The following is a 62,657-nucleotide window of genomic DNA, read 5'->3' as shown; positions in this document are numbered from 1 at the left end:
AAAGTCTCTCCTCTGTCACGTTTTGGCCTATGGAGAGCAGATTTTTCCTCATGGTCCCAAATTCTCTATGACTGAGTCCCAGGTCTGGCCAAGTAGGCAAGCCACCTGGGGAGCCAGTGGATACAGCCAGGCCAGGCTCTGAGTGTTGGATTAGGTAGTTCTTGGTGGACCCGGCAAGCGCATTTATTTATAACCCAATTCTAAGCATCCGGAACAAGAATCTGACCGCTTGCTATTAAAACTCTACAGATGAAATATCTCATGAGACTCTGAAAGGCTGGAAGCCTGAGGTGGGGGTAACGGGGTTATTTTGACATCTCCACTCTGTACAGAGAGTGTGGGTGTTTAAATCAGCTTGAGGCCAGAGAGCTGGGTTCTGTTCTTCACTCAGTGACTCCCCACCATGAACCCTGGGCAGTCACACCCTTATCCCCTCTCAGCCTTAACTTTCACATTGTAAAAGGAAAGATTTTAGCTATTAATAGGTAAGTCCTAGGATCCCTGATGCGAAGAACTGACTCATTTGAAAAGACCCTGATGCTGCGAAAGATTGAAGGCAGGAGGAGAAGGGGACGACAGAGGATGAGATGGCTGGATGGCATCACTGACTCGGTGGACATGAGTTTGAGTAAACTCTGGGAGTTGGTGATGGACAGGGAGGCCTGATGTGCTGCAGTCCATGGGGTCACAAAGAGTCAGAGGCGACTGAGCGGCTGAACTGAACTGGACTGAACTCAAGGATCCCTTAGAACGTCTGCATAGTTCATGTATGTTAAGTTCATGCACCACCACCAGGGGGAGCTAAATCCACGATCAGCTACGTTTTGGATCCAAGTGGCTAGAATCAGTCAAGATGGGTATTTTGTGTTTTGCACCCTGAGATGTATCAAGCAAAAGAGCCCTAGGGTTTGTGAGTCCTGGCTGGGGGTATTTTGTGGACCAACTTATAATGCAAAATAAAACTAAATATTTTCCTTATGAAATATAATGATCCATAAATGAAGTTACACTGGTGGAAATTTCATCTCTAAGAATTCCTTCCTTTCCCCTGAAAACCTCGTCATTTTCTCCCATAATTTCTGTTATATAAGATACACTGACACCCTGAAATGTATTGTGCTGGGAAAGAAATAATCATCTAGAGTTCATATTTTTAAAAAGAGGTTCAGATATGTTTTTTTTTAATACTAAGAAATCTTTTTAAGAGTTTTCCTTTATTGTTTATATTTAGAATATGTTGTAACCTGAGTAGAGAAACTGGACCTTGAAGGGCTGTTGAAGGTGGGATTAAAACAATGAATGACCTGCCTAACATCAAAATGTCTGGAGGGTTGTCAGTATCATAAGATTCAGTATTGCTGTTTAATAGTAACGTTCATGATGTGAATATAATAGTTTTTGCCTTTAATATTTATGCAGAAAGGGTCTTAAATGATGATGCCCTATAATTCTATTCATTTCTGTTTGTAATTCACTCTTTTCCTTTATTGAAATATGTTGAGACCAGCATGAAGTATGAAAGTAAAGACTATAGCCTGCTTTCTGCTCCAAAGTGGGTATAACAGTATCATGAACAGAGATAATGCTTACATGCTTTTCCCCTTCTCCAGAAAGAAAGCAGAATGCGTGGGAGCAAAGCAGGACCCCACCAAGGCCAGGCCAAGGGTGGTGAGAGTGGACTGCTTGGCCTCCTGAAGCTATGGATGGGGTGGGTAGTGGCAGCTGGTATGACCAGTTGGGTCCACACACCAGGTGGGTCCGACATCAGTCAGGCGCATGGTCAGTTCACCTTCAGACAGCTGTCACATGGTGGGGCGAGCTCTCAATCCTGGTGCTGGACCTCCCCAGACTCCCAACCCTGGTGACTGAATTGGCCCCCCAGTAGCTAGGTGCCGTGGGAACTTTCTTCCCGGTGTCTTATCAGAAATGGATGAGGTAGCATCTGTTCCGTCTCCCTTTCCTCCCCATCAATTACATCTTTCCATGTACTTTACCTGTGTCACCCCTGGTAACTTTCACAGCACTAAAAGTTTAACATCATTTCCATGTAGTCACAATAAGTACCACTTATTGAATACCTACTATGTGCTAAGCATTGGATGTACATAATCCAGTGCAGTCCTCAAACAGAGCTGTGGGATGGTTGGGTAGAGACCACCCAGTCTTGACTATCAAGGCAGAAATAGAGACTCAGATAAAGCGCACAAGTAATGAGCAGTGGAGTCTGGTGCTGCGCCCAGGCAGCCTTACTCAGTGGCCAGTGTGCTTAAATCACTTTATTCTGCTCCTTGGATGAGCAAATGCAAGATCAGATGTGGAGACAGGCTTAGAGCAATAAGTAGAATGCCCAGGAGGACTTAATCATTAAGTGTCAGGGCCAGTGCTCAAATCAACTGTGTTTGCTGGTGACCTTGTCTACCTTGGTACCTGAAGAACACAGGAAAACATTCTCTCTTATAAGATGGAGTTAAGTATGCGAATGTGTTTTTTCACTCAGTGAAACAAGAGCTGCAGCAGGTAGGTCCCACAATGACAGGCCATGGCCTTGAAAGAATTCTCCTCAGGTCACATGGGAGCACCCGTGAGCAGTAAGGCAGGAAAGGTCCTCGCGCCTCAGAGCGTGCCACTGTCCTTCTGTGTGTGTTGTGCTTAGCTGCTTGCTCAGTTGTGTCCGACCCTTTGAGACTCAATGGACTGTAGCCCACCAGGCTCCTCTGTCCCTGGGGTTTCCCAGACAAGAATACTGGAGTGGGCTGCCATTTCCTTCTCCAAAGGATCTTCCCAACCCAGGGATCAAACCTGGGTCTCCTGCGTTGCAGGCGGATTCTTTACTATCTGAGCTACCAGGGAAGCCCCATCCTTCCTGCTATGTTACTATATACTTGTGATAGCTCAGATTCCTTTTTAATACATCTTTAGAATATTCACCTCTGAGTCATTTCTAATGACAGGGCTTCTCCAGTGGCTCAGTGGTAAAGAATCCACCAGCAATGCAGGAGCCTCAGGAGGTCCCTGGGTTCATTCCCTGCATGGGGAGTACCCTCTGGAGAAGGAAATGGTAACCCACTCTAGTATTCTTGCCGGGAAAATCCGCTGGTCGGAAGAGCCTGGTGGGCTACAGTCCATAGCGTCGCAAAGAGTTGAGCATGACTGAGTGACTAAGCAACAGCAACAGCATTTCTGCTGAACCAACTTTGCAACCTTGGAATTTGTGCTGGTTGGTGGTTTAGTAGCTAAGTTGTGTCCAACTCTTGTGACCCCATGAACTGTAGCCTGCCAGGCTCCTCTGTCCTTGGGATTTTCCAGGCATTTGTACCAACAGAATGGATAAAATCAGAGGATGGCTTGAGTCTATACCAGTTTCTCATTTCATTGATGGGATTGCCCAAAGGTGATCCATCCTGAATGAGTTTCACTACAAGAAGGACCCCGTCATATCTTGTGAAGGAGTCAAAGCTTGTAGTCATCCTTAAATAGCAGTTACATATCAAACACTAGAAAAGTTTTCACTACTCATCATATTAGGATAGACCAGGTGAGAGATTGTGGTTTGGGGTCACAAACCACCCTAAAACTCCAGGGGCTTGAGACAATAATAGATGTTCATTTCTCTCATGATTCATACCCACTGACAGGAGGCCCTGCTCCACAAAGTCCCTCAGGGATTCAGGTTATTAAAGGCATCACTGTCCTGTAACTGAACATGATTTACATAGCTGTTCAAGTCAAAGAGCTCATCTTTAATTCTTCCTTTTCCTCTTGCTTTTCATTTAATTCATTAGCAAGTCACATGAACCCCGCCTTCAAAATATATCTACAGTCTGATCATTTCTCACCTCCTACCTTGCCACTACCTGTTACGCACCCTCCTTATATCTTCCTGAATTTTCCAGAAGGAATGCCACAGGAGATTTGCCTTCACCTGGTGAGGATAGCAGCACACCTTCATCATTTTGCCTGAGTACTATGTCGGCTCTGCAGCTGTAAGTCATACTTACATCGTAGAAATATTGACCCCTTTACCTTCTCACATGCTATTCCACACTGATGACATCATGCTGCTGAGCAAGGGAAGCAGATACCTTAGGTGGCTTGGTGTAAGATATGTATACCTGAAAGAGTTGGAGATGAACTCAAAAACTGAGAGGCCTGCCATCTCCGTGTGTTATCCAGAATCCATTGCCTTATTGTAACTTGCTACTCAAAAAGGCCTTCCCTGTGGCTCAGATGGTAAAGAATCTGCCTGCAGTGAAGGAGACCTGGGTTCTATCCCTGCGTTGGGAAGATCCCCTGGAGAAGGGAATGGCAACCCATTCCAGTTGATTCTTGCCTGGAGAATTCCATGGGCAGAGGAGCCTGGTGGGCTACAGTCCATAGGGTCACAAAGAATCGGAAATGACTGAATTGACGCGTGCTAAGAAAGCAGCACAGCTCTTTGTGGATCTTTTTAGTTTTCAAGGTAACATATAACACATTTGAGTTTGCTTCTCTGATTCATTTACCAAGTAGCCCATAAAGCTGCCACATTTAAGTTTACCCAGCAGCTGGTCCAGAATGCAGGGTAAACGGATGAATCACTTGCTCCTTACAATCCAGCAGATTGGTATTTAGAGTGTCTGTGGCCTGTATGGCTATGGTCTATCTTGATCGTTGCATCATCAGGAAAATTACAGCTCATATCTCTGAGGTTTTTAGAGTAAAGGCATGGATGCTTTTGCAGATAACTGTTCTGCTACTGAGAAACAGCTCTTGAATTCCTGTGGGGTAAATGCTGATGTTTTGCATAGATGGTCTTGAACAAGATTTGGAGATTAATGTGGAATTTGGGGAAAGAGGTATTTGGATTGACTTTTCAGAATAATCCAAAGACTCAGGATATTTGTGTCCCATGTGACTATTCACCAAAGAGCACGCAGTGCCGAGGACGTCTTCAGTAATGAGATGGATGAGGGGGTCTGTTCTATGGACATTAGTTATCTCCTATCCCCGGCTGGGTTCATAAACCAAGTGCCCAGGTGGCAAGGATGGAAATTGTACATGGACTCAACCACATGAGTCTCCTTTTTTCAAGATTAATCTGGCCACTGTCACAGGAGGGGCAATGCTGAGCCCTCGGGAAGGTACTCAAAGGGCGGGGTCCAGTCATTGACAAAGTGCTCGGTGGGTTACACAGGTTTCTAGGTGGCGCCAGTGGTAAAGAATCTGCCTGCCAATGCAAGAGAAGCAAGGAATGCAGGTTCAATCCCTGGATTGGGAAGATCCCCTGGAGAAGGTAATGACAACCCACTCCAGTATTCTTGCCTGGGAAATCCCATGGACAGAGGAGGCTGGTGGGCTATAATCCACAGGGTCGCATAAGAGTCGGACATGACTTGACGACTGAACACCACCGCCAGGTCAGTTACTCTGGACCCTCTCCACCGTGGAGGAAGCAGCGCCATGTTTTCCCTGGGTGAGGTTCCTACTCTGGGTCTGGTTCTGCTTTCCTGGCACACCATGCTCCTTCGGCGACATTGTGTATAAATTGACCGAATGTCTTATTTTTCCATCATGGTAGCCCACACAAGATTGCTTCAGATGATTTTTTTTTTCTGAAATAAATAAATTCACTTATTAAATAAACAGATATAAATACATAAGATAATGAGTACAAAATTTCCCACTGTTAGCATACCCTCCACTATCTAGAAATAGTTGTTTTCAGGGAATGAGGGCATGGCTTTTTGGAGGCACTTACTCCCTTATCTCATCAGCTAACAGACGACACTTTGGAAGGTTGGTGTGCAGTCTGACAGGATGTAATACATGCTCCCAGTCACTGAGTGGAGTGTGGTCCTCTTTCTTCTGTAGCTACAACCGAAGGATGGACGTGGGAGAACGCTCTCTCGGAGTCAAACCTAATCACCAATGTGAAAAAAAATGTTGCTTTCTTCTTCACAGCTTTGGCTGCTACTAGGCTAGAAATGTTGATGGTCAAAGAAGCAATACATTCACGTAAAGAACAAGAATGATTCCACCAAACTAGAAATTAAAAGTGTTCCCAGTCTATCTGGGGCTCCTAATGCCACTGGACAAACAGGCAAAAAAAAAAAAACAAAACTACCCAAATGAGCATTACTATATTGACTCAGGTGATTAATCCTATTTACCAGAGAAAAATAGACTTGCTGGTTCACAAGAGAATTACAGAGAAGTGTTTCTAGGACTCAGACCATCCATGCACATGAGCTGAGTTTTTTGTTTCTATATATATATATTTTTTTTTTTTTTTAATTGGGCTGCACCACATGGTTTTCAAGGATCTTATTTCCTCCACCAGGGATCAAACCCATGGCCCCTGCAGTGAAAATACAGAGTCCTAACCACTGGACCACCAGAGATTTCCTCTGGCAAATGCCTTCTAATACTGGCACATTCAATGGCAAAACCTAATAAAACTAAAATATCGTCTACCTATAAGATCAAGAAGTGTTCACACCTGGCAGGAATTGGAGAAGGTTTGGATCACATCAGTAGGTATAGAATCTTGACCAGTTCAGGTACTCAGTTCAGTTCAGTTCAGTTGCTCAGTTGTGTCTGACTTTTTGTGACCCCATGAATCGCAGCACGCCAGGCCTCCCTGTCCATCACCAACTCCCGGAGTTCACTCAAACTCATGTCCATCAAGTCAGTGATGCCATCCAGCCATCTCATCCTCTGTCGTCCCCTTCTCCTCCTGCCCCCAATCCCTCCCAGCATCAGAGTATTTTCCAATGAGTCAACTCTTTGCACGACTTGGCCAAAGTATTGGAGTTTCAGCTTTAGCATCAGTCCTTCCAAAGAACACCCAGGGCTGATCTCCTTCAAAATGGACTGGTTGGATCTCCTTGAAGTTCAAGGGACTCTCAAGAGTCTTTTCCAACACCACAGTTCAAAAGCATCAATTCTTTGGTGCTCAGCTTTCTTTATAGTCCAACTCTCACATCCATACATGACCACTGGAAAAACCATAGCCTTGACTAGACAGACCTTTGTTGCCAAAGCAATGTCTCTGCTTTTGGATATGCTATCTAGGTTGGTCGTAACTTTTCTTCCAAGGAGTAAGCATCTTTTAATTTCATGGCTGCAGTCACCATCTGCAGTGATTTTGGAGCCCCCAAGAATGAAGTCTGACACTGTTTCCACTGTTTCCCTATTTCCCCGGAAGTGATGGGACCAACTTAGTTTTCCGAATGTTGAGCTTTAAGCCAACTTTTTCACTCTCCTCTTTTACTTTCATCAAGAGGCTTTTTAGTTCCTCTCCACTTTCTGCCATAAGGGTGATATCATCTGCATATCTGAGGTTATTAATATTTCTCCTGGCAATCTTGATTCCAGCTTGTGCTTCCTCCAGTCCAGCGTTTCTCATGATATACTCTGCATAGAAGTTAAATAAGCTGAGGACAAAAGGAAGATGGAACAGGTAGTAGAATGAGAAAATCACAAACACAGCTCCTGCTGGTGACCAGTTTCAGAATCCAGGACTGCAGTAGCTCCCTGTATTTTCTTCCTCACCCAGTGATATATGCATTTGCATGTAAACCAGTATTTCCTCTTTCCCTTTCGCCTAGTATTTTAAGTAGGCAAGTCGGTACCCATTGAGTTTATAATTCTAGGATACAAAGATGAACTGGGATTAACTGGAAGGAACAGGCCTCATCCAGAGGTCTGCAGTGACTGTTGGGATTTGGCAGGAATGGGGTGGCAAGAGTGGAAGGCAAAGAACAGACACATTTTCCCCCGTGGGAGGACTAGGTGGAGTATGTTGCGCTGCCACTCTTGTTTGGATGTTTAAATGGGAGAAGAAGGGTATGTGTGGAGAAGAGCCTAGAAGTCAGACTGAGGAGCACGTACGGGGTCGGTAGTCATGGTGCACGGGCTCAGTTGCCCCTCGGCATGTGGGATCTTAGGTCCCCAACCAGGTATCAAACCCAAGTCCCTGGCATTGGAAAACACATTCTTAAGTACTGGGTGACTAGGGAACTCCTGCTATTCTTTCCACTGCTGGATTGTCACATGGGATGACCACTAGATGGAACCCAAGAAAGGGGAAATCAGGTTGGCGACGAACTCCCCTGAGTGTCCAGTTGGCGCAGGAAGAGTGGAGCCAGGAAGTGTCCTGGGGCCCACATGGGACCCTTCTTCAAGCACATTTTGAGTTGATGGAGTTATCACTGTGCAACGTCAAAAATCCGAGCATCTTTCAATGCTCCTGGTCTTGCATACACGCACCAAAAAACAAACCATGGCCATTGCTAAGGTCAGAGATAATAAATGTAATGGAAGCTTTAAGAAGGATTTGGGGGCATGGCAGCAAGGGGTCAGAAAATCTCCATGGTAAGAATGCTTAGTAGCAGGAGGCCGATGAACAGCGTTGTCATAAATGATGGTAGCAATTGGAAAAGTCCTGGTGGGAAATCTTTGGTTAATGGAAGCTGAACTGTAGCAGCTTTGAGCTTGAGGGAGGGCAAAATGGTCTTGTGAAGATACTAGGCTGGAGGGGTCTTGTCTGTCCTTAACCTCCTGGCCTCAGGTAAAGAGCCAGACAGCAGAAGGACATCCTGGGGACGGTATTCCAGAGAACAGCTCTCTTTGCCCTGTGCCTACAGGCTCAGGGAGCAGACTGAATCTTTCAGGCCACTCTGCTGCATGGTGTGATGTCAAGCATGCAAAGGACTTGGAGAGAAACTTGTGGATAGGACCCTGGGCCCAGGAGTGTGTAAATTTTAGGTGTGCTGGTTGGCAGTCTCCAAGGGCTGCTTGTCGGTTTCGATGTGGTTCACTACTGAGCAGCCCGCAGTGAGCTAAGCTGTCCGCTGAACAACCCCGCAGGAGAGGTGACTTATCTGTTGTTGTTCAGTCATTAAGTCCTGTGCGCCTCTTTTGTGACCCTATGGACTGTAACCCTCCAGGCTTTTCCATCCATGGGATTTCCCAGGCAAGAATACTGGAGCGGGTTGCCATTTCCTACTCCAGGGGACCTTCCCGACCTAGGGATTGAACCCATGGCTCTCCTGTGTGGCAGGCAGATTCTTGATCACTGAGCCACCTGGGAAGCCAGAGGTGACTTAAGCCAGGGTTTAACATGAGGGCGCCTGAGCAGAAGTTAGCAATGCTCCTGCAGCCCTAGGTGAAGAGGGGTCAACCACACATTGTCAGCCTCTGCTATGTGGCTAATCGGAAATTCACCCTACCAGGCTATCTACATAAACTATGTTATGTTGTATGGGCACTATTTATAACTAGCTGGCATTTTGCATCTCAAATGAGATCAGGACTCAGTTTACTCCCTTAATTGAGTATTGCTCAGTCCTTTAGATACTTGGGTGCTTGCCTCTCTCCCCACAGAGGAAATTTCAGGAACTGGAACTGTGGCTTGCACCTCTCCGTGCATCCGCGGTGTTTCCTCCCAGGTCTCACGGGCAGCAGGAGTTGGACAGCGATTTTGAGTGAGTGAGTGAATGACTTTCCCTTAACCCGCGTGTGATGTCACCGCCCTCTGACTTCTGCCCACAGTTGTGCATGTCGGAGGAACTGTGGGAGCAGATCGTCCGGAGCTCCTGTGACCACATCACTCCCGACATGCGAGCCTTGGCCCAGGACATGGGCTGGAGACGGATGTACTTCACCAACAAGCTGCAGCTCCAGCGGCACCTCCGCAAGAGGAAGCAGCGGCAGGGAAGCCAGCGAAAGCAGTCAGCTCTAGATGCACACGTTCCCGCCCCTGGGAAGTAAGAGGCACGGTGCGTTTTCCTTCTGTGTCAGACCTCTTCTGCTGCCGTCCCTTAAGCGCTAAGGCCTTGCTGATTCAAGGAGTCATAGAATATTTGCACACACACGCAGCACCACGCCTGCCTCTGCCAGGCCTTTTGCCTGAACCACAGTCTCGGCTACAGGTCAGGGAGGGTCAGGTCATGACCCTGGCACCACTCGGGGGTTGGGGGCTGCAGGACAGGAGGCCCGCATGTCCTGCCACCACATTAGAAAAGAGACTTCTGCTGTATGGAAACAATAAATGATTATTGGCAGGTTTTTATTTCAGATGTATTTTATCTAGGCGTTGGAAAGGGGGAAGTGGGCTTTTGGAGTTTTTCCTGGTGTTGTGTCATCTGAGTTCACCCATGAGTAGAGTAGGTGGCTGAGTGTGCCCACAGGGAGCCGTGAGGGGACAGGGGCCACAGAGTGGGGGGGGAGTGCTCCCATGAGGGCAGCTGCCTCCCCGACTCTGCTCCTTGAAGTTGGTATTCAGGGCCCCCACTCTGTGGACCAGGGATGCCAGGCGTGTGTCCCCCACGTGGACAGCCTCTGACCTGGCCCCCTGGGACGTGGCTGGAGAGAAGCCTAGACATTCTGCTCGTAGACTGGGTGCAGAATTTAACTTCCCAGGACTTGATGTTGTCAAATAAACCTGTAGATATTTCTTAGAGAGATGCTGCTCCCCACAAGGAATCTGGAGTATCATCACTTTCATAACAGGGATTTTTTTTTTTTTTTTTTTGCGGGGAGGGTATTTGATCTTTATTTTTATTAAAATATTTTATACAGATTTTTAAAGGTTACTTTCCACTTATAGTTATTGCCAAATATTGGCTGTATTCCCCATGTTGTACAATACATCCTTGAGCTTATCTTTTCCCAGCAGTTAGTACTGTCCACTCTCCCACAGCTATGTTGCCCCTCCCCTTCCTGCCTCCCACTGGTGACCACTAGTTTCTTCTCTAGACCTGTGAGTCTGCTTCTTCTTTTGGTAATATTCACCAGTTTGTTGTGTTTTTTAGATACCATGTGTGAGTATAACAGGGAGTTTTAGGAACACAGGCTGGGACTTCCCTGGCGGTCCAGTGGTTAAGAATCCATCCCGCAGTGCAGGGGACATGAGTTTGATTCCTGGTCGGGGAACTAAGATCCCACATACCAGGGAGCTAGCCACAAAGAAAGATCCCTTAGGACACAACAGAGACCTGAAGAAATAAGTATTTAAAGAACACACACACACACACACACACACACACACACACACACACAAACACAGGCTGTGGTAATGCAGGTTGAAAACCCAAGCACAGTTTGTATTCTGTTAAGTTGGCAGAGGAGCAAAAGCAGTACAGTTTGCAGGGAGGAAAATTCTACCTCCCTGAGATGGGTTATTTTAACAATTGTTTTCTTCCCGAGAGCTCATACCAAGTAAGTACCCATACAGCAAATAGTCTCATGACTCCTTTCAGGGTACAGAACAAAGTAGCTCTCAGCCTCCCGTCACCTTATCAACCTTATCAGTGCTTCTTGCCCGCAATCTCCACTTTGCTACCTAGAAAAAATACAGCCCCCTCCCCAGGCCAGAGGACCTTCCTGTGATGCCCGGGGACATCCTAAATGGGAGCCAGAGGTGGGCTCTGGCTTTTCTCGACACCTCACTCCTCGGGAACAGCTCCATAGCCATGGCTTGGCGACAGATTCTTGTTTCCTGTTTTACTAAACCTGGATTCCTACCAGATCAAATTTTAACCCTCATCCACGCGCCCTTAACACTCAGTCTTGGGTTTCCAGGGATGTCTGTGAAATCAAACGCAGTCTGCTTCCTGGCAGATGAAGCGTCTGTCAAAGTGGCGTCTGGATTTAGTCCAAGCACAGAGCAAAGATTTCATTGGCGAGAGACCCAGGCCTCCGGTCCTGCCCAGGAACGAGGCAGGGTGGCTGGCAGGCAGGCAGAGGGCTCGTGCCTCTGTGTGGCTCCTGCTGCTTTGCTTCACTTGGAAGTTCCAGACTTCATTCCCAGCCAGGTTTTCAGTGACAGGTTAATACCACGTGTGTACAGCAACTGTGTGCATGTACCCTGTGGCAAGTCAACAGAACTGTGTAAATATCAAATTACAGCCCATTTGTGACCTTGATGCAAAGTGTCAACAGTTTAAAAATTTCATGTGTAATGTTTTATCAACTGAGTTCTGAAAGCTTATGGGCATGCATAATAAGCTAGATTCAACCTGCATTAATAAGAACATAAATATGGCTGTTTAAAAACTTGCTATCTATATCAAAGGTTATAAGATAAAAATAGATGCTAAAGATGAAATAATTAAAAATGAATTATTGTATGTTGGCTATTATTAATAGTTAAACAACATAGGTTATTAGCTGTTTTTAATAATTATTCACCCTCATAATTCACTGCCTTATTACCTAATTGAAATTATTTTTACCAAATAGGGACCGTATCATCAACCTAAAATCCTGTAAGACACCAGCAACCTCAGTGGTCGATCATTCTGCCCCTCTCTCCCGCCTCCATGGGGAGGCAATGGTGATTTTGCCTCTCCGCCTCTGCTGACAGTTTTTTTGTGGACGGATAAATCTGCTTCATTCATGACACATCGTTTCAGAGTGAAATGTCACAGCAGTTTATACTTTTGTCTTTTTTCGTCTTTTCGCTCAAAAGTGCTTCTGCCTGGCTATCACTCACCATTGTAACTGTAAAAGTAAAATGCTGATATTCTCCAGTGACTCATATGTTTAGTGTTATAAAAATAATTTATTAACAGTTGCATATGTGAATATTTAATCTATAGACTAAAGAAATATGTATATTTTACTCCATGTCAACTTCTAGTACTGCTTTTTATTCTTGAAGAGGTTCGTATATTACATGCATTAAACTTTGCTTATATGGAATCTGAAATTAAAAAAATAATAATTGCATTTCTTTTTGGCTTTGCGGGATCTTTGCGCGGGCTTTTCTCCGGGTGAGCGAGTGCTACTGCCTAGCTGCAGTGCACAGGCTTCTCATTGTGGAGCTTCTGTTCAGGGGCTTCTGCTGTTGGGGGCACAGGCTCTAGGCGCACAGGCTCAGAAGTCTGGTTCGCGGGCCCTAGAGTGAGCAGGCTCAGGCAGTTGGGGCAGACGGGCTTAGCTGCTCCGTAGCATGTGGAGCCTTCCTGGACCAGGGGTGGAACCCGTGTCCCCTGCACTGGCAGATGCGTTCTTATCCACTGTGGCGCCAGGGACGTCCCTGTTCCAAGCCTTTGATGAACTAGATCTTTGCCCACCTTCCCACAAGCATACTATTATACGTGCACGTGTGCGTGCTCAGTCGCTCAGTCATGTCTGACTCAGTGCGACCCCATGGACTGTAGCCCGCCAGGCTCCTCTGTCCCTGGGATTTCCCAGGCAAGAATACTGGAGTGGCTTGCCATTTTCCCCTCCTCCAGGGGATCTTTCCAACCCAGGGATTAAACCCATGTCTCCTGTGTCTCTTGCATTGGCAGGTAGATTCTTTACCACTGCACCACCTGGGAAGCAAGCATACTACTATACATTTATTTAAATAATAATAAGCATATTCTTCTTCAAGGCCCTCGCATGCTCTGAGAGCAAACCAGGTAAAGGACTGAGTTACAGAGTGGAACATGTCTCACTGGTACCTTCCCAAATTCAGTCCTGTCTTCTTCCTGCTACTTTCCTCCAGCAAAGACCAGGCCTTCCCAAGAACTCGCAGCTCTTCCCACTTTACCTGACATTGGAAGAGGCGCCCCAGTGCCAGTTTGAGACCCTCAGGCCAATCCTGCTTTGACTGCTGGAGGTCCACACAGTTCCGTTACGGCATCTTTAATGCATTGCCAGTGATCTGTGCTCTGCCCTGACTCAGTTTCCCTTTCCTGATGCCAAATGCTGCTGCTTCCATCTTTGCAGTTCAACATCAGCCTTTTCTCCCCTACCACTGTTCCCCCAACATTTTGGCTTTATAACCCTCCATTCAGTGTTACGTTTAAGTCACACTCCATTTACTGTTATATTTAAGCATGGATCATTAACTTTAAGGGAGATTAGAAATCTTGTTTCCTTGGTTCACAGCTGTACCATCTAATTGCAAAGATGCTGGAAAAGATGAATCTAAAATCTACTGAAAAAGTATAGATTTGAAACAAAATATGACTTAAAAGCTACCTATTCCTTGGCTTTACAATGTTAAAATTTTACCTTTGTGTTACCTCATAAGTTGTGGCATCATGTTAAGAGAAATCATTCAGAGTCTAAAGAAAAAGGAATTGAATATTTTAAATGCAGATATGATGAGTTCATTAAATGCCAAAAATTGTTCATTATAGCTTTTCAACCCAGGAAGGCAAAGCCACTGGAGTGCCCTGCAGGCAGGCAACTTGCGCGGTGTGTGCCATCACAGAAAGTTCCTCTGGCAGAAAGGCAGGTGAGCCTGCGAGCTGCCACTGCTGACTGCTGGCTGGCCAGAGAGTCAGTAGAAGACATCACAGCGGCGCCACTTTATATCATACAGGAGCCTGTGAACTCAAAGATGAAGCTGCAAACAAGAAGGCTGAGTTAATGCCTTCTCTGCAAGAACGGTACTTTTGTCTCACAAACGGGCAAATCAACGGATGTGTCCAGACTCGCCATTTTGCTTGTGTTCATCCAGTGTTACACCAACTAGACAAAGATCTTTTATGTGAATGCTTAGAAGCAAACACAAGGGGTGCTGAGACGTTCCAAATACTGAATAACTTCATTCAGTCTCATGGTTGGTCCTGGAGTCACTGTGTTGAGGTTTGCACTGATGATGCAGGGCAATGGTGGCTGCTGTTAGGGCCTTGGCACAAGTCGGAGCAGGGCCACTCCAGTGTACCAGAGTCACTGTATTTCTCATTGGCATGCCTGTAGTCAAATAAGGTTCACTTAAGGACATCCTTGATGAAACAGTAAAAATGATCACTTTTATGAAATCTTTACTCTGATTTCACATCTTTTTGAATATCCTGTGTGACAAAATTGTTACTGAATCAAACTTGAGTCTGATAGAGCAGCAAAGCCAATCTACTGACACCTGGTTGTGGTGAAGGAAAATACAGTATTTATTTGCAAGGTGCAAGAAAGGAATACAGGCAGCTCATGCTTAAAGACCCAAATTCTTCTAGCTTTCTGGGGAGGTTTTTAAAAAAAGTGTGAGGTAACAGATTGAATGCAGAAACAAACATGAGAACCCTATCTGTTCTCAAACATGAGAACCCCCAACTGTCTTTTATTAATGCAAATATTAAAGAAATTTGCAAAAATGTAAAATAATGTCACTACTCTTACTAAAATTTTTTTTGGGGAAATATGGTTACTTTTCAAAAAATGTTTTATATGAATGTGAGTTCACTGTTATTTTAGAATGAAGTAATAACAAATATTTTTTAATTTTCTTAGTTCTTTTTCCTAATATGATAAATATCAACAAGATATAGCCTATGAAAACAGAAGATCTTTGGGGCTTCATTGGGGACCTGAGACCCAAGAGTTTGAGAACTCTAAGTCTAGGATTTGTAGTCTGTGTCTTTCATTTGACAAATAGACATACCTAGGGATGGTTCTTCAGTTGTTTTCTTGAGCCTCTATGTATTTTACACTATTAATTACAATTTCATTTAAGCAGGTCACAAGTCTAATTTCCCCTAGCTTCCTTATCAAATTGTCACTTTTAGCAACAGTAGCTTCCTTTGCATGCAGGCAAGCACTTTGCATGAACTGGCCTTGTTCTATTAGGAGCCCAGTTTACATCTGTTGAGTGGAAAAGAACTATGGAGGCACACAGTGGAATAAAAATACTATGTACTAGGAATGCTCCGTAGATAGTAATTGACCAGAATTTCATCCTGAAAGAAGGAAATAATCAAAGCAAGGGAGTTAGGATGAGCACTTGAAATCGATTGAAGGTTGACAGAAGTATTTATCACCACATTACACATTATGGTTAAAAATCAGAAACAACCTAAGCGGCCAACAATCAGGAATTTGAGTTTTTGTTTTTTTTAAGATTTATTTATTTTTGGTTATTCTTCATTGTCTGGACTTCATTGCTTTGCTTGGATCTTCCCTAGTTGTGTTGAGCAGGGGCTTACTCCCTAGCTACAGCACACAGGCCTCTCACTGTAGTGGCTTCTCACTGTAGTGGCCTCTCACTGTAGTGGCCTCTCTCGTGCAGAGTGTAGCCTCTAGCATGGGCTTCAGCAGCTGTGGCTCGTGGGCTCCACAGTGCAAGCTCAGTAGTTGTGGCACACGGGTTTACCTGCTCCATGGCATGGGGGATCCTCCTGGATCAGGGATCGAATCTGTGTCTCCTGCATTGACAGGTGGATTCTTTACCACTGAGCTGCCAAGGAAGTTTGTTTTTAAAACATTATAATTTATACAATCATTAAAAGTGATATTGAAGATAGGTATTTGTCACATGGAATTTATTTGGACATAAATTGACCATTTTTTCTCCCTCCTTGCTGCCCCATCTCCTTGCCCTTTAAAAAAGAGTTGACAGAACACCATTATCAAAACTATGTTTAATCCCTCAGTTGTGCTGGAGTGAAAAAGCTGGTTGAGACCACTGGACTGAGGATGCATATCAACTGATACAGAGAGATGTCACTGACACAGTGTTCATGCCAAGAACATATTATAATTTGCTTTATAATAACATTTAATTATAAATTATAAAGTATAAAAGTGATTTTTGTGAAACAGCCAAAGAGTAAGAAGATATAAAAGATATTGCAATGTCTATATCAGAGTATTGGAATTACATTAAAATTTTTTTCTTCTTGTTGCTTATTTTTATTCTATTTTCAGTATGCTAATACATACTTATGTGCTTATCAAATTCAGTATATCAATGAACATGTAACATAATATTTTTGTAACAGGAAAACAAAATTATTTTTAATTTGTTAAAATACAATAACTCACAAGTTTCTCTTTATCAAAGTGTTACACTGGTAGTGACTTAACAAAAGGAAAAAAACCATGCTAATAAACTCACTGTTGCTTTTTCAAATTGGCTGGAATGCTTTATATTTTGATTGTGCCGAAGGGCATGCAGGATCTTAGTTTCCTGACCAGGGATCAAACTCACAGCCCCTGAAGTGGAAGCATGGGGTCTTAACCACTGGACCAGCAGGGAAGTCCCTGGAATGTGTTACTCTTATATATACCGAAAGCTGGTTTCCAATTTTAGTGACCATAAAGGAGCTGGAATGCAAAGGTAGGAAGTCAAGAGATACCTGGAGTAACAGGGAAGTTTGGTCTTCCCTGGTGGCTCAACTGCTAAAGAATCCACTTGTAATGTGGGAGACCTGAGTTTGATCCCTGGGTTGGGAAGATCCCCTGGAGAAGGGAATGGTTACCCACTCCAGTATTCTGGCCTGGAGAATTCCATGGACACTATAGTCCATGGGTTCCCAAAGAATCAGACACGACTGAGCAACTTTCACTTTTTTCACTTGGCCTTTTAGTACAAAATGAAGCAGGACAAAGGCTAACAGAATTCTGCCAAGAGAACGCACTGGTCATAGCAAACGCCCTCTTCCAACAAAACAAGAGATGACTCTACATATGGATATTACCAGATGGCCAATACCATAATCAAATTGGTTATATTCTTTGCAGCTGAAGATGGAGAAGCTCTATACAGTCAGCAAAAATAAGACTGGGAGCTGACTGGCTCCGATCATGAACTCCTTATTGCAAAATTCAGACTTAAATTGGAGAAAGTAGGGAAAACCACTAGACCATTCAAGTATGACCAAAATCAAATCCCTTACAATTATACAGTGGAAGTGACAGATTCAAGGGATTAGATCTGATAGAGTGCCTGAAGAACAGAGGACAGAGGTTTGTAACACTGTACAGGAAGCAGTGATCAAGACCATCATCAAGAAAAAGAAATGCAAAAAGGCAAAATAGCTGTCTGAAGGGACCTTAAAAACAGCTGAGAAAAGAAGAGAAAGAAAGAAAGTGAAGTCGCTCAGTCGTGTCCGACTCTTTGCGACCCTGTGGACTGTAGCCTACCAGGCTCCTCAGTCCATGAAATTTTCCAGGTGAGAGTACTGGAGTGGGTTGCCATTTCCTTCTCCAGGGGATCTTCCTGATCCAGGGATTGAACCCAATTCTCCCGCATTGCAGGCAGACACTTTACCGTCTGAGCCACCAGGGAAGCCCAGAGAAGCTACAGGCAAAGGAAAAAATGAAAGATATACTCACCTGAATGCAGAATTCCAAAAAATAGCAAGGAGAGATAAGAAAGCCTTCCTCAGTGATCAATGCAAAGAAATAGAGGAAAACAATAGAATGGGAAAGACTAGAGAGCTCTTCAAGAAAATTAGAGATACCGAGGAAACATTTCATGCAAAGATGGCACAATAAAGGACAGAAATGGCATGGACCTAACAGAAGCAGAAGATATTAAGAAGAGGTGGCAAGATTACACAGAAGAACTATACAAAAAGGATTTGAATGACCCAGATAACCACAATGGTGTGATCTCTCACCTAGAGCCAGACACCCTAGAGTGCAAAGTCAAGTAGGCCTTAGGAAGCATCACTACAAACAAAGCTAGTGGAGCTGATGGAATTCCAACTGAGCTATAAATCCTAAAAGATGATGCTGTGAAAGTGCTGCACTCAATATGCCAGAAAATCTGGAAAATTCAGCAGTGTATACAGCACTGGAAAAGGTCAGTTTTCATTCCCATCCCAAAGAAAGGCCATGCCAAAGAATGTTCAAATGATTGCACAATCACATTCATTTCACATGTTAACAAAGTAATGCTCAAAATTCTCCAGCTAGGCTTCAATAGTATGTGAACCAAGAACTTCCAAATGTTCAAGCTGGATTTAGAAACAGCAAAGGAACCAGAGATCAAATTGTCGATATTCGTTGGATCACAGAAGAAAAACAAGAGAATTCCAGAAAAACATCAATTTATTCTTCATTGACTAGGCTAAAGCCTTTGACTGCGTGGGTCACAACACACTGTGGAAGATTCTTAAAGAGATGGAAACACTTTACCTGCCTCCTGAGAAACCTGTATGCAGGTCAAGAGGCAACAGTTAGAACCAGACATGAAACAACGGACTGGTTCCAAATTGGAAAGGAGTACATCAAGGCTGTATATTGTCACCCTGCTTATTTAACTTATGTGCATCATGAGAAACGCTGGGCTGGATGAAGCAGAAGCTGGAATCAAGATTGCCAGGAGAAATATCAATAACCTCAGAAATGCAGATGATACCACCCTAATGGCAGAAAGTGAAGAGGAACTAAAGAGCCTCTTGATGAAAGTGAAAAAGCATGAAAAAGCTGGCTTAAAATTCAACATTCAGAAAACTAAGACCATGGCATCTGGTCCCATCACTACATGGCAAATAGATGGAGAAACAATGGAAACAGAGTCAGACTTTATTTTCTTGGGCTCCATAATCAGTGTAGATGGTGATTACAGCCATGAAATTAAAAGATTCTTGATTCTTGGAAGAAAAGCTATGACAAACCTAGGCAACATATTAAAAAGAAGAGACATTACATTGCTCACAAAGGTCTGTGTAGTCAAAGCTATGGTTTTTCCAGTAGTCATGTATGGGTGTGAGAGCTGGACCATAAAGAAGGCTGAGCACTGAAAAAAATTGATGCTTTTGAATTGTGGTGTTGGAGAAAACTCTTTTGAGAGTCCCTTGGACTGCAAGGAGATCCAACAAGTCAATCCTAAAGGAAATCAATCCTGAATATTCATTGGAAGGACTGATACTGAAGCTGAAGCTCCAGTACTTTGACCACCTGATGCAAAGAGCTGACTCATTTGAAAAGACCCTGATGCTGGGAAAGATTGAAGGTAGGAGGAGAAGGTGATGACAGAGGACGAGATGGTTGGATGATATCACCAACTCAATGGACATGAATTTGAGCAAGCTCTGGGAGATGGTGAAGGACAGGAAGGCGTGGAGTGCTGCAGTCCATGGGGTCACAACGAGTCAGACACAACTAAGCGACTGTCAACAACAAGAATCAACTGATAAGCTTATCTACAAGGAAGATTTATTGCCCAATCCCCCAAGATTCCAATCCACTAGGTTTTTATGTAGCTCCAGGAACCTGCATTTAAAACAATTTTGGGGACTTCCCTGGCAGTTCAGTTGTTAAGACTCCATGCTTCCAGTGCAGGGAGTGTGGGCTTGACCCCTGGTTGGAAAACTAAAGATCCTACATGCCTTGTGGCCTAAAAATAAATAAATAGATGAAACACACAAAAAAAGTCTGGACACAAGTTTTAAATTGGAAAAACATCCTGTGTATAAGGGAAAATGTCAGTCCCACCCCAGAACCCAAACTTATTCCTCCCTAGAGCTGAACACTGTTAATGTTTTTTTTTGTGTTTCCTTCCAGAAATGTTCTCTCTCTATATATATGTATATATGTGTATATATATATGCACACACACAAGACATGAATCACCTTTTTTGTAGTTAGTAAAAATGTAATTGGGAGTACATTAGACATCTTGATTTTTTCCTCTTAGCAATATATCTTGAATACTGTTTTCTAATTTTATAATGGATCTCTTTTTTTGTAATATTTGCATAAATACCATACTTTATTAAGCACTTCCCACTGATGGACATTTAAATTATATCCAGTCTTTTATATAGCAAACAATAAATCAAACAACCCTTATTCATCTGTCTTTGTTCATGTACAACAAATTTTAGAAATGTAGTTGCTCAGTTAAAAAGTTTTTAACCTTTTAAATTTTGTAGCTAAAGCTAGCCCTTCTAACAATTAATGTTAGGTAATTTTCTCCAGGTGGTTTGGTAACCATAAATGCATGCATGCTCAGTCACTCAGTCATGTCTGACTCTGCAACTCCATGTAGCCCCCTAGGCTTCTCTGTCCATGGGATTTTTCAGGTAAGAATACTGAAATGAGTCGCCATTTCCTACCCCAGGGGATTTTCCCCACCCAGAGATCAAAGCCACATCTCCTGTGTCTCCTGCATTGGCATGTGGATTCTTTACCACTGTGCCACTTGGGAAGCAGGTTTGGTAACCACACCTAGAGAAAAACTCTTTTCCAGGGAAAGAACCGAACTGATAATCATCACTTAGGAATTTTCCTCTTAAAACCCAGAAAATAAAGATTTTGTACAGAAACTCACTGACCAACTTTAAAGTGGACAAAATTTATTTAGTTATATGTAAATAAAATTATTTGGATACATGAGGGAAAACCTATAAAGCATATAACATTACAATCAACTATAATATCTTCAAAGAACTGCAAATAATATTTTAAACAGGATATATTAATGTACTTGCTGTAATTCTTTACAAGCATTCTCTTTTTTTCTGTTGGCAACATGAATATTGCAAGTAAGACTTACTTTGTTTTTGTAAAATAAGGACTTGATTTGGAAGAAATCATCACTTCCATAAATACAGTAAATCAACAAACAGCTGGATGGACTGACCATGAGAAGGTCTAACTTGGATATTTAACCAAAGCTGGACCATCGGATAAAAAGTTTGTATTTTGTGATGCACAACTAACAGTGCAAACATTGACACTGGCTATTTAGCACCATTCCAAATATGTAACTCTGCCTGGAGAAGACTCTTGAGAGTCCCCTGGACTGCAAGGAGATCAATCAGTCAATCCTAAAGGAAATCAATCCTGAACATTTATTGGAAGGGCTGATGCTGAAGCTGAAGCTCCAATACTTTGGCCACCTGATGTGAAGAGCCAATTCATTGGAAAATATCCTGATGCTGGGAAAGATTGAGGGCAAGAGGAGAAGGGATGACAGAGGATGAGATGGTTGGATGGCATCATCGACACAATGGACGTGAATTTGAGCAAACTCAGGGAGATCGTGAAGGACAGGGAAACCTGGTGTGCTGCAGTCCATGGGGTCACAAGGAGTCAGACACGACTGAGCGACTAAACAACAACTTGTTAATTTGATCGTGTCAGTAAATGAAAGTAAGGAAGCAATGTCATCAGTTTTAAAACCCACAACATGATTTTCAATTGAATCATCCTAAATTAATGGTAAATATATATTGAGAGAGAAAAAACACTGGGTCAGCATTGAAGATTACCTTTATCAAAAACAGAGAGCAGGATCCTTCCACAGCAACCAAAGCTGTCACGATAACAAACAGGTCGTGTTGGACCAAATGGAGTATGACATGCAATTTATTATCTATCATAATTTACAGGCAATTCTTGAATCAGTGGCGGTAATATTGTGAGTATATTAGCCATGCTTTTGTTCCTCCTTTCCACTAGCTGCCTTTTATTATTATTGTTATTTTGGTGGTCCCTTTCATTACACAACCCCTCCCACTAGACATTAGAGCAGGAAATAATGGAGATGAAACAAAAAGGAAATGTGTGCATGTAATCACTTGTTAACAGCTCTGAAGGGTTTGGTGGAGTAAAAGACTGAAACAGCTGGCTAAAATTAGGCTGGGGTAACATTCGGTGACTCCAGTTACTAGTACCACTCCTGTCTAATCATCAAGGATAATTGAGAATGGTCTGTACTCACTTTAGATAAATTTGACCCGAGACGCTGGCAATGATATTAAAATATTTGTGTGTGTGTGATAAGCAAATCGTGAGTGAAAATTTAAATAGTTCTAAAATATGTGTAAACAAGTAAGGCAGCCAGAAATTTCAAAATGATTCTCGGAAGAACATTTTGTAGTCTGAAAAATGTTTGGCTTAGAAAAATAGAGATCTCCGATAAAGGAAGAGCATTATTCAATGTCATGAATCATAGTTATCTTCTGTATGAAATCAATCAAGAGAACTATTTTAAAAACTGTGCTGAGCTCAGGCAAATGAATTGTCCAGAGCACACCAAGAGGCACTGAAGAAGGGCTATTTGTTACCACTACTCCAATGTCAAGTGCACAGACGTTTGGACCAAGGGCCTTTTGTTTATTATCCTCACAACATGATAGTCTTATATTTAGGATTAGTAACATGCTTTACAAATGGTTTAAACAACCAGCTTTACATGTCAATCAGCAATTAGTTTTCTACTTTATTTACTGGGTAAGAGAAACCCAGAAAAAAATTTCTATAGGCCCCAGAGCATGCTGATAAACTAAGAGGCCAATAAAACGAATAAAAGTGCTTGAATTTTAGCCCTTGACTCAATGGTTATATGCACAAATATGACTTTCACTAAGGAGATTATTTATATTATTTATTTATTAAGATTTGTCTCAGATTCAGCTTAACTATATAATACTGCATTAGGAGTAACGGCAAGTGCTATTTTTAGAGTAAGATTTAGAAACTGTATGCCTTAGCTGCAGAATTCTTTAATAAAAATATAAACTGTGTTTCTTTAATTGTACTAAATGCACTGCCTTTGAAATTAGGGTCTGCCTTTGTTTTACACTGGTAGCGCGATTGCTCCCTGTAATACTTTTTGAAGTCTAGCATTTTCTTGTGCTTAAAATTCATTTACAGGTTTCCTCCACCATCTGAAAGCAGAGAGCATTCTATGAAACCTTAATTGAAATGGCATAAAGCAAAGAAGCCATGACCTCCGGACACATCTTGCTAATGGATGCGCAAATAAACTGAGATCAAGCACAGATGCTCATAGACACCATCCAAAGTCCTGGCGACTTGATGCTGAGATGCCTGCGTGGTTCCTGGGAGGGAGCTTGGCGCTGCCTCTGCAAACGTTCGAAGCAAAACAAACGCTGAACAAGGTTCCCCTTTTTTTGTAAAAGCAAAAATCCTCCTCTAGTTTTTTCCTGTGAGCAAAAACTAATGCAGGTCTTTCGTAAAAGCAAAGTAGTGAAAAACGCTTTCAAAAAACAGGGGAAACCTTTAACTGTTAAGTTTTTCAGAAGCACTTAGACACCTTATTTTCACCTTACAAAGAAGTAACTAGGTTGAGAAGCTTTCATTCTCTGTTTTAAAAGCTATATCTAAAACCCTAGTCCGAGTATGGATGATGAGATAGTTTTTAGAAGGGAATTTCTACCAGTGATTCAATAGGCTGTCTTTGCAGGACACTGGCATCTCTAAGGTGTGCGTGGTCCACAGCGTCTCTCCCCACACGGACAGGCAGCGCTGCTTTCACATGAAGCCATGGCAACGGCATTTAAAACAACAGTGCCAGTTAGGGACAACACGCTTTCCCACGACATGTCACAGGCTCTTCACAGTAGCCAAGTGAGGTGTGCATGAGGATGACAAGGGAACCTTACACGGAACATCACAGGACACTACACATTTGCGCCATCCATGTATTTTTTTCTGGATTGTTCTACAATTTGAATACACGGTTGAATGAGTAGAAAGAGGATTCCTACCATGTAGAGTAAACCGCTTATATAGAAGGAAAAGTCATATTTTTGGGTGATGTCGTAGATCCACCCTACAAAACAGAAAAGAATATATTCAGCATAATGAAGTTGAGATAAACAAAGTCAAGAACACAAAGCAAACATTTATTGCTACTATAAGTAATTTTCTAAGAATGTATTATATGTCATTTAATGCCCCAGACATTTCATGTAGCCATTTTTTAAGTCTGGGCGCTGTTGGAACCTGAGTTCTCAGTGCCTGGGAATGACTACATTTACCTTTAAAGCCACTGGGTGCTTTTAAAGGCACTGAAACAGTAGCTGGCAGACCTATGGGAAAAATGTGGCTCATAGCCCTTGGGGCTAACTTTTAAGCTGGCAAAAAGCCAACAGTGAAAAGTGACTCTAACGATTTTCTTTTTTACACAAATCTTATCTAAAACCTCAAAACATTTCTGAAGAAGTTTCTAGTGTGTATCCAAAGAGGCTGAGCAGAAGATACTTGAACTTTGATTCATTCTGAAGTATATGAGGGTAAACATCTGTTCGAGAAGGAATCAAAATTTCTAGGTTTTCTGAAATTCACATTTACAGCTATAAACCTTAATATATATTTAAACTTATGAAAGTTTAAATTGCCAAGACATAGCCTTAAATGGTAAGTTATCAGTTCTTTTATTTTATTTATTTTTTAAAATTATTATTATTATTATTTACTTTACTGCATTGGTTTTGCCACAAGTTAAGTTAAGTCGCTCAGTCGTGTCCGACTCTTTGCGACCCCATGGACTGCAGCCCACCAGGCTCCTCCGTCCATGGGATTCTCCAGGCAAGAGTACTGGAGTGGGTTGCCATTTCCTTCTCCAGGGGATCTTCCAGGGGATCTTCCCAACCCAGGAACTTAGGTCTCCTGTATTAGAGGCAGACGCTTTAACCTCTGAGCCACCAGGGAAGCCCACACATTGACATGAAAATACTTTACTCTTAATGCTATAGTCTGATGGGTTTCCCTAGTGGCAGGGGTAAAGAATACACCTGCCAATGCAGGAGACACGGGTTTGATCCCTGGGTTGGGAAGACTCACTGGAGAAGGAAATGGCAACCCACTCTAGTATTCTTGCCATGGCTTCACAGAGGAGCCTGGTGGGCTATAGTACTTAGGGTCACAAAAAGAGTTGGATAAGACTTAGCAACTAAACAACAACATTAGTCTGATACTTTCATATAATGATCTTACTAAGGACTTCGTAAAATTCTACCATATTTCATGAATTCTAAGATACCGTGAATTACATGATGCATCATTATCTTACGTATCAATAAAAAAGGAATACTTGTCAATTAAAATATGACGATGTTTTCTTAGAACTATGTAAAAGGCATTCTGACTTCAGAGATGTTAAAATGTGAAAAAGAAAAGTTTCAGAAACTATGAAACATGATGTTTCATTCACTTCAGTGATTAAGGATCAGTCATGGTCCCCACATTGCCAGTTATGCAAACTGAGAGGATCAAGCTAGACGCAGAATTTTATTTATGATAAAAATGCAAACATTCACTTTTTCCATTTCAGCAAGTGCATTAATTAGCAGAGGCATAAGAAAAATATAAATTATTTAATGACCAAACAGTATTCCACGGCCACTTTAAGAAAGCATCTAATGATACTGCAAATGAATGGATAAATGTAACTTAAACCCTCTCCCACCAACAAACAGCTACACAAAAGCAGCTGCTGAGTGTGTAAACTAGTTCCTCTGACTTCCTGTGTGTTATCTGTATCTCTTGCTTATTGTAGCCAATGCTTAATGTTCCTGAATGAGTCAAGGCCATTATAAAGGAAAACAAACAACACTTAATAGCATCAAAATTGTATACTTTTCAAAAATCCCCTCAAAAGCTATGAATTCTGGTTTACTTTAGTAAACCAAGCTTTTGAGTCTGTCATTTGATACATAACAGAAGAGAATATCAGAATCTTTAAATGTGGCTTAGTAAATGTTCTATCATCTTTTTTTTACTCTCCAATTTGAGACAAGAGAGGCAGATAAGATTATGCATATAATCCAGAAACAGTGATTCAGCTTCAGCACTGAATCAGAAAGTTCACTGACATATGAACTAAAATACATCCAGCTTTGCTTGTGCCTCCATCCGTTAGCTGTGGACTACTATGAATTATGATGAAGTGAAGAATTCACTGGCAGATAACGCTGAGTGGTATGTCTTCACAAGCAGAGTACAAGACAGCACTATCTTAAGTTATAATTTGTAAAAAATCAATACCTATAAACGAGGCTCTCATAACAGTCCACTCATTCCAGATGAATGCTGATCTTGTCGGTTTAACAGTTCATTCCTCACTTTTCTATGATCAAGTCATTGGGAGTTAGAAAGTGATGCTTCTAAGCAACCAACAGCTCAAACAGGTTGATTTCCCACCACCGCTTATCATGAACTCGGAGACAGGATAAAATCCTCATTACAAAATTAATATGTACTTAGTTCAGACTATTTACTTACTTGCTTTTTTGTTAGAAGTGGTTGAGTACAAGCTCCAGGGCTCTGTGATATGGCCCCTATCCACCTCTCTTGCTGCCCCGAACTCAAACACAGGCACAAGCCATTCTGAATTTTTTGGAGTTTCAAGCACATTTGTCTTGGCACCCTGACTGTACATGTACTATTACTCCTTCTGGGGGGACAGCAATAAACCCATCTCCCTTAGAGAACACCCTACCGTCTCCTTCCACCGCTCCATCCTCCCTGATGCCTGCAGACTATAGGAAACAGGACTAAGTATTGTTATAGCCTTACACTGAATTAGATTTTAAAGTCTTTCACCTTTCCTCTAAAAGTATAAACTTCTGTAAAAACACCTTCACACGTCCCAATCTTTAAAATTAACTCAATTTTTCAAAAAGTGCAGCCAACTTTACCAAACAATTTGACAGTGCAAATTGGTAGGAGCGGCCCTAATTTTTACATTAAATTAATTCCATGGTTTTCTCCAATCTACCTTTAGGATTTATTCTGAAATGATTCCAGATCTTGCCATCTCTGCTAGTTTGAACTCAACTTAGTCCTGAGTCTGGTGCAAAGCAGGTCGGGAGACAGCTATCACGTGCTTCAGCCCAGCACATGGGGACAAAACTCTTTAGAAACGACACGTTTCAGAGGAGACACCCACCTCATTCATCCATCACCCATCTCTCCCATCCATCACCCATCTCTCCCTATAGGTCTGATCTCAGTCCCTTGGTTTGGAGCTCGGAATTCTTGGCAGTCCTGATCTGACCATCAGCTGAAATCAACAGCTTCAAAGTAAAAACCTGGTTCCTTATTAATTTGCATTCCTTTTTCATTTGAGTCTATCAAATGAGGAGTGATGGCTGTTTTTCTTACTTAATAAATAAGTGTTCTCAGCTCTTGGTGAAAAAAATTACAAATTATTGTTAGCCTGTTACATTTTGTGTGAATACTGGAGATAATTGTGGATGCTTGGTCAGTCAAATCTGGTGGCTGAGTTTCAGTATACTTTACCCTGGAAACATCTAAAAAAGGGTCTACTATTACTACGTCTTTTAAAAGAGACAAACTGAATGCCCAGAACATTATACAATGAATTACATCAAGAAGTTCGTGTTGCTAAATGACACGGTTGAAGTGACTGTTCAATATCTTTGATTGCATATTCTTCTGCTAAATGGATATGTGTGATTATCTAACATGCTACTAAATTGTACCAGATTTTTTTTAATGCCAGTAGAAATCGCTTTGAAAAAATGGAAAACACATTCATTTTTAAACCCATTAAAAAAGAAAAAGCTAATGTGAACAGTAATTTTCCTTATAGCACTTCAAGCTAAGTAATAATTTCTAGCCCACCTGGAATTTCTAGCAAGAATTTAATGTGGTTATTTAGTTACTCGTATTGCCAGCCACTGCTATAATGCATAAAGGCTGGTCTTGTGTCTCATTGCAATAGTGGCTCCTTGGCCTGGAAAATAAATGAATTAAACACAATGCAGTTAGCCAATCATGCTGCTCAGCATTTCTCAGCGCATAGGTTCAGTGGAGGAAAAAATAAACAAAAAGAAGGAAAGGCCCCTTTAGGTTGCTGGCCTGGAGATGTACATCAGAACACTGATTTCAGCATTTCCATGGCAGCATTTTGAGGATTCCCTGGTGGCTCGGATGGTAAAGAATCTGCCTGCAATGTGGGAGACCCAGGTTTGAGCCCTAGGTTGGGAAGATCCACTAGAGAAGGGAATGGCTACCCACTCCAGCACTCTTGCCTGGAGAATCCCATGGACAGAGGAGACTGGGGAGCTACACTGTGGCAGCATTTCACACACATCCACCATTAACACAGTGCTTTCTACCATCCATCATGGATCAAATTCAGCTACAGACTCCACTTCTAGGGAGGAACCTTGAAGCAGAGATCAGACCTGAGGACTGACAGGTGGGTATGACTCCCTATCTTCTAGTTGTAATTCCTTTCCCTTCCACTCAAGAAAGTGCACTAGAATTCAAATGTGTGAAAAGGAAATGACCATAAGGATGGGATAAGAAAACCATGCTGTCAAACCTTGGTGCTTTAATTAACACTGATCATGAATCAGCTGCTTTGTGATAGTGCTATTCAATCTAATGAAAAAGTAAAAGTGAAAGTCGCTCACTTTCTTTTCACTACTCTTTGCCACCCCATGGACTATAGAGTCCATGGAATTCTTCAGGCCAGAATACTAGAGTGGGAAGCCTTTCCCTTCTCCAGGGGATCTTTCCAACCCAGGGATCAAACCCACATCTCCCACATTGCAGGCGGATTCTTTACCAGCTGAGCCACAAAGGAAGTCCAAGAATACTGAAGTGGGTAGCCTAGCCCTTCAAGGGATCTTTGCAACCCAGGAATCAAACTGGGGTCTCCTGCATTGCAGGTGGATTCTTTACCAACTGAGCTATCAGGGAAGCCCATTGCAATCAACAGATCAGTATAAAATAATTCCAGACTGACCATTAGAAGCAGAAAGTACCCCCTGATCATGCACAGAAACAATGGCAGATTCTAGTTCCACATACAGTATACCTGAAGGACTTCCAACAAGAGGTGGATGAGCCACTGATTAAGTCCCCATCCCCTTAATGGATATTTAACTTCTTTGGAAGTTACCACTGGTTGATTAATCTAATTCCCATTCCAAATCTTTTCTCCTTTCCTTCCTCTGGTCCCGAGGCTAGAATGGAAAGTTCTCCAATTTTCAGTTTTCCTTGAAGCTCAGACTCACTGTGAGACATAGTTCTGGCCAATTAGATATAAGTGGAAGACTGCTGGGACTCTTTCATCCCTTCCTCTTTCTTGTTATAAATAAGTTTGTAGTGACTGGAGCCACTGGAGCCATTATGTGACTGTGAGCAATCAGCATGAGTAAAAGGCCAAGAGGATCTTGAGACATTGTCTCAGTATCATCTAGTTTCTGAACTCTATTTCTGGTCATGTGATGCAATTAAATCTCTATTTAAGCTACTATTGTTGGGGTGTGATTTTACAACCAAATGCATCCCTAACTGATAGAAAATTCTATACAATGAGATCACTGAACAGTTCTGACTTTTCAGCTGCCAACAGTCTACTGCATTGCTATAGGTATTCACTGTCACCTAAAAATGCTGGCTTGCACTTCTATGTATGAGCAGAAAATAGGAGCAGCCTGACTCAGAAGGGGCCCCATATGTAGCCTCTGGGTTTCCTAAAGCAATTCTTGCATTTTAAACCTTTAGTCAGCCAGCTGCCAGCGTTGTTAGCTGAACCGTTATTGCTCAGTCGCTAAGTTGTGCCCAACTCTTTTACGACCCCATGGACTGTAGCCTGCCAGGTCCCTCTGTCCTTCAGTATCTCCTGGAGTTTGCTCAAACACTTGTCCACTGATTCGGTGATGCCACCCAACCACCTCATTCTGTTGCCCCCTTCTCCTCCTGCCCTCAATCTTTCCGAGCATCAGTTGAATAAAAAAATATACATATATATATATAATTTCTGGAGCTTCAAATCTTGTTGGGTGGGACATAAAGATGGGCGTGTTAGTTAGCACAAGCCCTCTGCCAGTGAAGCCCTAGGATAGGAGATGACTGTGGGTCTGCAGGGAGACTGGGAAGAAAGAGGTGGGAGGGTTTTGGCCTGAATCTACAAGTTTCCCCAGCTACTGGGAACAAGTATTTCTGCATAGGATATGAGAATAAAGGGCCAGGAGCAGCCAGAAAGGAGAGGGTGGGACATGTGAATAGGTGAGGCTCCTCTGCTGAAAACCCTGCCCAGAACTTCTGGTAGCTCTGACAACTGCTGCCAACCCTGGGCTGGATGCCCCAACAGCCACCTCCTGAGACCACCTTGGTGTTAACATTTGACCCCATCCTCTGTCATGCTTTGCAGGCTCCTGCCTTCAATCTCAGGACTGTGGGGAGACTCTGTGACTTTGCCCAGCACCTGGCTTCCTGGGGACTGGGTCAACCTGCCACAAAGCTTAAAACCTGCCCAGAATGACAGCTTCAGAGGTACCTGCCCAGGCACGGGACTCTTTCTGGGTGCCTATGGCTTCTGGGATGCCCTATGCAAGTAGCAAATTCTCCACTGAACTGAGGTGAACGTATGTGAGAGATCTTACCCTAGATGTTGGCAACTGGAGGCCTCTGGGCCTTGGGTAAGCATAATGTCCCAACTCTGCCCAAATGCCCACACGCTAATCTCTGGAACCTGTGAAGTTACCTTAGGTGGCAAAAGGGTCTCTGCAGATGGAATTAAGTTTAGGATCTTGAGATGGGTTTTTTTTTTTTTTTCTGGATTATCCAGTGGACCCAATGTCACAGGCATCTTTAAAAGTGAGAGGAGGCAGCAGAGTCAGAACCACAGAGAAATACTCCATTGTGTATATGTACCACAGCTTTCTTATCCATTCATCTGCTGATGGACATCTAGGTTGTTTCCATGTCCTGGCTATTATAAACAGTGCTGCGATGAACATTGGGGTACACGTGTCTCTTTCTATTCTGGTTTCCTCGGTGTGTATGCCCAGCAATGGGATTGCTGGGTCATAAGGCAGTTCTATTTGCAATTTTTTAAGGAATCTCCACACTTTTCTCCATAGTGGCTGTACTAGTTTGCATTCCCACCAACAGTGTAGGAGGGTTCCCTTTTCTCCACACCCTCTCCAGCATTTATTGCTTGCAGATTTTAAAGCTGTGGTACATATACACAATGGAGTATTACTCAGCCGTTATAAAGAATACATTTGAATCAGTTCTGATCTGATGGATGAAACTGGAGCTGATTATACAGAGTGAAGTAAGCCAGAAAGAAAAACACCAATACAGTATACTAACACATATATATATGGAATTTAGAAAGATGGCAATGATGACCCTGTATGCAAGACAGCTAAAAAGACACAGATGTGTATAGCGGACTTTTGGACTCAGAGGGAGAGGGAGAGGGTGGGATGATTTGGGAGAATGGCATTGAAACATGTATACTATCATGTAAGAATCAAATCGCCAGTCCATGTCCGATGCAGGATACAGCATGCTTGGGGCTGGTGCACGGGGATGACCCAGAGAGATGTTATGGGGAGGGAGGTGGGAGGGGGGTTCATGTTTGGGAATGCATGTACACCCGTGGTGGATTCATGTCAATGTATGGCAAAACCAATACAGTATTGTAAAGCAAAATAAAGTAAAAATAAAAATTAAAAAAAAAAGAGCCACAGAGAAATGAGAAGATGCTCTGCTGTTGGCTTAGATGATGGAGGAAGGGGTCAGGGGACAAAAAAGCAGGTGGTCCCCAGAAGCTGCAAAAGGTAAGCAAACAGATTGCCCCAGAGAGCTTCCAGAAATAATGAGGTTCCACCAACACCTTGGTTTTGGCCCACTGTGATCCAGTCCTTGGAAGGAAAGTTGTGACCAACCTAGACAGCATATTAAAAAGCAGAGACATTACTTTGCCAACAAAGGTCCATCTAGTCAAGGGTATGGTTTTTCCGGTGGTCATGTATGGATGTAGAGTTGGACTATAAAGAAAGCTGAGTGCCAAAGAATTGATGCTTTTGAACTGTGGTGTTGGAGAAGACTCTTGAGAGTCCCTTGGACTGCAAGGAGATCCAACCAGTCCATCCTAAAGGAGATCAGTCTTAGGTGTTCATTGGAAGGACTGATGCTGAAGCTCAAACTTCAATACTTTGGCCACTTGATGTGAAGAGCTGACTCATTTGAAAAGACCTTGATGCTGGGAAAGATTGAAGGCAGGAGGAGAAGGGGATGACAGAGGATGAGATGGTTGGATGGCATCACCAACTCAATGGACATGGGTTTGGGTGGACTCCAGGAGTTGGTGATGGACAGGGAGGACTGGAGTGCTGCAGTTCACGGGGCTGCAAAGAGTCGAATATGACTGAGCGACTGAACTGAACTGAACTGATCCAGTTTAGCCTTCTGACCTCCAGAACTGTAAGATTATACATTTGTACTGTTTTAAGCCACTAAGTTTGTGGCGATTTATTACAGCACCGGTAGAAAACTCCTGGGCTTCTCAGGTGGCGCTGGTGGTAAAGAACCTGCCTGCCAATATGGGAGATGTAAAAGAAGCGGGTTCGATCCCTCGGTCAGGAAGATCCCCTGGAGGAGGGCATGGCAACCCGCTCCAATGTTCTTGCCTGGAGAATCCCATCCCATGGACGGGAGCCTAGTGAGCTACAGTCCATGGGATCGCAAAGAGTCGGACATGACCGAAGCGACTTAGCACACACACAGAAACTTCCACAGGGCTAGCTCCAGCCCACGGATCTGTTGAATCTACAGATGTGTTTGAAAATCTGGAAAAGTCACCTGAGAGTGCAGAGTCCTAGCTTCTCGTGGGTTGTTGGGGTGGGGAGGGGGCTAACAACAGAAGGGCTAGTCATGATTTTCTGTTATTTCTTGGTGAAATCAGCTTAAATTGGCAGAGACTTCCTCCTTCTAATGGGGCACAGGCTCTGCACTATGGCACTGTCTGTTTTACCAGCCTGGTTGTTTATCTCACAGGTTAAGGACCAAAAGTTCATCCACATTCTATGTGCAAGACTGACCTTTAACTTGCTAAAATTTATACACAAGAAACTGGGGGCAGGAATGGGGGCAGGGAGAAAGGAGTGTGTGCACACATGGAAACTTACTTCATATTCATCCTGGACTTTTAATATAAATGAAAACACGACCTTTCTGCATGCACTCTGAGCTCTTAATGCCTTGAAGCGTTTACCTGCAAAAGGCGGTCCCAGCAACGCGGAGATGCCGTTAGCACAGATGATGATACCGTAGGCATTGGCCAGGTGCTCAATCCCCACCAAGTCTTCCGTCACCACGGGCATCAGGGAGAAATAACCGCTGGAAAAGCCTATCAGGGCGCAGATGACTGCCAGGCCGGCGTAGGTGTGCATCAAGGGCAGAATAAAAATACTGAGGACCAGGGTGAAGTTGGCCATCAGGAAGACATTCCACACACTGATGCAGGGTAGGTCGGCCACAACGCCCAGGACCACTTTCCCGAAGATGTGAACTATGGCTATGATTGAAGTCAGGGGGAACACATCGTTTTGCTCTGATAAATTGTACAAGTTGACTATTTCTGGGAGGTGAATGAAAGGGATGACGAAGCTGCTGTAGGCAAACAGAGCCCAGAAAATAAAGGCGACAAACATCCGATTAGTAAAGAGCGAGGCTGTCCCAAAATAGCCCGAGTACCAGTCCCGGAAGCCCCTCCTGACCCTCATGGTCAGCTGGCTCACCGTCTTCAGAAGCCGGAAGGCGCACATGTCCTTTCTGTGCGCGGCTTTCTCCTGGCACGCCTGGGCGGGCGCGTCCCCGAGGGAGCTGTCCTCGGTGCCAGGGCCTCCCCGCTTCTCCTCGGCGTCCCCCAGTTGTCCACTGGACCTGACCGATTCGGTGGAGTGAGCCGGCAGGACGTGGTGCGGCGCCTTCCCTTCCGGATCATCGCCGTCCATCCCAGGCGAGAGGGGCCTCATGAGCGCCCCGCACACACACAGGTTCAGGGACACGGCGCCCTGGATGAACATGGCGTTCCGCCAGCCGTACTCCGCGCACAGGTACTTGAGCAGCACCGTCATGAGGAACGTGCCGAACCCGGTCCCGGTGGTGCTGAGACCCTGGGCGAGCGCGCGCCTCTTCTGAAAGTACCTGCCCACCATGACCACGGCCGGCAGGTAGGCCATCCCGCTGCCGAAGCCTGCGGCCCCGAGAGGGGAGAAAAGGCAGACAGCACAACGTAAACGGCCACAGCCCCACCTGGCAGCCTTCAAGATCATCTGTATCTCATTACCTTCATCTCTGTAACTGTTTTTGAATAACAACAATGGTTTAGTTGCTAAGTTGCGTCCCACTCTTGCAACCCCATGGACTAGATATAGCCTGCCAGGCTCCTCTGTCCATGGGATGTTCTGGGCCAAATACTGGAGTGGGTTGCCATTTCCTTCTCCAAATAACAACGATGCTGCTGCTGCTGCTAAGTCCCTTCAGTCGTGTCCGACTCTGTGCGACCCCATAGATGGCAGCCCATCAGGCTCCCCCGTCCCTGGGATTCTCCAGGCAAGAACACTGGAGTGGGTTGCCATTTCCTTCTCCAATAATAACAACAATAGCCAGTACTTATTGACCACTCACCGGGATCCATGTGCTTTACAAACATTACCACAGGTAATCCAAAATTTGGGCTTTTCCTGCTGTGGCCTACACCCACCCCGAGTTTTCTCTTCTTTTGTATAGCTTTTAAACAAAGATATAATCATCATTGTTTTTTAAAGAAAGGAGCTTGGGAGGTAAGTACCAAGACCATCACCCACAGAAGTCTGTTTCTAGTCCATCATTTCTCCCAACAGGCTTTTCAGCATAGGTTACCCCAATAATAATAATAAATTATATTAGATAAATTATATATACTAAATAAACAACTAAAGTAAGTCTGCATTCTCACATGAGAATATAAGCTCCACCAGGGCAGGACTGTGTGTATTTGAGCCCCTGGTATGCTGAGCATTGCCCAGAATATATAGCGCCTGCTTAATGATTTGTTGAAAGATAGCATGCATTCTGAGCGCTCTGCTGTCAGTGCTAATTGCACTTAATACACAGGAAGTACTCATGGACAAGAGGAGGAAGTGATTCCAGGCAATTTGCAGGAGCCTTAGGAATGGGCCAATGTGTTCCCAAATTCATCAGAAGAATAAAAGGATTAAAATGTACCCATGAGTATACATAGCTACTAGACATCAAAACCACCGAATACTCATTTGTAGCTCTGATTTTTTAAATTGTATTTTTCTTAGAAAACAGGAACAGCTGGTTGTTTGCATGGACAAAATTAAAATGCTGCTGGGGAAGGTGGTGTGTGTTGGGGCAGCGGGTCTTGGGAACACTTTGTGCTTTCACACAATTTTGCTGAACCTAACAGTTGTGGTGCTGTGCTCAGTTGTGTCCGACTCTTTGTGACCCCATGGACTGAAGTCCACCAGGCTCCTTTGTCCATGGAATTTTCTAGGCAAGAATACTGGAGTAGATTGCCATTTCCTTCTCCAGGAGATCTTTCTGACCCAGGGATTGAATCCACACCTCTTACGTCTCCTGTAGGGGCAGGTGGGTTCTTTACCACCGCAGCGTACCTCAGAAGCCCTAAAATGGCTCTAAAAATGAAGTTTATTTAAAAATAAAATAAATATGAAATCAAATAAAACACTGGCCAAGAGGTTGAGGGTTGTGTTCTCAACTTCTGGGTACAGATGGAGGGAAACCATAAAACCCCCTTAGGTTGTTCAAGGGGTTCCCATTCCGTTTCTAGTGCTTACAACCTCCTGACATTAGGATAACAGCTTAATAGCAGAGAAGAGACTGTGACCAACAGCATGCCCCAAAGCTGAGAAGCTTCCCTAGTTCAGCATCACTTAACAGTTTCAGAATTACTTGAATTTGGAAGGAGACCAGAGCAGTCATACACACAAATATAATAATTACAGTTACCGCTGATTGAGTAGCGATGATGTGCCAGCTGCCTTTCAGGTTTTATCTGGTTTAATTTTCACAATAACCTGAAAGCTACCTGTGGTTATACCCAAATTATTAAAAGGAGCATTGAACCTCATGGAGATTAAGAAACTTTCCCTGACCTTGCAGCAGGTAGCCGGAGAATCTGGATTGGAATGCAGACCCAACTGCAAGGTCTGGTCCCTTTCCATCGTCCGTGCTGTCTCACCCTTAACTGCTCATCCCTCGGCTGCCAAGATGGAGCTGCAGAAGCTTTTTGCTCCAGCTTTAAAAATAGATGAACTCTTTAAACTGGATAATCTCATCATTATCTTATCTGAAAAATGAATTATTCCTTGATATCATAAAATATCCAGAATATATTTAAATTTCTAATTGTCTTATGCTGCTGTTCAGTTGCTTCAGTCATTTCCTACTCTTTGCAACCCTATGGACTGTAGCCTGCCAGACTCCTCTGTCCATGGGATTCTCCAGGCAAGAATACTGGAGTGGGTTGCTATTTCTTTCTGCAGGAGATCTTCCCAACCCAGGGATCAAACCCATGTCCCCTGCATTTGCAGGTGGATTTTTTTTTTTTTTTTTTACTGCTGCACCACTGGGGAAGACCCTGTCTCAAAAATGACCATATTTTTTAAAAATTTGTTTAAATCAAGTAAGGCCCACACATTGCTATTTGTTGATCTATATCTATATATATATATACTTTAAGTCTCTTAAGTTCTCTATTTTCCTCACAATTTACTTGTTGAGGAAACTGGATCATTTGTCCTTTGAAATTTGCCATTCTGCATTTTGCTGGAGGCACAGAAGTTTACTTTTCAAAATCTGATATGTCACTGACAATAACCAACATCCTAAATTAAATGTGGTTACAGATCGCTAAACAGCAGCAGAATGAAATGACTAATAAGGAACGGAATCGAGAGACCAAAGCATAAGAGTAGCACCAATTATAACATCATTTAAATAATAAATACTCCCATGACGTGTGAGAAAAAAAAATCCGTGCCTGATGCTATAAACATCTATTACTTCTCCTTGTCCTGAACAGCATCCCCCTTCCTTATGTGACTTTGTGATTCGTAATCGGCACAATTATTCTATGAGTGTGTAGGACAGGCCTTGGAGATACTGAGGCCCAAGCCCTGTGGTCAAGCAGGACCCTGGAAGAATTCTTCACCACATCAGGTCGATTCCCTGGTAGCTCAGCCAGAAAAGAATCCGCCTGCAATTCAGGAGACCAACGTTCAGTCCCTGGGTGGGGAAGCTCTCCTGGAGAAGGAAATGGTAACCCAATCCAGTATTCTTGCCTGGAGAATTCATGGACAGAGGAGCCTGGAGGGCTACAGTCCATGGGGTTGCAAAGAGTCAGACTGAGTGACTAACACTTTCACTTTGTACCCAGATAAGCCAGGAAGAAGAGCAGGGGAGAATCAATCCCGTGGTTTTGAGTAAAAAGCTCGGATTGGAGGGAAAGGTTCTTCCAGGAGCCGAGTAAGAAAATGGAGCCCTTAAATGGCAGAGCTGAAGAAGTTTGTCCAGACTCTCCTGGTAAGTAAGATCACTCAAACAGATGTTAATTTTCTGCTCATTAGGAGGATATCCATGCAATTTTAATTGCCTAGATGTTAAAAAAACAAATACAAATAAATCTACCTCAAATGCTTCTTGTAATGAAGGATGTCACCAAAGTCTCTTTCAAACATAAAGAGATATGTACATACAGATATATAAATATGTTTATCACAGTACAGTGATAAACATGCATACACACATATATATCTCAATAACTTGCCTTTAAAAATTTTTTAATTAATTTAGTTTTGTTTTTATTGTTTCAGTCACTCACTTTTTGCAGATCTTTGCATCTAACTTTTTTCTTTTCTATAAAATAGGGTCAATCAGTTTCAAAATGTCTCACTAATGACAGCCCAACAGTATACAAGCTAGCTGATTTAGCTGGATTTTCCACTTAAATATAATTATATTTGGGGAGAAAGTGGATACATTTATTTTCAGAGACTTTCTTCAAGTGTTTCCTGTATAAAAAGTGGGTGCAATAAAGTGTTTCAAGAAACACTTTCCTTTCACTGGTCTCCTGATCTTTCTCCTACCTCCTTGGATCCATAAATACTTGTTGAATAAATAAGTAAATGAATGAATATGGAGATTATTATTTGAGGATCAAAGGCAACTAATTGCAAGACATAAAATTCCATTTAAACGAAGAGTCTGAAACAAAGAGTCTGACCATAGGCATGTCTAAATGATGGGAATAAATTTCAAGTCCTAGTTTTTTCTTTTGGCCATGCTTGTGTGATCTTAGCTCTCTGACCAGGGATTGAACCTGAGCCATGGCAGTGGAGGGCAAAGTTCTAACACTGGTAAACCCACTGGACCACCAGGTAACTCCCTCAAGTACCAGTTTTGGGGATCGATTCATAGTACATATGTCCAGACAACATGGATCAAGTTCCTAGGGGCTCCCATGTGTCTGCCCAGAGACCCCGGTGTGACTCCCTCAGTTTTAGCAGAAGTAAAATCCCTGTGCCAGCTCTATTCATTGGACTGTTATGGGGAAGTTTCTAAATCGCCTCAGGAAAAATATTTTGAATTGTTCTTTAAGAACTGTTGTCAAGTCCTTCACTTCAGATCAATGATTTCCAAACTAGGCTTCACAGCATACAGAAGTGCTTTTTACACTTAAAGATGTATATGTGGACACGTCACAGAGAACCAAGTTGTCAGCTTATGTGGACAATTGGTTTTTATGTTCACCTTCTCCTGCTACCTTAAAGCATAAACTTAAGCTTATAACAAAAACATTGTATTATATATAATAGCAATTATATATTAGCTAACATTTGCTTAAGACTTTATTATGTGCCAAGCATTGTGCTAAGTGCTTCATACAGATCATTTCATATAACCTGTTCAACAATCCTGTAAGCCAAGCAGTCAATTATTCCATTTGCAGATAAAGAGACTGAGGCATAAACAAGTTAAGTAATTTTCCCAAAGTCACACATATAAGTGGGGGGAAAAAAAGCAAGGGTTCCAATTCTAACTTTGAACTCTTATGAAAACACCACCATCAAGGTGCCATTTATGACGATTATAGCTCTGTATTCAAAAAGGTCAGGCTGGATCCAGTTCACTGAAATACAATTGTATGAGTAAGAAACTACTTATTCATGTGCATTCTGCTATCTGTTGATAGAAGAAATTATGGCTGGGAATACATTTTGCAAAATGGATATGCAAACTGTGCTGCCTGAGCTAATTTTTATATATCTCCTGGGGACTGCCACTCTGCTCTGGATTTGATTCTTATAGTCTCTAAAGCTGTGTGGGTTTGGCTGCTATTTCATTATTTTGAACAGAGCCAAAGGAGAATGTGATTTTTCTCTGATTCACACTGGATTCTGCAGTTCTCAAATGAGACAATGTTGTTAGTACGTGGGTTTTGTTACAAGAGAAGGACTAGCACTTAGAACCAGATATAGAAAATTTAATTAAATTCTATTAGGGAGACCAAGTACAGCTGTTCGGCTGTTTCCTCAAGCTTCAGGCATATTTAATATCTTATATTAAAAGTATTACCTGGAGGATAGGATATGGGTAGGGTGGGATGCAGACAAAGGGACTAAATATTTAATGGGTCTCTTTTCTCCACGATGAAATTCATTGCCCAAATGCTCAGCAGAAACACATAAAGTCAAGTTTAGGAAAACCACTTATGGGGACTTTCCTGGAGGCCCAGTGGTCAAGACTCTGTGCATCCAAAACAAGGAGTCTGGGTTCCACCCCTGGTTGGGAACCTAAGATTCCACATGGTATGTGGAGTGGCCAAAAAAAAATAGAAATCCACAATGCTTACCAGCTGCCAGTCCAAAGGTAATAAAGAGATAATACACGTTCACGGCGTAGGCACTCAACACCCAGCCCAGCGAGTTCAGGAGCCCTCCGATGATGGCCGTCCGGCGGCACCCACAGGTGTTAATGAACAAGCCGATGAAAGGTCCTGTCACAGAACATTGAGAAAGGAACTGACTAGTGGAAAGTTATGACCAACCTAGACAACATATTAAAAAGCAGAGACATTACTTTGCCAACAAAGGTCCCTCTAGTCAAGGCTATAGTTTTTCCAGTAGTCATGTATGGATGTGAGAGTTGGACCATAAATAAAGCCGAGCACCGAGGAATCGATGTTTTTGAAGTGTGGTGTTGGAGAAGACTCTTGAGAATCCCTTGGACTGCAAGGAGATGCAACCAGTCCATCCTAAAGGAGATCAGTCCTGAGTGTTCATTAGAAGGACTGATGCTGAAGCTGAAACTCCAATACTTTGGCCACCTGATGCGAAGAACTGACTCATTTGAAAAGACCCTGATGCTGGGAAAGGTTGAAGGCAGGAGGAGAAGGGGGCAACAGAGGATGAGATGGTTGGATGGCATCACCGACTCAGTGGACATCAGTTTGAGTAAACTTCGGGAGTTGGTGATGGACAGGGAAGCCTGGCGTGCTACAGTCCCTGGGGTCGCAAAGAGTCAGACACGACTGAGCGACTGAACTGAACTGAACTGAGTGGCATTTTATTTTCATTTTCTTTTCTTAGGGAATCTTTATATGAAGACAAAACATTACTAGGGCTGTTAACTAAAACAAACCAAACCCCCCACCGTGCCCTTATGTGCAGAGAGCTTTTGGCACGCAAAGACAGGTTTCAATAATGTCCCCGAAGAATGCAAGGTTCTAGATTTTCAGGGAAGACAGACCTGAAATAAACAGACATGTTGATTCATTTTCTGGTCTACAACAGATCCTGCACTAGAGGTCCAGGGGCTCCACCGAGCCCGTGTATACATGTGTTTATCAAGAACAAAATTTTAAATGTTTTGAGTCAGTTGCCAACATTGAAAAATTAGGATTATTCATAAAAAATCCAGGGGCAACAGATCTTCCCATATGGCCCAAAGCAGCTGGTTCTGTACGGTAGGTGATCCTGTTTGGCTGTGTCACACCCTCTCCAGTTTGCCGCAGTCCCCACCCAAATGTTAGTCTCTTATTTGGCCTCCTGGTCTCATGTACATTGCTTGTTTGGCTTCTGTACACATTTGAGTTTTTTCTCCAGACTTTAAGGGAGTATGGAAGGGGGCTCTTGGGACGTCCATGCTTCAGGCAAGGCACCTGTAGCCTGTTTTCATGAGGACATCTAGATGCAAACCAAGCCGGAAAGAACTTCTCATGACTTCACACATACTTCAGGCTCTGCTGACTCTCAGTTCCAATGCGGCCCATCAGGCTATGCATTTAGGACACTGTGTGGAGATTCAGGAATACACTTTGCTCTATTTCTTTTTTTTTTTTTGGTCAACCCTCTTTTCTTCCTGCCTTTCTGGCAACTTGTCTTGGGATAAGAGATTCCTTCTTCAAACAGCAATCTATATTTTAGTAATACCATTTGAGGCTGTACTCAACATTCAGTATTGCTGTTGTTGTTCAGCCGCTAAGTCGGGTCTGATTTTGCAACCTCATGGACTGCAGCACACCAGGCTCCTCTGTCCTTCACTATCTCCTGGAGTTTGCTCAAATTCGTATCTACTCAGTCAGCGAAGCTATTTAACCATCTCATCCTCTGCCTCCCTCTTCTCCTTTTGCCCTCAGTCTTTTCCAGCATCAGGGTCTTTTCCAATGAGTGGGCTCTTCACAACAGGTGGTCAAAGTATTGGAGCATTCAGTAAGATTATCCATTTTATTTATTTATTTTGACTGTGCTGTGTGGAATGTGGGATCTTAATTCCCCAACCAGGGGTGGAACACAAGTCCCCTGCGTTGGAAGGGTGTAGTTTTTACCGCAGGACTACCAGGGACGTCCAAGATCATGCATTTTAAACATCATCTTAGGGAATTCCTTGGCAGTCAGTGGTTAGGACTCAGAACTCTCATTGCAATAAGATCCCTCAAGTTGTGCAGTGTCGCCAAAAAAAATAAAAAAGATGTCACATTTTTTGATCATTATTACTTTATGTAGTTATGAAACCCTGTGTTCAGGTGGGACTATTTCAGGTTAAAAATTTACTAAGCTGGGACTTCCTGGTGATCCAGCAGTTCAAGAATCAGCCTTGCAATGCAGGGGACGTGGGTTCAGTCCCTGGTCAGGGAACTAAGATCTCACATGCCGTGGAGCAATGAAGCCCATGCAACTCCTGAGCTTGTGTGCTACAACTAGAGAGTCTGTGCGCTGAGATGGAAGACCTTATATGACACAAGGAAAACCTCAAGTGCTGCAACTAATACTCGACGCAGCCAAATAAAACAAAGGATGAATTTACTTAATTTCCCATGTGCGAGTCACTGCCCAAGAGAGTGCTTTCAACTCTGTGACACAATCCATGGAATTTTTAAATTTAAAAGCGGTGACTCAATGTCCTTACAAGGATGAGAAAGAGAAAACAATTTATACTTATTCACTTCAAATATATTTTTGGTTCTCGTTCAATGTCACGGCAGGCAGGGTGGTAGAGTGGGCACCATTTTGGATTCCAGTGGATCCCATTTGAAGCCTGTCCCTCACTTACTGGTTACAAGTTAACTCCAGTAACCTAATGTCTCTGAGTGTTGCATGTTCTCCTCTGTGAGATGAAGATGAGGGTCTGGCCCCCAGGCTTGCCAGAGAATCGAATGAGATCACGTACATCATATACACTTGGCGTGTGCATGAGTTCGTGCATGCTAAGTAGCTTCAGTCGTGTCCAGCTCTTTACAACACTGTGGGCTGTAGCCCACCAGACTCCTCTGTCCGTGGAATTCTCCAGGCAATTATACTGGAGTGGGTTGCCATACCCTTCTCCAGGGGAGCTTGCCGACCCAGGGATTGAACCCACCTCTCTTACATCTCCTGCATTGACAGGCATGTTCTTTACCACTAGCACCACCTGGGAAGCCCACACTTGGTGTGTAATAAGTGCTAAATAAAGGAGAGCTGTTTTTGCTGACTTCTGCCTTGGAAAAGCACTCAACATATCTGCTGCCACCTGTATCAGGCACCTTAGATAATGAATAGCAATTTAGGGTCATGATAGAATAAAAGACCTTTCATTTATATAACTATGAGCCTTGCTGTGCTATAATTTCTGAGCGCAAGATAAAAGATGTTTATCTGGCAGGTACCTTTCCTGAAGAAAGGTTATTCTACTGTTGGAAGCTCCACTGTCTGGAATTCAAAGACTCTCAGAATTCAGAATCCACGGTTACCTCCCAATTAAAGGTGACAATCACATTTCATCACCACTGTTGAGTTAGGTGTTGTGATTTGGGGATCATCTTCAGGAAAGTGAAAGTGAAAGTAGCTTATTTGTGTCTGACTCTTTGTGACCCCCATGGGCTATACAGTCCATGGAACTCTCCAGGCCAGAATACTGGAGTGGGTAGCCTTTCCCTTCTCCAAGGGATCTTCCCAACCTAGGGACTGGACCTGGGTCTCCCGCACTGCGGACAGATTCTTTGTGAGCTGAGCCACAGGGAAGCCCAAGAATACTGGAGTGGGTGGCCCATCCTTTCTCCAGGGGATCTTCCCGACCCAGGAATCGAACCAGGGTCTCATTACAGGCAGATTCTTTACCAAATGAGCTATGAGGGAAGCCCAAGAACCACATCCAAAAACTTTAGGAAAGATTTCCATTGTTTATGCCTGTGGAACTTGTGAAACATGAATTAATACCAAAGACAATCTTACTGGATGGCTAGGAAAATTGGGACAAATATCCTGGCCTTTGGCTGAATTTTCTTTTTTGTTGTACACACACAGTTCCTAGTTTGAATCTGAAAGTATTTTGTTCTACCCTCTAAATGTTCATTTTTAAAAAGGTAAGAAAATGGATTTAAGTATTTCAGAAGACTAGTTTTCCTTTACTTACTCATTGAAAAGGTAAAATTATATCCAACATGAAAGTGTTATTCACTCAGTCATGTCTGACTCTTTGCAACCCCCTGGACTATAGCCCGCCAGGCTCCTCTGTCCATGGAATTCTCCAGGCAAGAATACTGGAGTGGGTTGCCATGCCCTCTTGCAGGGGATCTTCCCAACCCAGGGATCCAACCAGGGTCTCGTTCATTGCAGGCAGATTCTTTACCATCTGAGCCACTAGGGAAGCCCATACCCAACATAAAACTAGCAACTCCCTGCACTAAGATTAACCTACTTGCACTTCTCATATGATACAACAGTCCTGATTTGAACAAGGCCACGGCAGGGTTGAAGGAGTCAGTTAATTACAGTTACAGGCAAAAATGATTTATCAACAATTCACTCACATACATAATGGTGCCCTTATTTAATTTTAAAACTAGATCAGTAACCATTCCCTGTGATAAACACATACCCCCTGCACACATCTTGAGAAATAACACTCTGTCCTTGTTTTCTGTCAGCACTGCCACTGTTACTAATGTCACCGGTATTATCCAAAAACAAACTGGCTGAATACCAGCCAAGATCAACAAATCTCTGAATTGAATTCAAGCAATTAATTACCAATGTGGAAATCACTGACAAGGCACAGACTCTTGTCAAACACACATATGCCTGTCATACACATACTTTCACAAAACCAGGAAGAAATTTGAGGCCATTTATGTTTTCCCTGGAGAAGGGCAGGGCAGTATTCTCCAGTATTTTTGCCTGGAGAATCCCATGGACAGAGGAGCCTGACGGGCTACAATCCATGAGCTCACAAAGACTGAGTGACTAACCACTTTCACTTTTTTTCAGCTTTCTGGTTTACTATCTTCAACTAGGTAAGAATTGCTTTCATAGACTGCTGGGTGGTTAGCTTAAACTACAAAATACAAGAATATGTTATTATTCCTTCCCGTTAGCTATATCTATAACCTTTCTAAAAACAGTTTAATAGATTTTTCAACCACATGGGATCAATATTCCAAATTTAAAACACCAGGGCTCTGAAATAAGATGGCTATTTATTTTTACTATGTTTTCTCTAAGTTTTTTATCTTTTAAAAATATTGATAAGTGTTTAAAAACAGATTTGTAATGGTAATGATTTATAATAGTTAAGAAAACAGGGGCAAACATTTTTAATGATCATTTTTTTAAATGCTCAAAATGTTTCAGTTCAGTTCAGTTCAGTTCAGTCGCTCAGTCATGTCTGACTCTTTGTGACCCCCTGAACTGCAGCACATCAGGCCTCCCTGTCCATCACCAACTCCCGGAGTTCACTCAGACTCACGTCCATTGAGTCGGTGATGCCATCCAGCCATCTCATCCTCTGTCATCCCCTTTTCCTCCGGCCCCCAATCCCTCCCAGCATCGGAGTCTTTTCCAATGAGTCAACTCTTCGCATGAGGTGGCCAGAGTATTGGAGTTTCAGCTTTAGCATCCTTCCTTCCAAAGAACACCCAGGGCTGATCTCCTTTGGACTGGCTGGATCTCCTTGCAGTCCAAGGGACGCTCAAGAGTCTTCTCCAACACCAATGTTTACAGTACTCAAATAGGAGTATCACACAAAAGAACAAATATTGTCAGATTCTATTTATTCAAGGTACGCAGAGTAAACAAATTCATAGAGACATAAAACAGAATGGTAGTGGCCAGAGACAGGGGGCTGAGAGGAGAGGTGGCAATGGGGAGTTATGGCTTAATTGGTAGGATTTCAGTTTAGGAAGATGAGAAAAGTTCTGGAGATGGATGGTGGTGATGAATGTACTCAATGGTATTGAACTGTATACCTAAAAATGGTTAAAAGGGTAAATTTCATGTTATGTATATGTGACCACAATAAAAACAAGAGTAACATCCACTAACATCTAATCTCTGGTACTTCAACTAGAGAAAGCATGACTTACAGCAAGGGACTGTCATACTATAACTGACAACAGGTCACGCATGAACATACCCACAATCAAGGTGACACCCATGCTGAGGGAGCTGACCCACGCCGTCAGGCCGCGGCTCTGATGGAATTCTTCAAGCCACTCCACGTTGAGGACGCCCAGGGCCATCTGGGAGCCCATGATGAGGATGTGCACAAAGAAAGAGGACAAGACCATCATCCAGGCCCAGCCGCCATCAATATCTGGGTGGGGTTTAAGTGTCTTCTTATCTTTGGGGTCATCTTCAAAATCATACCCAATGTCCTCATGACTTGTATACATTTTCCAAGATGTTCTGAAATACATAAGGACAAATAACTTCATGGAACATCAGAACAAAAAATATCTCCTTCTTTGGACAGCACTACCTCTCCATCAAAACCAAAGTCACCCCACAGTCACACTGGATCTTTAGTCTTCGTCATTATGTAGATTTGGGAACACGCCTTGCTTTTTCACAAGACCAAGTGCTTTTATGAAACCTGTTTCATCTTTACAGTCATCCTGTATATTAGTACTATGATGGTTATTTCAAAGAAATGAAAATCGACTCAGAGAAGTTAAGCACCTTTCCCAAGTTCTCAAGGCCAGTAGATAGTATGGCTAGACAGGAACCTGGGAATTGAACCCAGCTATTCCTGATTCCAAAGTCCAAGCCTTGTATCCCTTACTGAGGTGGAAACTGACAGATAATACAGGTGTCAGAGAAGGAAGGCGCTTGGCCTTAGGCAGAGTAGCTCGGTCCTGTGCAGGCTCCTGGCAGAGGATATTGTTCTTAGTTTTGTGGGTCCAAGTGTTCGATTTATTCAGTACAGCTACAGGGGGTTGGTCTCAGGAGGACTGACTCATACGAACCCAACTCAGGGGAGACTGGTAAAGAAGAAGCTAATTTGTTATCTGACAATGGGAGATAGAGTTTTCTAATATTGGTGATGCTATGTCTGACATACAAGACTTACTTTTATCCCCTCTGTCCACCCCATTCTAGGAATTTACCTGGGAAGCTAGAAAACTGATAAGACAATAGGAAATCAGACTAAAGAAATTTGGACACTACAGTGATGTTGAGGTTACCAGAAAGCCAGGGGCTATATCTTGAAGCAGAGAAGGCAATGGCACCCCACTCCAGTACTCTTGCCTGGAAAATCCCATGGATGAAGGAGCCTGGTGGGCTACAGTCCATGGGGTCGCGAAGCGTTGGACACGACTTCACTTTCACTTTTCACTTTCATGCATTGGAGAAGGAAATGGCAACCCACTCCAGTGTTCCTGCCTGGAGAATCCCAGGGATGGCGGAGCCTGGTGGGCTGCCTTCTATGGGATCGCACAGAGTCAGACACAACTTAGCAGCAGCAGCAGATCTTGAAGACCCTTATGTGTCAAAAAAGGATCTTGGAGTTTATCTTTACAAAATGAACAGTTGGCAGCTGCATTTGCACAAGGAAGAGGTAAGATGGGATATGTGCTTTGCATAGACCCATCTCTCAAGTTGTTCGATCAAGAGGATGGAGGTTGGATGGAGCTAGAGGGGAGACGATACCAGGTCAGGGAAGGTCTCTGGTTTTATCTTGTAGCATGAGATTGAAGTATGTGCATAGGAACTGAGAATAAAGAAAAAAATAGAGATAGAGATAAAGACAGAGACAGACATAGATGCACGCGTGCTAAGTCACTTCAGTCATGTCTGACTCTCTGTGACCCCATGGACCGTAGTCTGCCAGGCTCCTCTGTCCATGGGATTCTCCAGGAAAGAATACTGGAGTGGACTGCCGTGCCCTTCCCCGAGGGGATCTTCCCAACTCAAGGATCAAACCCAAGTATTTTGTGACTTCTACACTGCAAGCAAATTCTTTACCCACTGAGCCACTTGGGAAGCCCAGAAAGACAGAGAATGACTAATCCCAGAGGTCATGGGACAGGGTTAGTCTTGATCAGGAAGGGTGACCAATCCTCTAAGACTGGAGGAAGCAGCAGGTAGATAGAGATAAGATGGTAAGCATGGGATGGAAAGTTATGCTTATTAGTGTAATTTCTTTGGTGAAGTCCAGGGAAGCTAGCTCATTGGTTGAGAACGAGGAGGATGGTGGCTATGTTGGGGCCTCCGTGTTCAGGACAATGAAACAAACTACTGTCTACAACAAGTGGAAATGATTGTTGGGCAGCTGAGCCCTGCAAGGCAGTGAAGCACCATGGACAGAGCAGAGGCCCCAGAAACCACCAAAGAGGACAAAAAAAGCAAGAACAAACGACTAAAAGTTGGTCTGCTTTTTTGTCATCACTGTTGTGCCAGTAATTCTAGATGTCAATGACAAAATACTCTTCCCTGAAAAAATCCTTTGTTGGTCAAAGTTTCAAACAATGATGTTTTCATATTATGTCTGTGAGCATCGCATCAGCATCATTTTCTAAACACTGTGCTCTACATGGAAGTTATTTCAGACAACTAATGGTGATATTTTGGCTTCGGCCACCTGATGAGAAGAACTGGCTCACTGGAAAAGACCCAGATGCTGGGAAAGATTGAGGGCAGGAAGAGAAGGGGATGACAGAGGATGAGATGGCTGGATGGCATGACCGACTCAATGGACATGAGTTTGAGCAAGCTCCGGGAGTTGGTGATGGACAGGGAGGCCTGGCGTGCTGCAGTCCCTGGGGTCCAAAGAGTTGGACACGACTGAGCGACTGAACTGAACTGACATGTATAGGGCCCCAGCTGCACATACCTGGCTTTTTCTCTTTACTGTCTATTTCTTTTTAAAAAACCTTTTTATTGAAGTATAGTTGATTTACAATAGCATGTCAGGAGTACAGCACAGCAATTCAGTTTCCTTTATAGGTTATTATATAATATTGAATGTAGTTTCCTGTGCTATGCAGTAGGTCCTTATTGATTATCTATTTTATATACAGTAGTGTGTATATGTTAATCCCAAACTCCTTATTTATCCCTCCCTCTGATCTTTCCTCTTTGGTAACCGTAAGTTTGTTTTCTAAGTGTGAATCTGTTTCTGTTTTGTGAATAAGTTCATTTGTTTCATTTTTTAGATTCCACATGAGTGATAGCATATGATATTTGTGTTTTCCTATCTGACATAATTCACTCAGTATGACAATCTCTAGATCCACCCATGTTACTGCAAATGGCATTATTTTTTTAAATGGCTGGATATTATTCTATTGTATATATGTACCACATTTTCTTTATCCATTCCTCTGTTGATGGACATTTTGGCTACTTCTACATTTTGGCTATGATAAACAGTGCTGCAGTGAAAATTCGGGTGTATGTATCTTTTTGAATTATGGTTTTCTCCAGATACATGCCCGTGAGTGGAACTGCTAGATCATATGGCAACTCTATTTTTAGGTTTTAAAGGAAGCTCCACACTGTTTTCTATAGTGGCTACACAAATTTACATTTCTACCAAGAGTGTAGGAGGGTTCCCTTTTTCTCCACATCCTCTCCAGCGTTTATTATTTGTAGACTTCTTGACGGTGGCTATTCTGACCACTGAAATTTTAATTTGCATTGAACATCTTTTCCTGTGTCTTTTGACCATCTGTATGCACATATCTGTTTTGACAGTAAGAGTTTCTAAGAATTTAGAACTGCTGACACTCACCTCAGCTCAGCTGGGATCTGCAGTGCCTGCAATGTTACACATCATTGCCTTTAGCAGGACATTCGAGACGGACCCTGACATCACATGATGGTGGAGATGAAGAGCAGGATGCCAGCTACTTGACTTTTGCCCTCCACATGCCCACCTGCAGTCTTTATTTTTGTTTAAAATTTAAAAGAGCGAAACAGCGTGCAAGACCGCAAGGTGAAAAACTGGGGTTTGGAAAGCAGTCAATGCAAGAAATGTTTTATCCAGTTTGAATAATGTCCTTAAAATGCAAATGCATTCTTTGTTTCAGGTAATTATTTTAAAACAAAAGAGCAAATCAGAAAAACATTATTACTGACCATGACATGTGATTATTATTGAAAATCCTTTAGTTGCAGTGGAGGAAGGTGATGTACAAAACGGTCCCAAATGCACTAGAAACACCTCCAACTGGGGGGCTTTTCTGTGTATGGACGAGAGGACAGAGAAGCAGATGTGGCAAAGCACCCAGAGCCCAGCCTCCTTTAGGGAAGCACTCTGTGCCGTGTGCACCGCCTCTGTCTGGACACTCCTGAGCGAAGAATTGTTTTTACCTTTTTGAAGGCTGTGTGACCTGCAGAACTTAAAATGCTTTCTCTCTGACCCTTTATAGGAAAAGTTCACTAATCCCCAGACTAAGAGTTTGTTGGGAAGAAACAGGCACTAAAGGATCAAAGATGCTAGTGGAAGAGCAATTTAAAGGATCTATCCTGGGGCTCATCGTGACTCTTCCTTTCTCTCATACTCATTATTTTTATCTGTTGGGCTTCCCTGGTGGCTCAGACAGTAAAGCGTCTACCTGCAATGCAGGAGACCCAGGTTCGATCCCCTGGAGAAGGAAATGGCAACCCACTCCAGTACTCTTGCCTGGGAAACTCTACAGACAGAGAGCCTGGCAGCCTACAGTCCATGGTGTTGCCAAGAGTTGGACACCACCGAGCAATTAACACAGCTTGACTCTTCCTTTCATATTCATTGCTTTTATCTTTTAGATGATTCTATCTCTTAAACAGCTGGGCAGTTCTCAGCCACTGCACTTCCTGCCCACGCTGCTGCTCTCTGCTGGGTTCTTCCCGTCATCTCTCGTTTACCCAGGCTGCTGGGAGCGATAAAATGCTATCTTACTGTGTAACTTCCCCACCCCGTCAGGTTATCTTGAGGATCAAGTTCAAACTGCCCTGTCTGCCCCCAGGTTCTCCTCTTGCGTTATCTGCCACTCTGCCAGCTCCCTCCTCCCGTTCTTCACCTTTGCCCTCTACTTTCCAGGCTGGTGGAAGCACCTGCAGCTCCCTGAACCTGGCACAGCTTTGCGAGGTTTTGTGCATGACGTTTTCTTCTTTCGGGTACTCTCTTCTCTCCTTCTAATCTCCTGCTCCTCTTCTGCTCATCCTTCAAGGTTTAACTGAATTCTAATAGTGAAACTTTGAAAGAATGAGGGAAAAAAAAATCTTACAAATATCTCTAACATCCAACATTACAGTAAGTGTTAAATCAGTCACTCATGCCATAGCTATGCAATGCCAGTGCACCATCAAAAATAAAACTACACAGGCTCTTTGAAGACATATAAAGGTCACACTAAGGTGTGAATTATACTTGGGGGGGTCACAAAACGGGGTGCATGAAATAACTCCTTTTTGGTTGTTTTAAAAAAGTTATCCGTGGGGGAGGGGGTGAAACAGACTGGAGTGAAACAAACCTGTTGATGGAGATTATTCTTTGAATGATGGTCTTTCAAGTAATTTCTCTCTTTATTTAAATTTTTGGGGAAAGTTCTAAATAAATATATATCAAGGAGATCAAACCAGTCAATCCAAAAGGAAATCAACCTTGAATATTCGTTGGAAGAACTCATGCTGAAGCTCCAATACTTTAGCCATCTGATGCAAAGACCTTGATGCTGGGAAAGATTGAGGGCAGGAGGAGAAGGGGGCGACAGAGGATGTGATGACTGGATGGCATCACCGACTCAATGGACATGTGTTTGAGCAAGCTCCGGGAGATGGGAAGGACAGAGAAGTCTGGTGCACTGCAGTCCATGGGGTGGCAAAGAGTCGGGCACAACTCAGTGACTGAATAACAAACTTTATTATAAGAAAGTAAAGTTCCCTCTATCTTTTAAACATCTGCTGGTTCAGCTTCTTGCCTCCAGTAGACTGGTGGCAATTCAGAGCCCTTTCCCTTGGGAAGACTATTCTGCACTGGGCTGTAGACTTGTGTGTGTACTTCCCCAACACCCTCATCTCCCACCATGAGAGGACAGTCTGCCTAATGATAGAAGTATAAAATGTGACCCATTCTAGGCTCACCTACAATAGAAGCCCTGCCTGGCACATTAGGGCCTGGCACTGAAAAAGCTGAAGGAAGGAGATGGGAAGATTAGGGACCAATAGTCAACTTCCCACCTTCCCTAAAGTGAGTTCATTGCCAGTGAAAGAGAAACTATTTATGGGGTAAATGAAGTAACACATGCAGGCTATGACATGGAAGTCAGCTACATATTTACCTGGTAACAGGCAGAAATGAAAATAATTCAGAGCCTGCGGGAGTGTTTCAGAGATGAAAAGGAAATTAAACTTTCCACACCGCTGTTAGGGGAGTAAGCTTTATAAGCAAGTCATCGATTTTTAATTTGACTATTGTGATGTCGTTGTTTGGTCCAACTCTGTGACCCCATGGACTGCAGCATGCCAGGCTTCCCTGTCTTTCACTATCTCCCAGAGTTGGCTCAAACTCATGTCCCTTGAATCAGTGATGCCATCCAACCATCTCATCCTCTGTCGTCCCCTTCTCCTCCTGCCCTCAATCTTTCCCAGCATCAGGGTCAATTATGTTAGCATGTAAGGAGTTCACTATAAATGAGAAGTGAAAGGGAAAGCTCCAAAATAAAATATAAAATACAGTCTTCCCCAGAGGTGGACAGCTATGCTGGTAGCAGGTTCATCATTAGATATAGGTGTGTAGTGGGCCCCTCTGTAATCTGGCTTTATCAATATTTGCACTCTAGACCTGGTATGTACTGGAAATATCCAGCCTTTTGAGGGTGCACTTGAGGTCAACAGGCTAAAGAGCCTGGAGCAGCTGAGCTAGTGCGGAGACCACAGCACACCAGAAACGACTGTCGGGGACATTGCTTTGCCAACAAAGGTCCGTCTAGTCAAGGCTATGGTTTTTCCCAGTGGTCATGTTTGGATGTGAAAGTTGGACTGTAAGGAAAGCTGAGCGCCGAAGAATTGATGATTTTGAACTGTGGTGTTGGAGAAGACTCTTGAGAGTCCCTTGGACTGCAAGGAGATCCAACCAGTCCATTCCAAAGGAGATCAGTCCTGGGTGTGCTTTGGAAGGACTGATGCTAAAGCTGAAACTCCAATACTTTAGCCACCTCATGCGAAGAGTTGACTCATTGGGAAAGACCCTGATGCTGGGAGGGACTGGGGGCAGGAGGAGACGGGGATGACAGAGGATGAGATGGCTGGATGGCATCACCGCCTCGATGGACAAGAGTTTGGGTGAACTCCGGCAGTTGGTGATGGACAGGGAGGCCTGGCGTGCTGCGATTCATGGGGCCGCAAAGAGTCAGACACGACTAAGCGGCTGAACTGAACTGAACACATAAATTAGAGGGAACTGAACACCTGAGTGCCTCCTATGGCCAGGGATTGTGCTTGGTGGCTTCTCCACCACGATTCTGTCCAGTTGATACTAATGTTCCATTTCACAGATAAGGAAATCAAGGCTACTTGTAGAACGGGGGCCATGCAGCTTTGAGAGGCTAAACTACCAGGTGCATGCATGCGCGCTAAGCTGCTTCAGTCATGTCCAACTCTGCGACCCTGTGGACGGCAGCCCACCAGGCTCCTCTGTCCATGGGATTCTCCAGGCAGGGAAACTAGAATGGGTTGCCATGCCCTCCTCCAGGGGGTCTTCCCAACACAGGGATCGAACCCACCTCTCTTAAGTCTACCTGCATTGGCAAGTGGGTTCTTTACTACTGGCGCCACCTGCGTGGTAAGCCAAATTTGGACCCGGGTCTGAGGGATTCCAAAGCCTATTTTATCCGCCATCACTAGTGAATGGAGAATAACTAACTGACTAACTGACTGTCTCATACACATACACATACACATCACAGGCAAAGCGAAAAGGAACCTTTCCAGTGTCCAATAATAACCCTCACTCATCCTTGCTAATGAGCCTAGATCAGCTTTTCCGTGGAAAGAAAACGGCTTAATTGTTAAGCAGAGTTGAGCTCCGAAAACGCCGTCCGAGGCCTCAGTGGCGTCCGGTCCCGACAAAGCTGCCCCCGGCCCCTTGCCTCATTTTTGTCTCCCCTTCCCTTCCTGAGGGGCCTCGATCAGAACCGCTCTGAGGGACCCGAATCTCACGGCAGGGGCTGGACCCCCGCGGTCCGGCCTCCCAGCCGCCTGCCTCCCCCTATCGCCGCCCTCTTCGGGAGGGACTCTCCGTGCTCCGCCTTCCCCAGCACCTCAAGACCCCCTCACCCCCCTCTCCATCCCGTGCCTCCCCACACGCTGGGAGCCCGCCAGCTCCGCGGGAAAGCGGGGCCGATCGCAATCCCTGCAGCCTGCCCCAGGAGTCCTCCCGCAACCCCGAAAGTCCTCTGACCCTGGTTCCCCCACCCCCTCCTCCCCGCGCCCCATCACTTGGAGTTCGAGTCCCTAACGGGGGTCGGGAGAGGATGCTGGGGGCGAGGCTGGGCGCGGGGCCGAGGGCGCCTCCGGGGCCGGGTGGGAGTGCGGAGGGGAGCCGTGCGCCCTGGACGACGGGCGCGGGGCCCTGGCCACGGTGGGAGCGAAGCGCGTCCCCACGCTCCGCCCCGGCCCGGCGCTAGCCCGCCCGCCCCGAGGTGACCTCACCCGAGGCTCCCGAGCCCCCAGGCGGGCGGCCTGAGCTGGACTACCGCGCCTCTGCGCAGCCCTGCCCTCGATCGCCCGAAACCCCTTCCCCGATCCGGCCCGGGGGCCCGCGCCGCCGCTTCCAGGGCGTCTCTGGGCGCAGCGGCCACCGCAGTCCAAGATGCCGCCGGCGCCTCTCCATCCCCGAGCCAGCGGCGCAGCGCGGCCCGGCATACTCACCGCCCACAGCCCGCCGGGCGGCGGCCTCACTCGGCTCCCGGCCCCGATCTCCGAACTCGCTGCCTTCCTCGGAGCCCCCGGAGCGGTTGGGCGGAGAGATTTGTGGCGATGTCGCGGATCATCCCGGAGCTGCCTGCGCCCGCGGCTCGGCGCTCCGCCTGGCTCCGCGCGCAGTGCGGGCTCCCGGCGCCTCTGCTTCTCGCTGCCCGGCCAGCTCCGTCTTGGGGAGCTTGGAGATCGAGACCTCAGTCCATGTGGCTTTTAAAAAAAAGGGGGTGGGGTGCGTTTGGAGGTGCCCGAACCTAACCTGAGCTTCCTTCCAATCCGTGCAATTTCAAATCTCCACGCTTGTTCATTCCCATACCGGCTAATTCTGGTTTGGCAGGAAAAAAAAAAAAAAAAAATGCAGTCACCTCACGTGCACACTCTTGTGGCGGGTTGTAGTTTCCAGCTTTGACTGAGGTTTTCAAATGCTCTCGGCACGTTTATAACTGGAGGAAAGGACCTGAAACCTAACATGCAGGTGGGAATAGAAAGACCATCTTTATTTCTCTGAGATAGGAGAAAAGTGATGGGGGAAGAAAAAAAAAATCCTCACTGAAGGCTGGGCCGCATAATATACCAGCTTGTAGGTGGAAGAGTCAGGCAGGCCCTGCAGTGTTCGCGACCAAAGCCTGGGTGGTGGGTTCCGTTGTGGCTCAGCTGGTTAGGAATCCGCCTACAATGTGGGAGACCTGGGTTTGATCCCTGGGTTGGGAAGATCCCCTGAAGAAGGGAAAGGCAACCCATTCCAGTATTCTGGCTTGGAGAATTCCGTGGACAGAGGAGCCTGGCGGGCTACATTCCATGGGATCACAAAGAGTCGGCGGGACTGAGAGACTTTCGCTCACGTCACTTCATCCTGCCTGGTACCTCTTCTTGTCCTCTTTCCAGTATCTTATCATTGTCTGGTTCCTCCATTCGTGGGCACCATGGATTTCATTTCCACCTGTACCTGCTTTGTTCCCAACAGGGTACCCAACTCAATGCTTTGCCCAGGGAGAGTTTTCAGTATTTGTTAAATGAATGTGTGAATAAATGAAACCAGTGCTATTTTACTTCACTGGACACACTCTGTTCTCTATTGCTGTTCTAATAGAGCATCACCATCTTGGTGACTGAAAGCAGTAGCTTACTATTTCATAATTCTGGAGGTCAGAAGTCTGAAAGGGATCTTCGCTAAAATCAAGGAGCTGGCAGGTTTGTGTTCCTCCTGGCAGCCCTAGGGGAGAGCTCAGACTTCTGGAGTCAGCCCACATTCCCTGGATCCCGGCCACTTCTTCTGTCTTCAAAGCCAGAAATGGCTGCATCATTCTGTACCTTTCTACACAGCTGCAGCTCCCACAGGCTTTTCTGTTCTGCTCTCTTCCACATTTAAGGGCTCTTGGGATTACATTAGGCCTACCTGGGGTAACTGGGTTATTGGATAATCCAAACAATCTCCCCATTTTAAGGTCAGCTGATTAACATTCTTAATGACACCTACAACCTTAATTCCCCTTTGCTCTGTAAGGTAACATATTTACAGGGTCCAGAGTTTATGATGTGGATATCTTTGAAAGTGAAAGTGTTAGTGGCTCAGTTTTGTCCGACCCTTTGTGACCCTATGGAACTGCAGCCTGCCAGGCCCCTCTGTCCATGAGATTCTCCAGGCAAGAATACTAGAGTGGGTTGCCATTCCCTTCTCTAGGGATCTTCCTGACCCAGGGATCGAACTCAGGTCTCCCTCATTGCAGGCAGATTCTTTACCATCTGAGCCACCAGGGAACCCAGTGGACATCTTTGAGGGACTATAATTCTACTTATCATAAATTTCCATCTTTCTTCCTAGTTCCTTTTTTTTTTTTGCAAAACAAAAATATTCACATTGCTCCTTCTTATATCAAGCCTTGATTAAAAATAATTGAGAACATTACAAGAAATTGTGGTTAAGTGAGAACATTTTGATGAGGTACCAGGCTTATGTGGTTCGTATGTTTTCCTTTTGCTGATCAGAACATGAGCAAATGGATAATATTCTTGTGGGCTGACCTTCTCAGATACCATTCATTTCAACCTGGCTTTTGACAGTAAGTCAAGATAGAGTTTCTGGCAAATACCTCAAGTGTAGATGATCCATCTTGTTTGGAAAGAGCTATGTAAGATTTTTTTTATCTGTAAGACTAAGTCTTTTTTTATCCCTCTGAAATATTTTAGATTTATTGAGGTATAATTCATGTAGCGTGAACTATATATATTTAAATGTACAACTTGATGAGTTTTAGCATAAGTCTGTGGAACCATCAGCTCAATCAAATAACTCCAAAATTTTTCTGTGCCCTTTGAAAGCCAGCCACCTCACCACCCGCCCCCCCCCCCCCCCCCCCCCCCGCCCACAATCCCAGGCAAACTCTCATCTGCTGTCTGAGAAACTTCTCCTCTGGACCATGGGTATTTTGCATCCAGAATACCCAAAAAAAGCTTTTCTTTTTTTCCCCTTCCAGCCTATTGAGGTATAATTGACAAATAAATTATATATACTTAGAGTGTACAACGTGATGATTTGATACACATATATATTGTGAAATGACTGTCACATCACAATCAAGTCAATAAAACCATCTGTCACCTCATGTGTCAGTTTTTTTTTTATTTTTTGGTGGTGGTGAGAACGCTTTGTCTACTCTCTCAGCAGATTTCATGCATACATTTAGTGAAAGTGTTAGTTGCTCAGTCTTGTCTGACCCTTTGCATCCCTATGGACTGTAGCCCACCAAGCTTCTCTGTCCATGAATTTCTCCAGTCAAGAATACTGGAGTGGGTTGCCATTCCCTTCTCCAGGGATCTTCCTGACCCAGGGATCAAACCCAGGTCTCCCTCATTGCAGGCAGATTCTTTACCATCTGAGCCACCAGGGAAGCCCTAAGCATACATTACCATATTGTTAACTATAGTCACCGTGCTGCACCATAGATTTCTGACCAACATTTCCACATTTCTCTCACCCACGAGACCCTGGCAACCACTGTTCTACTCTCTGCTTCCATGACTTCAACTCTTTTTTTTTTTTTTAGATTCTACATGAGTGAGATGCTACAGCTTTTGTCTTTCTCTGCCTAGTTTATTACACTTGCCACAGTGTCTTCGAGATTCCTCCTGTCACAAGGGGCAGGATTTCCTTCTTTTTTAATAGCTGAATAATATTCCATCAGTGGACACTTTCCATCAGTGGACACTTACTTGGATTGTCTCCATATTTTGGTTACCATGAAGAATGCTGCAGTGAGCACGGGACTACAGCTGCCTCTTCAGGACACTGATTTCATTCCCATAGAAGGCTTTTTCCAAGAAATCACTTCATCTTCACAAGTGTCATTGCTGTTAGCTGTCTGGCAGTCTTTTGTTGACACAGCTAGGTTGAGAGCAGGGCTGGAGCACAGGCGCTTACTATCTGTGAGTCACAGATTGGTGTGTCTGGGTTAAATGAATAAAAAGCCATTCTAAACCAGAACATGAAAGACAAGCGCTGAGCTCTTTTCGTGTATCGGAGGTGGAAGACCCTGACATTATCTCTTGAGTTCTAGGCAAATCACATATCGTTTCACAATAGTAGTCTTACTTTAAACTTCATTGTATCAAGTAATAACCTTGTCCTTTAAGGAGATAAAATGATTCAAGTGCTGCTTCTAAAAGCCTTTCCTCTTAGTTTTTATTATTTATTCAGCTGCTTTCAGAACTCATGGTTGAAATTGGGGTGGGACTAAGGCTGTGGACAATCTGTGCTCCAATTTTGGGGCCTTGGTAGTATGGATTAGACAGAAAGTGGGAGCAAATCAACTTTTGAGGAAGTTCTAGCACAGAATATTGAAAGTTTTAGGGTAAACCAGTGCTCCCCAACCTTTCTTGGCACCAGGGACTGCTTTCCTGGAAGACGATTTTTCTACAGACCAGAGAAAGGGAGGGATGGTTTGGGGATAGTTCAAGTTCAGTATTTTTATTGTACACTTCCTTTTTGTTTGTTTGTTTTTGCTGTACCTTATTAATTAGTTTCTTCTGGAACATACACAATTACCATCTCGATATAATTTTGAATGAACTTGTAATTAGCAAATTATCATATGTTCTATTTATTTATAAACTTATATACTTAAGCATTACTAGCAAGGTAAAATTGTTGGGCAAAGTGTGTAAAAAATTTTTTTTCAATTTTTATACACACATACACATAGAAACAGTTCAGTTCAGTTGCTTAGCCGTGTCTGACTCTTTGCAACCCCATGAACCGCAGCATGCCAGGCCTCCCTGTCCATCATCAACTCCTGGAGTTTATTCAAACTCATGTCCATTGAGTCGGTGATGCCATCCAGCCATCTCATCCTCTGTCGACCCCTTCTCCTCCTGCCTTCAGTGTTTCCCAGCATCAGGGTCTTTTCTAATGAATCAGCTCTTCGCATCAGCTGGCCAAAGTATTGGAGTTTCAGCTTCAACATCAGTCCTCCCAATGAATATTCAGGACTGATCTCCTTTAGGATGGACTGGTTGGATCTCCTTGCAGTCCAAGGGACTCTCAAGAGTCTTCTCCAACACCACAGTTCAAAAGCATCAATTCTTTGGTGCTCAGCTTTCTTTATAGTCCAACCCTCACATCCATGCATGACTAGTGGAAAAACCATAGCCTTGACTAGATGGACCTTTGTTGGCAAAGTAATGTCTCTGCTTTTTAATATGCTGTCTAGGTTGGTCATAACTTTTCCTCCAAGGGGTAAGTGTCTTTTTATTTCATGGCTGCAGTTACCATCTGCAGTGATTTTGGAACCCCCCAAAATAAAGTCTGACACTGTTTCCACTGTTTCCCCATCTATTTGCCATGAAGTGATGGGACCAGATGCCATGATCTTTGTTTACTGAATGTTGAGCTTTAAGCCAACTTTTTCACTTTCTTCTTTCACTTTCATCAAGAGACTCTAGTTTTTCTTCACTTTCTGCCATAAGGGTGGTGTCATCTTCTTAAGGCTTTCATTAATATGCCAATTGCGCACTTTATTTCTAATCTAATGCTGCTGCTGATCTGACATTAGGTACCTGTCTGCAGTCTGGAGGTTGGGGACCCCTGCCCTAAAGTGTCAGCTTGACGAAACTGTTTTTATAGCCAGTCCAGATATGAAGGTGACCTAGAAACTACATCGTTATCCCAGACCATCATTCTGCCCATCTGTCAGTATAGAAGGCAGCCCACCCACACCTTTCCAGGCTTAATGCAATAGATTGTGATGGTTGATTTTATGTGTCAACCTGACCAAAATGTGTTGGTGAGAATATGGGGAAATTGGAACCCTCATATACTTTGCTTTGGAAAAGAGGTTGGCAATTCCTCAAAAGTTTAAACATAGAATTACCATATGGCACAGCATTTCCACTCCAAGGTATATGCCCAAGATTAATGAAAACATATGTCCACTCAAAATCTTATATATGAATATTCATAGCAGCATTCTGCATAAAAGCCAAAAGCGGAAACAACCTAAATGTCGAGCAACTAATGCGTGGATAAATAAAATGTGATATATCCGTATACTAGAACTTTATTCAGCAATAAAAATAAACGAAGTATTGACACATGCTACAACATGGATAAGTCTTGAAAGCATAATGCCAAGTAAAAATGGTCAGTCACAAAATAGCATGTACTGTGTGATTCAATTACATAAAATGTCCAGAATAGGTACAGAGAGACAGAAAATAGATGAGGGGCACATAGGCTGGGAATGCTGGGGAGGAAATAGAGTGTCTGCTAATGTGTACAGTGCTTGTTTGGGACAATAAAATGCTCTAGAAGTGATTTTGGTGATGGCTGTGCAAGTCTATGAAAGGAATGTAAGTAACTTCTACCTAATTAAACTTAAAAGCTTTTGCACAGCAAAGCAAACCATGGACAAAGTGAAAAGACAACTTACTGAATGGAGAAAATATTTGTAAATGATATGACTGATAAGGGGTTAATATCCAAAATACATGAACAGCTCATACAACTTAATATCAAAAAACTTATCAACTCAAAACATGGGCAGAAGACATGAACAGACATGTTTCCGAAGAAGATATAATGGATGGCCAACAGGCACGTGAAAAGATGCTCAGCATCATTAATCATCAGAGAAATGCAAATCAAAACCACAATGACCTATCACTTCCCACCTGTCAGAATGGCTATCACCATAAAGACTACAAATAATAGATGTTGGCCAGGATGTGGAGAAACGGGGATCCTTGAACGCTGTTGGTGGGAATGCAAATTGGTGCAGCCACTGTGGAAAACAGCATGGAGGCCCCTCAGAAAGCTACAAATAGAACTACCAAGCTATGCAGCAATTCCACTGCTATGAAAACACCAATTTGAAAAGATACACGCACCCCAATGTTCATAGCAGCATTTAAAAAGCCAAGATACTAAAAAAAAAAAAAAAAAAGCCAAGATACTGAAGCAACCTGCGTCTATCAACAGATGAATGGATAAAGATGTGGTATGTGTATATATATACATACACACACACATACGCACACACACAGTGGGATACTACTTAGGCATAAAAATGAATTAGATTTTTAAATGTGCATTTGTTACAACATGGGTGAAGCTGGAGAGTATTATCCTTAGTGAAAAAAGTCAGACAGAAAAAGACAAATGCTGTACGTCATCACTTATACATAAATCTGAAAATTTCCTGGACCAGGGATCGAACCCACATCTCTTACGTCTCCTGCATTGGCAGGTGGATTGTTTACCACTGAGCCACTCAGTTCAGTTCAGTTCAGTCGCTCAGTGTCTGACTCTTTGCGACCCCATGAACCGCAGCACGCCAGCCCTCCCTATCCATCACCAACTCCTGGAGTTCAGCCAAACCCATGTCCATTGAGTTGGTGATGCCATCCAACTACCTCATCCTCTGTCGACCCCTTCTCCTGCCCTCAATCTTTTCCAGCATCAGGGTCCTTTCAAATGAGTCAGCTTTTCGCATCAGAAGGCCAAAGTGTTGGAGTTTCAGCTTCAACATCAGTCCTTCCAATGAACACCCAGAACTGATCTCCAGGGAAGCCCAAAGCTTAATTATGTTTAAGTTCATCAACCTCTGTCCTGCTTCCCGGTTCCTACAGCCTCCCCGTTTGTCTCACTGCCGGCACATGCATAACTGATAGACGTGCTACAACAGAGCCCTCGTGTTTTCCTGCAGGTCCAGTTCATGAGACCGTGTGAGAAGCCCGTTGGCTTTTCCCAAGGGATATTTATAGCAAGCAGGATGGAAGAGAAATCCTAAGTGCTTCAAGATTTTCTTCCTGGTCTAGGACTCTCCAGTCTTTGTTCCAAAACACCTTCAAAGCTTCTCCTGCCTCTGGTGATAGTTACAAGCTTACATTTATCTTGGCTTCAAATTCAAATAACAGATCAAGGGTGAAGAGATGCATAAAGGGTGAAGAGATGCGTAGCCAAATTAGCGACGTGTGCCTGTCCTTACATTCCTCTTCCAAGTTTGTTACATTTTTCTTTCTGATAAAAATAACCAATATCCTCACGTAGTAGCATATGCTTTCATAAATGTACAAGGTCTAAAATGCCAGTTCTGCCATTATTTTGGAAATCAAACATTTTCTCACACGTATGTCTTTAAAAACTAATGCTTGGTTCAGGGGGTTGTATAATAGTTTTGTTGGCTAATATTATAAACTGTTTTCAATTTTTTAAAAGGAAATCAGTGATAC

The 62,657-nt window shown here is 43.7% G+C and overlaps 1 protein-coding gene and 1 non-coding gene across 4 annotated transcripts in view; one reads left to right on the top strand and one right to left on the bottom strand.

The window, feature by feature from the left end:
• LOC102186538 overlaps nucleotides 1-12,637 on the top strand; it is a 19,049-nt gene extending 6,412 nt beyond the window's left edge. The window contains exons 2-3 of the transcript XR_001919168.1: nucleotides 9,535-9,761; nucleotides 12,226-12,637. This is a non-coding gene — a transcript (uncharacterized LOC102186538). The remainder of the gene's footprint in view (nucleotides 1-9,534; nucleotides 9,762-12,225) is intronic.
• Nucleotides 20,992-55,270, bottom strand: SLC16A14 (solute carrier family 16 member 14). 3 transcript variants are annotated; one of them, XM_018058549.1, is made up of 5 exons: nucleotides 54,885-55,270; nucleotides 46,162-46,433; nucleotides 40,127-40,270; nucleotides 33,455-34,438; nucleotides 20,992-24,235 (listed from the first exon to the last, which is right to left on the bottom strand). In XM_018058549.1, the coding sequence occupies exons 2-5, from the start codon at nucleotides 46,418-46,420 to the stop codon at nucleotides 24,084-24,086; spliced, it is 1,539 nt and encodes a 512-aa protein (XP_017914038.1). In that variant the 5' UTR covers nucleotides 46,421-46,433; nucleotides 54,885-55,270; the 3' UTR covers nucleotides 20,992-24,083. The 3 variants fall into 3 exon arrangements, with proteins under 3 accessions (XP_017914038.1, XP_005676710.1, XP_005676709.1); XM_005676653.3 differs by lacking the exon at nucleotides 54,885-55,270 and adding an exon at nucleotides 51,035-51,245; XM_005676652.3 differs by lacking the exon at nucleotides 54,885-55,270 and adding an exon at nucleotides 49,762-50,046.

Source organism: Capra hircus, chromosome 2 (assembly GCF_001704415.2).
Source record: "Capra hircus breed San Clemente chromosome 2, ASM170441v1, whole genome shotgun sequence".
NCBI lineage: Eukaryota > Metazoa > Chordata > Mammalia > Artiodactyla > Bovidae > Capra > Capra hircus.
The sequence above is the reverse complement of the archived record's forward strand: the minus strand, read 5'-3'. Positions and strand labels throughout refer to the sequence as shown.

What these genes read in the sequence shown, in the direction of transcription:
- SLC16A14 (XM_018058549.1), bottom strand. Translation starts at nt 46,420, where the DNA reads ATGTATACAAGTCATGAGGACATTGGGTATGATTTTGAAGATGACCCC. An exon ending in TACCTTTGGACTGGCAGCTG is followed by an intron (nt 34,439 to 40,126) that starts GTAAGCATTGTG and finishes TCGGGGCCGCAG; the next exon opens with GCTTCGGCAGCGGGATGGCC. An exon ending in GCTGGGACCGCCTTTTGCAG is followed by an intron (nt 24,236 to 33,454) that starts GTAAACGCTTCA and finishes TCTGTTTTGTAG; the next exon opens with GGTGGATCTACGACATCACC.